The sequence below is a fragment of the Sphaeramia orbicularis genome, chromosome 8 (assembly GCF_902148855.1).
Source record: "Sphaeramia orbicularis chromosome 8, fSphaOr1.1, whole genome shotgun sequence".
Classification (NCBI taxonomy): domain Eukaryota; kingdom Metazoa; phylum Chordata; class Actinopteri; order Kurtiformes; family Apogonidae; genus Sphaeramia; species Sphaeramia orbicularis.
Genome location: NC_043964.1, coordinates 49,132,915 through 49,183,975, shown reverse-complemented (window position 1 = coordinate 49,183,975; position 51,061 = coordinate 49,132,915). Strand labels below are relative to the sequence as shown.

Below are 51,061 nucleotides of genomic sequence, written 5' to 3'. Positions count from 1 at the left end.
CCTGGACATGTCACCAGTTCATCACAGGGCTGGGCTTTGGAGTTGACAAACAAAGCCATGCGGTAAGGTTGCTGTCAAAATGTTCATGTGCATAAGCTAGAAATACATGCATATTAGTCTATAGCTGTACAAAAAATAAATATTTATAAACTCTTGAATGGGTTCAGTTGTACATTAAATGTATTGTGTGTTTTTTATCAGTCAGAATACAAATGAATAAGTTTTGACAAAAAGAATAACAAACATGAAATGCAACTTTATAATTGTGCTTTCTCAATTACAAATTTAAATTCACCAGCGAGACTCACAAACTTATTCACAATGGTGAATTCATATTCTTTAAAAATTGAACTTCATTAACCAGGTCACAGCAAGAATTAGCCTGATTTCCTGATCTGACACAATAACTAATTTGTCATACAAAATTATTGTGTAGTCTTGTTCATATATGAGCCAAATATTGCTGAGGTGATGCACTAAGATATGTAAAAAAAAACAAAAAAAAAAAACAAAACTCTAATAGTTGTGGATGTTGAAACTTACAAAATTCTGTTTTAATGTATTTGAAGTGTGGGCTGTACAATTGTTTTAATCTCAACCTGGATATAAATAAAGTTTTTCTAGGTTTCTTATGCCTGGTGTTGCTGGTGTATTAAAAAGCTACAAATTGTGTAAACTGATTTGCAAACAGGTTATCAGAATTCATCAGTAAAAAATGAAACTTTGTATCATGCTATAATGTGAAAAATCTATTCTAACAAGATGTTTTTTGCGAACAAGCTATATTTTTAACTATCAGGCATACAAACTTATCACAGTGAAACTTGAAACCTTTTATCGTGTAACAATACTGTATATTCTAACCCTAAATAAATAAAATATCTATCTATCTATCTATCTATCTATCTATCTATCTATCTATCTATCTATCTATCTATCTATCTATCTATCTATCTATCTATCTATCTATCTATCTATCTATCTATCTATCTATCTATCTATCTATCTATCTATCTATCTATCTATCTATCTATCTATCTATCTATCTATCTATCTATCTTTTCCCCCACACAAAAATACCTTGTAAAGAAACTGTCTCGCATATAGTCCTAAAATATTTTTTGTAGGTGCAATAGTTACTCAGTATAATGTTGTAGATACGTGTTATTCGCCTTTGAAATCAATGGATCAAATCTACATTTTCAGTTTTACAGAAACACATACTTGTGTAACTGAAGGAATTGAATGGTCTGTGTGAACTTCAAATGTCTGGCAGAATGACCTGGGTGGATTTAAAACGGCAGTGTCCAATTCACCAAAATGAAGATGATCACCTAAACTACTGTATATTAGCATTTCTAACCAAACTGGGAGTTTAAAAAGACAGACCTAATACAGTGGAGAGTAAAGCTGCAGGAGCTGTCTAATAGTAATTCTCTTTGCTTATACACATACATATGTGATATCCTCCAAACTGTCATGTTCCTGCTTGCTTTGTTTCCAGAACATACTGTGCATTATGGTCATATTTCACAACACAATATACACTTAAATCTTAATTAACCTTAAAGGTTAGATGTAAACATCACAGCCCAAAAAGTGCCAAGACGATCAAATAGTAAATAGGTGGGCCTTTGGCCAATGGAGAGTTAGGGTAACGCTCCAGACTGCGACGCAGGAGACCGGTCTTCAATTAGTGGTCAGAGCAGCAATTTTTTCAGCAGATTTTCAACCAGGGAGAGCAGCACCCAGGGTACATCTGCCATTGTCTTGTATGTAGTACTAAGTGGCTACCATCAAAACACACCAAAGACTATATACAGTACATGATGGACATCCTAAGAATACTCTTCATATATGAAATTCCTACATGAAATTCAATCTCCAGGTCATAGGTCATAAATCCCACCCCCTTTTGTTATTCAATGAGACCTCAGTCAAACTAAAAACTCAAAAGTGAAAATTAATGTATTCATCAGGTAGATTTCATTCATTCACTTTCTGAACCACTTAAACATTTAACTCATTTGACATATTGACATGTTGACATCATTAGTTATCAGCTGAATCATTTAACTGACACTTATCTAAATGAACACTGCTAGTAGCTTTATCATGGACTTGGTCTTAAAATAAACACAATCAATATTAGATGCTGGTGACCCTCAAGCATCACTGTAGGAAGTAAAACCAGGCATGATTCTGTAATGAAAATCACTGCATGGGCTCAAGAACACCTCCAAAAATCATTGTCTGTGAACACATGCCATGCTGTCCACAAAAGCAGCTTAAACCTCCATGCAAAAAAGAAGCCATGTGAACAAAATTTAGAAATACTGCCATCATCTCTGGGCCACAGCTAATTTAAAATGGACTGATGCAAAGTGGAAAACTGCTCTGTTTTCAGACGAATTGAAATTTGAAATTGTTTTTGGAAACCATGGACAACATGTCCTCGGGTATATGCAAGTTAATCCTCCTGTTAGTCCTCTGACCACAGGCTGATGAAGATCTGGAGTTGGTCCCCGAGCACCTCCAATGGCAGCTCACAGCTCCTTATGGGCAATTTGTTAATGCTAGTCGCTAATGCTAGTTACTGTGTGTGTATTAGGACGGGGAAAATGCACCAAATTTCCCTATGGTGATAATAATGTAAGTTAACCTTCAGTCTTTCAGGGTTTAAGAGGAAAGGAACCGTTCATTTATTTCAACATTTTTTTATGTCCTATTGTGAATAAAATAAGGGTTCATGAGATTTGCTATTCATTGCTTTCACTTTTTATTTACATTTTACATGGTGTCCATCTTTTTAGACTTGGGGTGATATGAAATTATTGTTGAAGCTAAAATTATTGTTTAGTCAAAACTGCCCACAATATTACATTGTTTGAGTACCATATGTCCTAAAATAATCTTAAAACAGGTGTATCAATTACCTTTTAAATTTACTTGTGTAACACCTGCTGTTGTAAAGATAGTGCTTTGATTCTTTTGTCCTTGTGAGATACAGGGTGGAAGACATGACTGACCAATGGTCCTGAAGTCACAGATTTTGAAGACCCTTTAGCAGCTGCCTCTGTATCTACTGAGATGCCATGTCAAACGTACTGGACCCTCTGCAGTTTGTGTGCATAGAACACACTGGAATGGACGATGCTGTCCTCTATGTGCTACCCCTAGCCTACTCTGGATAGTTCTGATGGTTGTGTAAATACTATGTTCTTTGACTTTTTCAGCACATTCAACCCAATCCATCCCTCCATACTCAGAGACAAACTTTGAGGGATAAGCGTGGATCCCTCCTTTGTGTCCTGGATCACAGACTATCTGACAGGAAGACCACATTTGGTCAGGCTTGGGAACTGTGTATCTGAGACAGTACTGACCTGCATTGGGGTTCCACAAGGGACTGTTCTGGCCCCCTCGTTCTTCACATTGTACATAGCAGATTAAGCAGATTAACTTCTGTTCTGAGTCCTGTCACACCTAATAATATTCTGATGACACAGCTGTCATGGTATGTATCAGGAATGGACCAGAAGGGGAGTATGGAGACCTGACTGAAGTCTTCTGTGACTGAAGTCATAAAAAACTGCTTCCTGCTGAACACCTCCAACACCTCCACCTCCAAACTGCAGATTTCAGAAAGTCTAAACCCCTCTTCAGCCAGTCAACATATGTGGAGTGGACAGTGAGGTGGTGATTCTTAATGCCTGCTGTCATCGGACTCTACAACACCTGAATCTGATGATTCCTGGACTAATGGTGCTTCTTTCATCAATTCTGTTTTTGTTTGGTTATGTTCCTTGATTTTCTTGGGCTGATAAACATCATTTCTCTCTGGGGATAATAAAGTTCATCAGTACCTATATGGTGTAAATTATTCTGAAGCATGATGAATTAGAGATATGCATATTTCTTTGATTGGTCAAGTTTTGTGTTTATGGTTACCAGTGAGTTAAACAGAAATGGCAAAAAATATCATGCTTTGGCAAGAATTATGTTCCATAATAAACCTTAGGTTTTAATTTCCCCATTTAATCTAAAATTATACTGGTTCTTTTAAAGCAAACCTCTGACTATGGAGTTCTGACTAATTGTATTAATAAATAATAATAATACATTAAATTAACCCTTTCATGCATAGTGGTCACTACAGTGGACAATTATTCTACAGCTGTTCTCTTGTATATTTGTGGGTTTTGTTGTTTTAGTTCCATATCAGCTGACACAGTGGAAACTTACACATCATCCCATATACTTCAGTTCATCCCATAACTGTAACTTTGCTGTTCTTGATAAACCTGATCTGGAGTAATATGTTTTAGTGTGAATCAATTACTTGTTAGACAAAAAGTTTTTTTGTTTTTTTTTTGCATATTGTCTCCATGACATGAGTAATAACTAACATTAGAATATGTTAAAATGTGAGAAAACATCAGATTAGCAGCATTAAAATGTTTTTATTTCATTGTTTTCATCTCACTTTCTGATATTGGGTTTTAAACACGTTTCTTTACTTCAAAAATTAAATGCATGGACATTTTCGTAACTCCATGAGAAAAAAAAAACTGGATCGCAATTTTTTTTTTTCATGATTAAAAAGGAAAAAAAACACTCAATAAAAAAATCATGACTAAGGTTCTCATAATTTATGCATGAAAGGGTTAATAACTTAATTTTAACCATCTTTTTCTCTGTGTTCATATGTTTGGTCATACTATATCTTAGGACCATTAGGACCCCTTAAAAATAAGACAATTCATCAGAAGGAGTTTATCCTATTGAATCAACTTGTTCAACAACATAAGCTATTCAACCTATACCCTGCACTGTTTGTAAAGTGTATAAAGTATATACAATGTTGCCCATAAAGTTGGAACAAATGATGAAAAGATCAGGACAATGTGATTTATTCTTTATGGATAAAGTGTAACTGGGACTCGGTATGTAATCATCACATCTGATATATAAATAGAATAAAAATTATTCCAACTATTGCTAAAACAATGTGACTGACTGTAATTGTAGAAAAAAGAGAGAAGTAGAGTTTTTACATCAGCTGGAGCCTGGTAAAAATGAGAAATCCATCCAGAGTGGGTAGTTTTGGTGACCTGAGTCAGGCAGTGAACCCCTCACCTGCTTATTATCATCAGTCCATCTGTAAAGTGTAAGATCTCTGCTGTTCCTGGAATGAAGCCCTCTGCAGTGACATTGTAATCTTAATTTATATCATTTGGTTCCCTTTATTTCTTCTTGGCTTTCTTCCTTAAAACACTAAAAACAAAACCTTTTTTACTCTCTTAAAATAGTATTAGCATTTGGTCAAGATGTTACACCATTGCTGTTAAAGTGATAGGTGATGACGTGTGGCATCTTCATCGGCATCACTGCTGATATTTACCTTTTAGCCTTCAGAGTTTCATTTTCACCAAAGCAAAGTATGCAAACACAAGAGTGTGGAATGTTAAAAGTCCACATGGGACTATATAATACTGAAAAGAACCTTTATGGAAAAGTAAAAATGGTGACACATCTTAGGTTTACACTGATCTATGATCCAAATATTGGTATTGTCCAATGACATTTGCTGTTTTTCTGTTATTGCACAAAACAATCCATGCCTGTTTATGGTTCAATCACAGCATCTACTGCAGGTTCCTTCAGTTGACTTTTAGTTCTGGTTTTAGCTCAAGAGTGTGAGTTCAATGTCACACCTAAATTTACTGTTGCCATTTGTATCTTTGATGTAAATGTGGACACAGTATAATCGCTAAAGTGACATTTATTGGTGTAAACTGAGTTTAGTTTGCTAGTGGTTTGTACACTTATGGTGAAAAAACAATATAAAAACAAAGTTAACGTCAATAAAAAGATGTAATCAAATCATGGGATTATCATGTTATGAGATGCCTTTTAATTATTAATGGATGCTATGTTATTAGGGTTGATTTTGTCATTGTTAGGAGTGAGATTCCCATGGTGTATATATCTACATGGCTTGGTACCAGAGTTGGCTCATAATAATGTTTACAAATCCTTACTTGTCTTTAATATTTACAGATATTATTAAGTGATATCTGCAGTGCCTCCAATAAATCTATATTTATAAATTTATTAGAGGCACTGCAGATATCACTTAGCTGGTTTTAATATACAAAAAAACTTTTCATATGATAATTTACAATTGCCAGATGAAAATAATGTCTACAATGTGTAACTGCAATTGTAAAAGTTCAATGTTTTTTTTGTTTTTTAGTTGTTTTTTAAATGTAACTAAAAATGGCCAGAATGGGCTTTCATAAATATTTTCATAATAAAAAATGTGATTTAACCAAGGCACGTTCATTAGTAGATGCCAATAAATGCTTTTTGCTTATTTTTTCAGTTTAACAGTTTTACTTTTTGAGCATTTCACCCTTTTGAGTTTGCATATCAGTCATTTTGGTGCTCTTCTAGTCATGACATTCTATCCACTTACTGATAGGCGTACTACTCATGCTGTTGTGTGGACTGAGTTTTATTTCAAGAATGGTTATTAAATTCTACGTTTATCATAATTTCTTATGTTTGTAAAAGTGTTACTAACTAAAATGTGTAATTTGGCAGTTTTTATCTTGAATATTTTACCATAGAAATCTTTCATCTCAAGTCCAGAAAATTACAGTTGTCACACAGAATCAGACATTACAGCAGTGAGAACCAGATGATTTGTTGCATGTTTCAGGCATGTTCTGTTCTGACTTAACATGTGTTGGCTGGTATGTTTTCATGTTCAGGTCGACCAGTGGAGCAGCTGGCACCTGTTCTTGACCACTCACATCTATGTACAAATGAAAAGTTTGTTTGGAAAAAAGAGAAAAAGAAGAAACTTTTGATCAAAGTAGCAGCCACGCTAAATTGCTGATACAACATTTTGTGAGAAAGAATTAGGCAATGAGTCCTTGATGAGCAAAAGTGAAAAGATTTACATCCTGGACATTTGGAACCTAAAGGTCAGTCTTGATGGAAGAACACAAGAGTTTCCTTTGACCCTTGTACTGGAAGGTGAGGCCATATTGCATTCCATCTGGAATTCGTACAGCGTTAAAATAAGTTCACAATGCATAATAGAAAATTTAGATCTTGCTGTTCTCCAGGTGGGAGTCAATGTGTTTGATGAGGGCGTCGTCAGGGTAACCAGTAGGGAAGGTCAGCTGACACAGGGGACAGCTACGAACTGTATTCTCTTCTGACTCCATCCATAACTGCAAACAGAGCACAACACAGGTGTCACAGCAAACTAAACTCAGCACTTTGGAGCTCCCTAAATTCTTATTTTATATTAATAACCCGCCCTGCTAGTTAGAGCTATAACATGAACCCCTCTCACAGCATATAAAGCACAGGTGTCAAACATGCGGCCCGGGGGCCAAAGCCAGCCCGCCAAAGGGTCCAGTCCGGCCCATGGGATGAATTTGTGAAATGCAAAAATTACACTAACATATTAACAGTCGTTTTAGTTCAGGTTCCACATTCAGACCAATTCAATCTCAAATGGGTCAAATCAGTAAAATACTATCATAATAACACATAAATAATGACAACTCCAAATTTTTCTTCTTGTAATTGTAAATATTTTTATGTATTTACACTAAAACAAAGTATAATTTCACAAAAAATGTGAATAACCTGAAATGTCTTAAGAGAGGTAAGTACAATTTTAACAATTTTCTGTCTGTTATTAAATGTTTTGTGTGTTTGTAGATCCACTGTGATCTATAAGTCATAATGTACATGTATAAATGATAAACTGAGGCAGAATATTGTTAAAATTACACTTATTTTTTCAGTTTGTTCATGTTATTCACATCTTTTGAAAGGATAGTTTGTAGATGTAAACCTCTCCATAACGTAAATTTACTTTTTTCACTCTAAAACAAAGAAAAGTTTGGAGTTGACATTACTTATATATTATTATGTTATTATTTTACTGGTTCGGCCCACTTCAGATCAAATTTAGCTGAATGTGGCCCCTGAAACACAATGAGTTTGACACCCCTGGCATACAGTATCTAATGCATGCTTTTTCAACAGACAGTGACACAGTATTCATATTTGGGCTGTGCATGCCACCACATTGGAAGTGAAATGAAACAACTCAGATGTAACTGAATGCAGACTTTCAGGTTTAATCCAAGGGGTTGTTTAATATACTATGAAACATTTAGGAATTTTAACCGTTTTTACACAGTCCCCTCATTTCAGGGGTTCAAAAGTAATTGGACAAATTAACATTACCATAAGTAAAATGTTCATTTTTAATACTTTGTTGTGGATCCTTTGCAGGTGATGACTGCCTGAAGTCTATGGAGAGACATTTGTTTCTTTATTAATCAATCAAATGAAACAAATGTCTCTCTATAGAAGTCTGGAACTCATGGACATCACCAAATGCTGGGTTTCCGTCTTTGTGATGCTTTGCCTTTACTACAGCTGTCTTCAGTTGATGGTTGTTTGTGGGTTTTTCTGTCCTAATTTTTATCTTGAGTAAGTGAAATGCTGCTCATTTGGGTTGGGATCTGGGGATTGACTCTTGCCATTGCAGAATATTCTACTTCTTTGCCTCAAAAAAGCTCCTGGGTCACTTTCACAGTATATTTTGGGTCATTGTCCATCTGTACTGCAAAGCACTGTCTAATTAATATTTCTGCTTTTAGCTAAATTTGAGCAGAAGGTTTATCCCAGTACACTTCAATATTCATGTGGCTGCTTGTCTTCCGTCCCATCATCAATAAACACTAGTGACCCACTTCCACTGGAGGCCACACATGCCCATGCCATCACACTTCCTCCACCAGGTTTTACAGAAGATGTGGCGTGCTTTGGATCATGAGCTGTTCCAATTCTCCTTCGTACTTTCTTCTTACCATCATTCTGGTACAGGCTGATCTTGACAAATGCTGTTCCAGAACTGGGTTGGCTTCTTCAGATGTTTTTTTTTTTTTTTTTTGGCCAAGTCTAATCTGGCTGTTCTATTTCTGAGGCTGATTAACCCATAAAGACCCAGTGCTACCTTTGTGTCAGTTCCCAAATTCTAATCTAAATTCTGTTTCTACCCTTCTTACCTGATTTATCATAATTTTTTAAATAATATCATCCTTGGTATTTTGCATTTTTTGGTGCAAAGCTTGTATTTTCCTATATCTAATTCACTTGATCATGCAGATGTTCATGAAAACTCAGAGTAAATTCAAAGTTAATTATATCAAAATAGAGAAAAAATAAAGAAAAAGTTACGTTTTTCAGCAAAGATATTGCTAACTGAATGTAAAAACAAGTGTGTCCATCCACTGTCATTGATCCAACTCCATGGGTTTTACTGGTGAGTCAGTGTTGTAGAAGATGACGGAGTTTCCATGGCACCTACAGTGTGACGCACTGCCCTTAGTGGTGCTAGTAATTTATGTTAGTTGGTTTCGTTTATTTCCTGTTTTATTTTGGTGAGGGGTTTTGTTCTGTGTGCACTGTGTCTGTCTTGTCTGCGTCCTCCCTGATTGTTTGCACCTGGGGCTTATGATCTCTCCACTCTTTATATTCCCTCCTCTCCTCATGTCTGTTGTCAGTGCGTCTTTCATGCTTGTCAAGAAAATAACTCCCTTGACCTTCTCCTGTGCTGCTTGAAACATTTAGTAAGTTTTTTGATTTCACATTTTGTGAAGAATTTTTGTTGTACTTTGATTCCTCATATGAGAAGATTGTAGTTAGATATTTTGATACCATGTTTGTGAAGACTTTTTTTTTGTTAGAATTTTTAATACCTTGTTTGAGAAGATCTTTTTGTTAATTTTTTTGATTCCACGCTTGTGAAGAACCTTTTGTTAGAATTTTTTTGAGTCCTTGACCGAGAAGACTTTTGTGTTTACCTTTTGTTGTGAAGAAACCTGTGTCCCTTTCTTTTGAGCAATAAATACTCAAACTAAGCTTCTCTGAGTCAGTCTTCTGCATTTGGGTCCAAGCCTTGTGATTTCGTAATATACAGAGCCTCTGAATGTCCAAATGGGTCAAATTTGATGACCATGAAAAGATGAACTGCATTTTACACCAACTATTTGATAGGATTAGTGAATCAACAGGAAGTAAACAGTTTATATTTGTAGTTGGTTTGTGTCACTGGTGGCTGTTTTGGGTCTCTATGGGTTAATGGTTTGTACCTTGTGGTGAACCCTCTGTATTCACTCTCATTAAGTCGTCTCTTTATGGTAGACTTAGATACTAATACACCTACTACCACTGGACACAGTTCTTCACTTGGGTGGATGTTGTGAAGGGGTTTTTCTTCACCATGGAAAGGGTCCTACAAACATCCACCACTGCTGACTTCCATGGATGTCCAGGCATTTTTGAGTTTCCAAACTCACTAGTGTGCTAACATTTGCAGTCTCTGTGATGGAATCAACTCCAGACCTTTTAATTGCTTAAGTGATGACAGATTGAGAGAAGAGCCCATACATCATTCTGAGTCTATTGTCCAATTACTTTTGGTCCCTTGAAAAAGAGGCTGTTACTGTACATGTTAAAGAGCTGTAATCTCTAAATCCTTCTCCAATTCTGATGTGAAAACACTCAAACTATAGCTGAGAGTCTGCGTTTTAAACCTATGTTGATAATACAGGCGTATCCTCAGTATCTAAAATGACAAAACTTGTCACTGTCCAAATATTTCTGCACCTGTACATTACAGTAGCTCACAAAAGTGATTAACAGTTTGCACTTTCAAGGCAGCTGTGTTAGATGCACAGGCATGAAGGGTAGACATTCTACTATAAACAAAGTTTTCCACAAAACAAATGATACCATTAATTTTCTCAAAACAGGGACAATAAAAGTGAGTATACTCCTAAATGACAGTTAAAGTTTAAACCAGTGTCTGTATTGTGTGTGAGAATCACTGCTTTTCACAGCAGTACATTGTCTTCAGATCAGGTTCAGATAAGGAGATATGCTAATTCACCCTTTTACTTTAACCCTTATGCCCCCCTGCATGTACATTTTTGTCCACGAGGGTGACCAGAGGGAGTATCTGAGACTACAGAAAATATACTAACGCAATCAAATCCATTTTGCTGCTAATCTTTGACCTATCCAAGTGTCTAATCACAACCAATATTTCATCCACCTACTATTTATTTTATGGAAAATGTTCAATTTTGGGGTTTTTTGTAATAAATCATTCAGAATTTAAATGATTAAACTGGCATTTATAGGGTCCAAATCCTGAAAACTGTTGAATGTTTGGTAGTTTTGAGCAGGGCAGAAGTTGTTTGAGATTTATTTTTTTTTAAATTTTAAAAAAGCAAAGAAAATATTGATCTATGATGATTTTATAGCAGTTTTTTTTGTGCATGTACTTTTTTGTCCACAAGGGTGACCAGAGGGTACAAAATGCATCATGGGAAAATAAAACACATCTATGAGTAAAAGACACTGGATTTCAAAAATACAACTAAAAAGAAACATTTCTGCCAAATTTCATGCCAAAAGCTGCAACACAGCCAACATGATCAACAAATAAGAAAAAAAAGAGAAAAATGGACATAAAAATGCTCGTGGGGGACTTAAGGGTTAAGATTACCTTTGTAAAATATTTCTATGTTCCTGAAAATATATTTTGTCCTTCAGATTTTTAGATTGGGTGGTCCATGAAGACTATACAGTAACTCTGTGTGGTATTTGTGAGGCATGTCAGTCCTGCAGTTGAATATTTTTAACCCATCAACTTGTGGGATTCTAACAACTATCTTCATTACAACAAACAAATAGTATCCAGGGTCTACTCCCTTTTACTGCCTGTTTTTCTTTTTTTTTTGAAATCTAAGATGAAAATTTGCTTTGTGGAATAGCAGCTCAAACAAAACTCTTTCTTTTAGTTTTTGTAGCTGACTAGAGTCTCACTACAAATTGAGAGCTTTCATTTTCTTGTCTGGTTATTGTTATTACTCACATTAATGGAAGGCCAGGACTGAGCATGCTCTGTGTTCATATAGCGAGGCAGATGGCAGGAGAGGGTTGTAGGGCCCTCAGGGGCTGAGAAAGATGGATGGTGTGGCTGTTTCCTAGGAGACTGGAATACAGGGTGGAGGGGCTGTTCTCTAGGTGACAATGAGCCAACTGCACCAAGTGTACGAGGTGGGCTGGCGGCCGGTGACAGATACATACCAGTACATACATCCTGATGAGTTAAAAAACAAAGACATGTTTAGGAACAAGCTGTAAGACAAGCCCTGAGAATCACTATTGCTGTCATCACCTCTTCATCATCTGAAGACTGTGGTGGTGTCACCAGTGGGGTGGGCTCAGGTGGATCATCTCGGCGACAGAAGCGATGTACCTGGATTAAACGAAGAGCAGAGGTAGAACAACACGACAACAGTTAATGTACTGCAAACCAGGTGGTGATTTTTTTCTGTTCTTTTCATGGAATTCTAGCTGAAACTAAAGTTCTATAAATGTACAGATAGGCCAAAAGATATTTGGACAGTGACACAAGTTGGGTTTTTTTTTGTTTTTTTTACTTTTGCTGTCTACGAAAAATATTCAGGATACATTTATATTATCAACATGGGTTTAAAGGGCAGACTCGGAGCTGCAATTTGAGTGATGGGAAGAGGAAAGTATGGAGGAGAATTGGAACAGCTCATGAGCCAATGCACACACATCTGTAAAACTGGTGGGAGAAGTGTGACGGCATGGGCATGTGTGGCCTCCAGTGGAACTGGGTCACTAGTGTTTATTAATGATGTGACAGAAGACAAGCAGCCACATGAATAGGTGAATAAATGAAAAAATAAACAGGGATAAACCTTCTGCTCAGATTTGGCCAAATGCACATAAACTAATTGGACAGGGCTTTGTAGTACAGATGGACAATGACCCAAAATAACCCCTTGAATTAAACCTGAAAATCTGCACTTCAGTTGCATCTGTTTGTGTCTGAGTATAGATATGTTTAGACTAGGACAGTTAAACAGGTGGGAGTTTATAAGTTACACTTCTTCTCACTCCTTTTCAAATATGTATTATATGTCTTATGTTAAATGTTTTGTTTTTTTATTTATTGTTCTTCTTTTTTGACATTCACAGTTGAAATAAATACATCAATCAATCAATCAATCAATGTCCATTGTCCATTGTTCTGGCTTGAAGTCAAAGGACAGGAGTGAGTATTTAAAATGATATGTTAAATTATTTGATGATGAGAATGGGGGTGGGATTAAATAAGTTTTTCTTCTTCCCACTCCTTTTCGAGTATAGATGAATGATTTTGGAATTTTGAATTTGCATGTATTATGTAAATGCTTGAAATAAACAAACAAATGAAATGAATCAATCAATCAGAGTTGTTTCATTTCAATTCCAGTGGTGACATGCAGAGCCCAAATCATGAAAAGTGTGTCACTGTCCAAATATTTCTGGGCATACATGTATACTTTAAATACGGTTTAGGATTAGGCTTTGAACACACTACTAGATAAATGTTGTTATTTCTACATTGTGTCTGCTTGTTGTAGAGTATCTCAACCACAGTATTATAACAGCAGTTAGATCTGTGATATTTTGTCGAACTTGTGCAGCTTGTAAGGACGCTAATGTATCATCCTCTATAGAAAGAAATAACATCTGCAAGCACTCATATATGTCATTCCGGGAGTTATAAGGTGCATTTCCATCAAGCACCACCATGTATGAATAGCTGTAAAAACATGCAGTTGCGGAAAAAATGATTAGAGCATCCCTTGTTTTCTTCAGTTTCTTGGTCATTTTAATACCTGGTACAACTAAAGGTGCATTTGTTTGGACAAATATAATGATAAGAGCAAAAATAGCTCATAAGAGTTTAATTTTAGAGCTGAGATCTATCCATTTTCCATGTTTTCTTGATAATAACCAAAATCACTTAAGTACTTATGTCAACAGCATTGTATTGCCAAAAACAGTGCTTTTACGGGTTCAGTGTTTTCTTTTCTGTCTGTTTTAGTCACATGATACACACAGGAGTTAGTACTGGATTGCATAACTCTTGTTTTTGATGACTTTTGATGGTTTAATAATTTTTTCCGCGACTGTATTAGATGAAGGTTTTAGGAAACAGAAATTTAGAAACAACACTATATAATTCAGAAGTATTACATCAGTCAGGACAGTCCTGTGATAGAAATGAACATGAGAACTTAATTCAAGTAAATGAAAGCTGTCAGTTGTACTTCAGTGGCCAAAGAAAAGCCCAGGTCCAAAGGACGGTGATGAGGACTGCTGCTCAGACTGCTGCCCCCGGCTCTCTCCCCTCCTCCATTTCCTCTTCTCTCTCCTCCGTGTGCTGAGGCTGGTCGAACCAGGCCCACCAGAGAGGTATGCAACTGAGGTTTGGTTTGGCTGTAACTCTGTGTCTCCCCCAAGAGTGATCTGGGTTTGGGGAGGGTGGATACTGGGTCTCTCATCCAACGAGCCATGGGCCTCTGGATGGCTGATGGATCAGACACCTGGGAAACGGTCAAAAAGTGTCACTTTAGTCATGTTAGTACACGGAGGCAGTGCAAAAATTCAGCACAAAAATGACCCTCTCACCTCAGAGTAACTACGGCGACCCTGGAACTTTGCTCGTAGGCGGCTGCTGGTTGGTTGGTAAGAGTAGGACGCAGGGCCATCGTTTGGAGACAGTGGAGGGGAGGGGGTGGGGAGGAGCCTGTCAGGAGACAGGGAGGGGCTACACTGAGGGGAGGGAGGGGAGAGATGCTGAGGAGTCAGGGGAGGATGAGGCACTGGAAGAGACAAAGAGAGTCTTGAGTGGATGAATCTTCTATTTGGGATTCATCAAACCTTAACTGATCAAATTTCAATAAAAGGCCACATTTTATCCTGATGAATGTTACCTGTTAAATGGGTTATTTGTTCAAATGCATGTACTGGATGTGTGGATATGATGTCAAATATGTGATGAATAACTGTAGCATCCAGAATAATCTGCCTGAAATCACCTGTCTGGGTTGGTGTCATGGATGTATTCAGAGAATGAATGCATATTCCTACTCTGTCCTACGTCCTATGTCTTACGTCCTCTTCTCAGGGCTCAGGAGCTTGTGGGACATGAGGAGTAACCTATCCTTCCTATCATTCATCATTCACTTTTATGACAGTTTCATTTTTTGTGAGAAATTTGCGATGAAATATTACAAATTACGTGTGCTGAATGAGATAACTGCCTCCATAATGCCTGCAGGAAATGAAAGCTTGTACTATATTTTAGATCAGATGAGCTTATTTATTTGTATATAGACTGGGGAAATGAGATCCAATCTTAGAAGATCACTTAGGATGTACACGGGGGCAGCAATATCGTAACAATGTCCACTGCTCACGTTGGTACCGGTGTGAAGGTTGTATTTAGAAACTAATAGGGGTGGCTGGTTTGGTAAACAAGGAGGGCTTTGGGCTGTACATCTGCGAAAAAATATATACGATGAAGATCCTGGTTAAGATAAGATAAGACTATTGATCTACCCATGAGGGAATTTCACAGTTGACAGCACAAATACAAATACAGTGCAGGGAAGACAGGCTGAAAAATATACAAGAGTGATTGTGTTCCTATTAAACAGATAAAATGACATTTTTGCACTGCACAGCTCAAAATGTCAGTCAGACAACCTACCAGGTTCCCGTGAGGAATGTCGCAGGAGGTCACTCTGTTTTCCAGCTAGATTGCAAACACGGCCCAGCTCCTCTGTGAGCTCTGTGTACGCTAATGCTAGGTTCACCCTGCGACACATTTTAAAAAAGAACAAAATGTCAAACACTGCATCCAGGCTTTAACGTACATTTCCACTTTGAAATAAGACTTACTGCTCATCTCCAGCTTTCTTTATCCATTCCACATCACAGTGCTCACAATGCGAGGCCAACTCCTGTGACTGACAGAGAGAGCTGTTAAAATCTTTTTTTTTTTTAAGGATTTAAGACATGTGATCAAGTTTTGCGTCATATCTTTATGAATCACAAATTTCACTGAATTATTTTATGTGTTAATTTTCATTCATTCATTCATTTTCTGAACCCACTTTATCCTCACTAGGGTCATGGGGGTTGCTTGGAGCCTATCCCTGCTACTTATGGGTGAAGAATTAATGACATTCTTGTGGTTGAAACACGTTCTATACATGAAATCACCTGGTATTACAAAAAGGTCGTCATTAAATTTAAGTCACAATTAAACTGACCCTGGCAAATGTTGTCATAGCCCTAACCCTAACCCTAACCCATGTGTTAACTTACAAAAAAAAAAAAAAAACAATTCATGGTCAATAGCAAGTGCCAAGTGCATATTATTTCACTGTGTGTGTGTGTGTGTGTGTGTGTGTGTGTGTGTTTCTTGTCCTGGTTTATAACTACAGCAAGATTTCTGCTTCTCTGAAGAATAATGCAATCACCTCTGTTACATAAAACAAGCTGATTGGTTGATCCAACGCTCTGGCAATGAGTAAAAGAACAGACAGAAATACACTATTTAACTAAAAGATGGCCATGTGTTTCACACTTTATTTAGCACTCAGGCAAGGGGTGTGATTATTCTCATACACAGATCAATCCCATTTTAAGTCATTAAAACTATCCAAGATCCATCAGGAAGATGTATTATCCTTTAAAGGTGCGAGAGACTTTCATGACCAATTTTTCATCCAATCTTTTAAACCGCAGTCATAGCCTAAGTATCACGAATCTGTAAGTCTTTCTGTGATTACTCACCTGAATCTCTTGCATTACAGTAAACAATTTGAAGTGCCATCCACCATAAACAAACCATGTGTTTACACACAGAGCCGGGAGGTAACTCAGGCATCTTCGGAATTTTGTCGCAACGTGCACGTGAAAGGGAGGTTCACGCAGCCGCCTGGCAGCGGCAGCGCAACCATATGATATTATATGGATGAAACAAACATGATGCGGAAACAGCTGAAATGCAGAAACGGCTGGAGGAATATGCATCAGAGACGATTTCTCACAGACTGAAAGGGAAGTCTGGCTTCCCCTAAAATTCCGAAAATTAAATGATCAAATATGTACAGTTGTGTTGACATTTCATTGACTACAAATATGTTAGAACACGTTCATCTCAAAGATGAGTTCGCTCAGAATCAGCTTTATCACAAACCAACGGACTCGATGTTGTTCACTTCTCATCCATTCTCATTGTGTTGTTTTCTCATTCGATCTCTGCTCAGTGCATTTGTCCGTAGACGCTCAGCGTCCATGCATTTCAATGGGACTGAGTGGAACAGTTTTTTCCATTGCCTCAAAACTGGACGGTAATTGGATAAATGCCATGATGTTGTCCCGCCCCCAGACACTAGGTGTCTCTGGGGGTGAATGGAGCTGTGGGCGGAGCTCGACTGGGCTGGACACTGGGCTTCCACATGCTGATTGGAGGATCAGTTGAAAGGCTGAATCCCGTTTGATTGACAGCTATTTTCAGATCTACTCCTTCACTGACTCAGTTCAGTTTAATACCGTCGCACATTCTGCTGTGAAATCAAGAGAAAAACCACTACGAAATTACTTGTTCATTTCTTGCACTGTGAATAAAACACACTCATTGCACTTCCTTGTTTCAATTTAACATAATTTCAACATTTTCTTGTTTACTTGGTATGATAAGGTCACGGACCATTTTTTTAAAAAAAAAAGGAACAGAGGGCCGAATTTATATTTAAATAACTTGCCTTTTTTTTTTTTTTTTTTTTTGTAAGCAGACAATGAGCTTCCCCTGTCTGAAAGACAAGCAGCTGCCACTGATATACATAGAGGGAAGGGAGCTCCTGCCGATCGTGTTTGTAGCAGCTGCCGCTGCCAAGTGGCTGCGCGAGCCTCCATTTCCCACAATGCACGTCATGATAAAATTCAGAAGATGCCCGAGTTACCTCCCAGCTCTGTTTGTAAACACATGGTTTGTTTATGGTGGATGGCAATTTGAAATGGTTCACTGTGAGGGAAGACATTCAGGTGAGTAATCACAGACAGACTTCCAGATGTGATACTGAGGACATGACTGAGGCTTGACAGATTTGATGAAAAATTGATCATGAAAGTCTCCCGCAGCTTTAAGGTAATATAAAGTCATAAAAATTCAATTTTATAAATATCTATGGCCCCAACGAAGACAACCCTTCCTTTTTTGAAAAATTTTTTCTTATTGTGTCAGCCCTAGAGGGACTACATATTATTGGAGGGGATTTTAACCGTGTTCTTGATCCAATGTTAGACAGATCTACACAAATTTAGTGTTTCAGAAAATTTTCCTATTTGTATTACAGTTAATACATTTTTTTGTCACTGCTGGTTTTAGTCCTGTCATCAACCGAGTTTTCTGTTCAACAATCGATATATCAAACACAAAAATGCCAGTGGGACAAACCAACACACCAGTCAAGTGGTAGAAATAATATAAGTGACTAAATTACCTGTCTTTCCTGCAGTTGGACGACCTCCTGCTGCAGTCTCTGAAGCTCCACCCTCAGCTCCTTCTCCCGCTGACACGCCCCCTGGGCCTGGTGCCGCGCCCCCTCTAGCTCCGCCTCCAGTCTCTGTAGTTTCAGGTCTGACAGTGCATCCAGACTGCGTGAACTCTGAAGTGTCGGCCCACGTCCCTCTGATGAAACCACACACTTATTCAGAACATTTAACTAATGATAAAATAATCTGCACTTACACGCCTTATGTCTACTCACTGATGTCATCTTACCCTAGAAATGTTTTCTCCCCAAAAAGCACCTACAAAAAAATGTGCTACTTGTATTTTTTGTTTGGAAACTTTTAGCAATTTTTGAATGGTGACTTCAAATGCTGAAACACACACATTTTTCCTCTAAACGACACTAATTGATTTTCTGTGTCACAGTTATAGAAACACACAGTCTGTCTGCAGCTGTAAAAGTCAGTGTTTCCAACTCAGACACTTTGCTGGTATATTTAGTGAGTTTTCAGACCCCTCTAGAGACTTTTGACAAAAAAAGCAACTTGTGATCAATGTTTTCTGGTGTTACTGGAGACTTGGGAGACTCTGACATGAAAACACATATTGTTCTTTGTATAAAACAAATCTCTGCACTGAATATAAATCAGTCCCATTGACACTGACAGTGTCCTCTATTGTCTCTTTTTGGTCCGTTTAGATTGTTCATGTAGACTGAAAATTAAAAATGTTATGATTAAAAATGTTCATGTTTTACTGTGACCTGTTGCAGGCTCCTAAGTGGACCATAAGGTTAAAAACCAAACCAAACTGGTCTATATACTTATGTTTTACAGATTGTCCTTTTCGTTTTTTTAATAAGTGACAGTGGGGATGGGGAGTTCACATTTGTGTGGGGTGGGATTTCTGTTAATTTAGTTGTTTTTGTTGTGTATTTTTGTATATTACTGTCTAAACTTCAATAAACGTATCAAACACTAAAAGCTAAACCAAATTGAAGAACATGAAGCTAAAAACTAAACAATATAATAAAATAAAAATAAAAATAAAAATAAAAATAAAAATAAAAATAAAAATAAAAATAAAAATAAAAATAAAAATAAAAATAAATAAATAAACCTCCAGAGTGTCTCTTTTGGGTCCCTTTAGCTGGAATATTTTGGGACATTAAAAAAAAAACAAGAATTGACAGAGTATAGTTCATTTCTAATTCTAAACATATTTATGATGTTTTTATACTAAATTTTTGTCTATAACACAGTGTAATTCCTCTCTCCCACATTGTTCATTACTGTTACATGCACATTTAAAATTGTAAAAATGTGTTGGTGACATCATTTAGCAACTTTTAGGACAGACAATAGATGCTTTCCTTGCTGAGTTGGAAACACTGTGTCTAGAGTCAAGCCAAATATTTCGCCAGAGACAGAAACTGACTCTGAATTTAAATACAAATCTTCAAAATGTTCAATTTATAAAACGTTCAAAATTGTTCTTGTAGGAAAAAAAAATCCAAAACATCTGAATCAGCAAAATTCCAAACTAAATTTGTGTCATTGCCATCCATCTGTTTACTTTTGACCAAGTATATCTTTTTTTGGCCAAACCTCTGGGAACGTCCAGGCTGGTGTGCAGCGGGGTCTGATGTGCATCTTTGCTGCAGAGCTGAGCACTGAGTTTATGTAAGGACGTCTCTCTCTGTCTGAGAGCCGACTCCAGACTCCGGATCCGCTCCACATGCTGCTCTGCCAGTGTGGTCTGAGAAAACACAGATACCGTTACAACACTAGCATTAAACACTGTGGCATCAAACACCTTAAGACACAACTTTATAGGCTTGTGTTTCTGTCAGTTACCATCTTGTCCAGGTCTCTCTGGACGTTGCTTTTCTCCAGATGGATTTTCTCGTAGGCCTGGATAACATCCTCCAATCTCTCCTCTCTCTCTTTACTCTTTTGTAGCTGCAGAAACAGAATATTTGCTTTAAAGGAACATGTAGGTTTTAAGCAACATCTGTCTTATCACATTTCTTTATTATTGTCCTAAGACCCAGGAAAGTAGAAGTTTTGGCTTTTTTATATTAAATAATTGCCTTGATTGGAAACAGCATAATGCAAAAAAAAAATTCAGACACGTTTTAAATTTTTTATGGGATGTCCTTTGCAGTGGACAGTGTTTTTTTTTTTTTTTTTAGAAAAGCAGTGAAGCTCTTGTCCCCTACAGAGGACAAAAATGCATCCCTGGTCCTCAGGAAGTTAAACCTATAGCTCATAAAAACATTGATCTCACAGTCAGTTAGTGCACACTACAAGGTTTTTCCCACTAACCCTCCTGTCTGAATCCACTCAGAACCTCTAACTTCAACTATTTTCAATCTCACCTGATTAACACTAAATTGGGAGTTGGGGCAGTTTCAAATAAGATACAGACTCTTTGTTAAGACCTCCAAATACTGAAGCTCTAACCTGCACAATCTACTTCACAGACATTCAAAATATAAGACTACCACCCAGCAATGGTCACATGTACCACATGTTTGCGCCACATTTGTCTGGGTGGGGTCTGGTCACCCAAATAGATGACTTTTTAACCCTTAAGAGTGTATTTTGGCTGTTTTTGAATACTTTTGATGTTGCTTTTATTTTTCTCAGTATTACTGTTTACCTTGCCTTGTTTGGTATCTTTTTTTTTCAGTACAACCTCACCTGTTTGACTTTACAGTTATTTTTTCATTTGACATGCTGTATTAACACACTGAACCTAAAATCACACAAACACTTGAAATCTAAGTAGAAAAAAGTTTGATTGTTTGCTGTTTTTCACCAAAAACATGTTGAACTAGAAGCACTCGGAGAGCGCAGACCTCCGCCAAGGCTGATCAGTAGCCCCCCCCGTGGGCCCCCCCACCCCCGATCACCACCAAAATTTAATCATTTCTTCCTTATCCCATTTCCAACAAACCCTGAAAATTTCATCCAAATCTGTCCATAACTTTTTGAGTTATGTTGCACACTAACGGACAGACAAACAGACAGACGGACAAACAAACCCTGGCAAAAACATAACCTCCTTGGCGGAGGTAACTATATGCAGCTTTTTACGAAATAATCTGGTGTCACACTATGACGAACAAACATGTTCAATGTACCATTTTTGCAAGTCAGAAAACTATGTACAGCTATTTATAACAACAATCAGCTGTCATAAGATGCCACACATCTGTTTGGTTGATCTAGTTCACTGTTATGAGCACTGTGACATGCTTTTTGTTTTTTGTTCTCATGCAAGTACTTCCCTTAGAAGCCTGTTTTTACAGTCTCTTCCTGCACCGATCGCACACCAAACGTAATGATAATATCACCAAAAATTCTGTTTTTATTGTGTATCATAAGTCTGGTTTTAGTTGGCCTTTCAACACTATCGACTTCATAGTTTTACTTTGACACCTGCACTTTCCACACACTCTATTTTATGGAACTGTTTGCAAAATTTCAGTATCACTTTTAGAAAAAAAGATGTAACTGATTATGTAAAGTTATACTTCTGATATACATGTAAATGAATCATTAACTTTAACAATAATATTTTTTCTTTCTTGTATCAGTGATATTTTAAGTCTGTGAATCTGTAGGAACTAATTATTCAACAGTACAAGAATATAGAAAGGTTCTGTACAATCAAATTATTAGTCAAATATGCTCTGCTATTAGCTGTATATATCACTTCAGTTGTAATATGTATGTTCAATAAAAGTTTATGATCATATTTGTAGTCTTTTAGTTCCAGTCAGTCTTTTATTCTGATACTGAACAAAGGTACAAACTGCTGTCCCCATGTCATAACATATTTGTGTTCATAAAAACTTATTATTTAAAAATTTTTATCCAATATTGATCACAATTGTAGTTTAACATCAGAGTTAAAGCCTCATGTTTCATTTAGGATCCATTTATGATGAGAACAGCATGTTTTGTATATTTGTGTAAAGTGAAAAAAAATTATGTCCATTTCGAGTCCCTGTGTCACGCAGCAGCAATGTAAGTATTTTTACCCCAAAATTTTATTTCTGTAAATTGTAACATGTGTTATGTGAAAGTACTTACTGAGACCTATTCATACACATATTGGGGGTAGGAGTATATAACTTTTTACTTCTTCTGACTCCATTTATTTATTTTTTTGTTTTGTTTTGTTTACTTATCAGCCTTTTATGTAACATTACTGATATTTTGGTGGTTGATTTTGTTTTGATTTCACTGTCTACATGTTCAAAATAAAGATTTCAATCAAAAAAATGGAGATCAGTTATTTAGTTTTCAACACAGAGCTTACTGAACATGGAATGTGTCTCCGTGGCAGAGGCTGGATCTGGCCCTTTACTAAACTGACTCACAAAGCAGGTAGTAATACCATAAAGTGTCATTCTGATTATATTAGTGTACCTCCTGCGTCAGAGAGCTAATCTTTTGCTGTAAATCGGTGTTGTCTGATTGGATTGTGCTGGTGTCCTTGATGATGGGCTCACAGGAACAACACGGTATCTTCTCCTCGCCAAAATCACAAATCACCGGAAACTAGGGAAAGGAGAGAACATAGACGTCACTGAAAATGCCTCGCATCTATTCAATGTTCTTTTCATCTTTTAACATCCATCTTGACAGCCTTTCATCTCAGGATAGGTTTACTATAAGTGTAATGTCAACATGTGTGCATTAATAAGCCTCTAGTTTCTTTGGATGCACAGATGTTAAAGTATTTGATGTGTGAGCTATTCTCCACCTTGACCTCATAGTTTTTGAGTTTCCTCTTGATGCTGCTGTTCTCCCTCTCCAGACTGGCCAGACGCATCTTAATATCATGATAGGCGGCGGCCAGGGCCAATCCTGATGCTGGGTAAATGTCCCCTGGCAGTGGACTGGGGGAGCAGCTGATCCTAGCTCCACCCACATCGTCTCTCAGTCCCTCTCCCCCTCCCAGCAGTCCAAGCTCTCCTCTGCCGAACAGAGCCATCATCAGTCAACTGTTCAGAAAAAGAAAAAAAAAAAAAAAAGAAAAGCTGATCTCTGGAAAAAGCACTTCATGTAATGCTGACTTTCACTTGTGGTTTCCATGGTTACAGGGGAAATTGATACTCAGTGAATTCAATAGGTGACAAAGCATAATCTTTTCCTTATTGTTAATGTTATTACAGAGCTATTATTCTGCTTTTCATGTTCAAAATTTCAGTTCATTCTTATCTAAAGCAGCAAACGACAACAATGTCAGCATGTTCTTTCTCACAGTACAAAGAAAGAACACTGATAATTTAAAAAAGGACCCACTACCATTGATCAAAAAAATTACTTTATTGTACAATACTGACAGTAGAGCTGCAGCTATCGATTATTTTTGTGATCAGTTATTCTATTGATTATTGTCTTTAATTCAATTTGATTAAATGATTATTTGAATAGGTAAAAAAAAAAAAATTTGCAAAAATGTGAAAAAGATATGTCTAAAAATTACAAACAACTTGTCCTTTATTCCTGAACTAGCTGAAACAACAACCACAAGTATGAAAGTCAGAAGATATATTAAAAAAATACCTATATAGAAATAACGATAATAACGGTATAAAAGTATATATAAACATATCTATAGATATAAACAACAACAAAGTCATATGACATCTACAAATAATACGTGCACTGCAGTCTTCAACACATTTAGATCGAACTAACGACTGAAGATGGAACTAACATACAACTGAAACAAATAAAAACAAATATTTTTAATGTTTGTATTAAAGCTTAAAAGTTTAAAGAAATAAGTGATGGTTCCAAAGTAGAAAAGAGAATATATAAACATTTTCTGTATTTTTGTCCTCGTCTCTTCTGAGCTACGCTCCAGGTTGTTTGTGTTGATTCTGGCGTCATGTGCATCACAATAAGTGTCCGTGTGAAACACAACAGTGGAACCAATATTTAGCGACAGCAAAATTAAGGAACTAAAGCTTTAGTTCAGGAAAATTGTAATCAAAATTTTTTAAAAATCAGTGCGAGTCAATTAATCAGTTAATCATTTCAGCTCTAATGCATTATTCAAGGGACAGAAGCTCTGAAAGTCCAATTCACCAAATACGCTGTTAATCACACCTGTCAATCAAAATCACACACACTAAATGTCAAGGTGTTCTACGTTCCCTGAATTCTATTAATGGAGTAAGAATTTACACAAGGATCACGGACCTTAGTCCAAATAAAACTAATGGAGCCAGACAATAGAAGGAATGTCTATGGGTGCCAAGATTTTTTCTCCAGATCTGTTTAAGGCAGGGGTGTCAAACATGTGGCACGTGGGCCAAAATCAGCCGCCAAAGGGTCCAATTCGGCCTGCAGGATGTATTTGCAAAGTGCAGAAATTATATTGAAGATATGAAAAACCAGTTATGTCGAACTTGTCTTAGTTCAGGGGCCACATACTGACCAATATGATCTCAAGTAAAATAACAGGAAAAGAACCTATGAATCCAAATATCCTTCTTGGTTTAATGTGAAAAAAAATTACATCATGCCTATAAATATTATGCCAAACATTTCTGTTTGTTTTACTGCAAAAAAATAACATTAAATTATGAAAATATTTACTTTTACAAACTACCCAAACAAAAAGAGAAGAATAACCTGAAAAAACTGAAATTTCTTAAGAAAATTAAGTGCAATTTAACAATATTCTGCCTTTTACTAAATGTTTTGTGCCTTTGTAGATTTATAAATGATACAATGAGGCACAATATTGTTAAAATTGCACTTATTTTTCTAAAGAAATTTCAGTTTTTTCAAGTTATTCTTGTCTTTTCATTTGGGTAGATTGTAAAAGTACATACTTTCATACTTTAATGTAATTTTTTGCAGATAAAAAAAAGACAAAAGTTTGGAATTCTCATTATTTATAGGTTGTTGTGCTATTATTTTACTGGTCCAGACCACTTCAGATCAAACTGGCCAAATATGGCTCCTGAACTAATACGAGTTTGACACCCCAGGTTTAAGGTATTAAACCTATTGGGTGAAAAGTTCAGGTCAAAATGCCATCCTGCTGTTTGTTTCACAGATCGGTGATCACTTAGTCAAAACCAGTGCATGTATTATTATCAGTGTTGGGAGTAACGCATTACAAAAGTAATGCAGTACAGTAACAGATTACTTTTTGCTGTAGTGCAGTAATGTAAGGCATTACTAATCAATTTTCAGTAGTATTTTACTCTGTATATGTTCAATAGCACGTGCGTTACTACACACTTTTCACCCATAATTTAACTGCTCAAATGAAAAAGTGTATTGTCCACATGGACGTATGCCCATTACTAACCCTAACCCTGCTTTACAGAAGCTAGTTAGCATGATCCCTGTGATCAGCAATGACAAGGTAATCATCATGGGTCCTACTGCATAAACGACCATTTATGACAAGAGCCTGTATGTAACTCAAAAGCAATACGGGAGTCATGTAATGCATTACAATTATGAGACAGTAATATTGTAAGGTAAGGAATTACTTTTGTAATTTTTGTATTACAGTTTGAAAGTAACTTGCACAAGACTGACTATAATAGAACAAAATAGAACAATACAATTAAACAAGCTCTGACCATTACAACTGAAATACTAAGCACTAAGCACTCTCTCTCTTTTAAAGCAACTTCATCTGTGTTTGGTGTGTGTATGTGTGTGTGTGTGTGTGTGTGTGTGTGTGTGTGTGTGTGTGTGTGTGTGTACATGTGCATATGTGAGTGGGTGTCTCGCTCTCTCACTGCAGAAACCTCCTATTCTCTACCTCCTACACACTGTCTCACACACATTCACTCGTGTCAGTCCAGTTCACTCAGCTATATTGACTTTTTTCTATAAATGTTCACATATACTCACTATCGACCAAAGGCAAAGCGGAGTAGGGCCATATGTCTTTATCACATGACTGTTTTATTTATTAATGGACTAGCGGTCTGTGTTACCCACAACCCCCTGCAGTCAAGACTGATTGGACTGACTCATTTGCATGGAATGTGAAGCTGTGTATATATACCGTAACATGCTCTGTATATATACAGTAACGTACAGAAATGTTTTACTTAATTTTCTGTATCTGTGATGTAATTAATTTTTAATCCGTTCTTCTGTACCATGAATCATGAGAAAAGTTGTATTAATATTAAAATGTAATGAAAGCTTGACATTTAGGCAAAATTTTAGGTCATGACATCCAAGCACAATAAAACTGCAAGTACATAAAACAAATTTATGAAGACTGTCTTCATAAGCAAAAGATGAAAAAAAAAAATCATAATGCAACATTTGTACCACATTATGTTACTATGGAGTTTTGATTTATTGTATAATTTAGTTTGTCACTTTGTTATTTAATTTTGGCAGAATGACTCTGGGACTTTTTAATTTTGTTGGAAAATACCTTGTAGTTAATTTTGGCTAAATTAGATGACATTTGTTAAATAAATTTCCCTTTTATAATTTATTTCCTGCATTTGCATCCTATTTGCCACAACAACACCAAAAGTGGTACAGAACCTTAATCATTAAAGGACACAAATTGTAATCCTTGCAAAATAAAGAAAAGTATTAGTTTGTATGTTGGTTTAATTCATACTGGAGTCATAAGGCAAGTAGAAATTAGCTGAATTATTCTGATGCAAAAAAGAAAGGATTCTTATGATTGCAAAGCAATGATGAGAGTGCAAGAAAAGAAAAGACAGAGAGTCAGACTCAGTCAGACAGTGTCTTCAACACCGTATCTGTGAGCACAGCTGAAGGCTAAGTCAGCGTCTGTGTGGTTGGAGTGGTCGTATAGTCCTCGCATGCATCTACCAACCAGGACAAAGACAAAGGGATGAGGCAGAAAATTACAATAACTGACCATGACAGACGAGAGTGACTAAGAGAAAGAGTAGGAGACAGAAGAAACTGTAATGAGGAGAGCGCGATGGATACTGGAAAACGAGGTCACTGTGGTCATGTGATATTAGCCAGTGTAGCCTAGTGAGGAAAGCTGGGCAAAGGCGCATCACCTGGCCACATTAGTAGTCCAACTTCATTTGTCAGTAATATGACAAGACACTAATTTAGGCACCAGTGAATGGAATGTATGCTGCTTTCAGATATTCTGTGTTGCATCCAGATATTTATTCTGTACGTGTACTAACAACCAAGTCCACAGCTACAGCTCTAACTTGCTTTTTTTGTGTTGCCCCAAAAAGCCTCATGTTCCTGCTGATATATTTTATATTTTATCAATTTTTATGCATAGTTTATATTAGTTGACTATATAGTGGTCTATATGAAATGGAAAAGAAAGTGTTGTATTTGCAGAAAAGCACATTGTAGTTATTTTAACAAAGCACATAGGAGCTGATCAAAACAAAGTTTCATTGTTAACCCTTTATCGGGCAAGTGACTATTTTTGGTCATTTTCTCACACATTACAAGACAGTGACAGAAACAGCTACAGTGAGGACAGTGAGTCAACAGTGTCAGTGTTAAATGTAGTCTGCAGGGTCTGTAAGGTCCACCTGTGTTGAAGTAATGGTACTAATGTAAGGAACGATGTTCAGTGATAATGTGGATGTTGACAGAGGTCTGGACCAATACTTAAATTGTTCTAATGTTCTAAAAGTGATGTTTTAATGTTCTAAAATACACGTTCCTTTCACCTTGCATTTGTTTTTCTTGGAATTTTTATATTTACTTCTTGCATCTTTTTTTTCTATCTTTTTTTCTTTCAGGTAAGGAACCAAATATGGTAACTTCATTGACCTTGATTTTCCCATGGCAATAAAAAAAACTTTTAAATTTCACAAAAGTAAAAAAGTCTTGTTATGTTGTCCAATAACACACTAAGGTTGAAATTTTGAATTTCAGAGTATTTCTATGAGTGCCCTATAAAGGCTTAACAGGACCATACTCATTAAAAAAAACATTATAATTAAAGCACTGACTCCAGTACAAACCCCCTTTCAAATAAATCCTGGTGTTTACTGCAGATGTGTCAGTAAAAAGGGAAATACCTGCAGTGTTATAGTGGTTTCTGCGTCTTTCCATGAAACTGGGTTTATTTTGGTGTCTGGCACTTTGGCAGTTTTTTAGACCCAATAATAAAAGAGAAATTTAGACGTATTTCCCCACAGGATGTACCTAATGATGACCCCAGATAAAGGCAAAAAAAAAATGATAATCTTGCTCTGACCCATCCCAAAATTAATGAATTTTTGATTAAATATTGAGGCCAAAAATAGGACCAAAATTGGGACATGAAAAGTTACTGAGGTGTCAGTGCATTTTATCTCAAAAACGTCGTTTTAAATGGTCTTATATACCCCTATAAATAAAGACACTGTTAAATTTGGCGATCCCAGTCATTTCCAGACATGTAGGTTTTTCATGAATCGGCAGTCTAATTCAAGGTTTTGTGGATAAGTCATCGTGTCCAGTCGCATTACATGCAGAACCTTCCTATTTAAACACATGTAAATCCCAAATGATCTTGCAACGGTGGTCATTTTTGTGAAACACTCTGCCTTGTATATTTACTTTGATTCCCAATTTACTGTGAGAGAATAAAAAGATAATTGAAAAATGGTAGTGCGTAATTTCCGTGTCCTTTTTTACTGTTACATGCAGATTTTTGCACGTGCGTGTCCAATAAAGTTATATATGAATTTTTTTTTTTTTTTTACCTCAGTAAATATTTATTTTTAAAATACACCCAAAGTGCTTCCAAACTTGCTTCATAAAATAAGTCTACATTTTGTTTGAATTTTTAGCCCCTCTGTTGTACTTTTAGGGACCAGTTTCATAGAAGCACCCAACAACAAAAGTACTCAGTTTGTTTTATGATGCACTTGGTGCAAATATTGACTGTACCAAGCTGTATAGATGTGTTTTTCTGCTGTGAAGCTGGATATTTTCACATGGCATCTATGAGGACTGATTTACTTTAGTTAGAGAGTGTCCAGTGCAGGTGGACACACATGTTTAGACACTTTCCCAGTGGTTCAATCTGTCTCTCGGTCTTGTATACAGCTAATTTTAGGTTACCAGTTCAAAAAAGTTATTGCAGAAAAATAACTTTAGTGAAGAAGCGGACTCTTCTTGTGCTAGTGCACAGGTGTCAAACATGCAGCCTGGGGGCCAAATGCAGCCCGCCAAAGGTTCTAATCCGGCCCGTTGGATGAATTTGCAAAGTGCAAGTTAGAGCATCAAACTCAAAAATAATATCATAATAACCCATAAATAATGACAACACCAGTTTTTTCTCTGATTTAGTGAAAAAACATTAAATTATGAAAATGTTTACATTAACAAACTGTCCTTTAACAATAAAATATGAATAACCTAAAATGTCTGAAGTAAATTAAGTGCAATTTTAACAATATTCTGCCTATTGCTGAATGTTTTGTGCCTTTGTAGATCTGATCCGTAATGCACATGTATAAATGATAAGTCGAGGCAGAATACTGATAAAATTGTACTTATATTTCTTAACAAATTTCTTTCTTTTTTTCAGGTTATTCACATCCTTTTCGTTTGGATAGTTTGTAAATGTAAATATTGGCATAACTGAATGTTATTTTTTGCACTAAAACAATTTGGAGTTGTCATTATTTATTGGCTATCATGCTATTATTTTACTGGTCCGGCCCACTTCAGATGAAATTGGGCTGAATGTGGCCCCCGGAAGAAAATGAGTTTGACACCCCTGTGCTAGTACATTTCAGCAGGTGTCATATGCGAGTTACTTTTTTTTTTTTTTTTTTTTTTTTGCCTACAACAGGTGATGTTCATAAAAACTGAAAATCTTATGTTAACAAGGTCTGTCTCTTCAATTCACACCAGCCCACATGGCATATTTTCCATTAATTTTATTTACATTATATTTACTTATTTCATGAGAATACTGTTTTACTGTGTTGTCGTCAGGACTTCTGAACTGACTTTGTAGCATTGTAGGTCATCTTCTGCCCCGTCCTCCTACACATGTGCACACAAATACCAGCTTAAACATACCTTTCAAACCCCTTTATCTCCCTCTACCTACTGCAACAAACAGTACTGTTGTTCCAAGCAAACACATGGAAAGCAGAGCTCTCTGCTGCTCTTGGCCCTGTTGGACTTTATCCAGGTGCTTTACTGAAGGATGACTGAACAGACCACCCACCTTCAGCTTGACAAGGAGTAAAAAGAAGGTAAGGTAAAATGAGTATTGAAACTAGGAGAAATTCTGATCATTGGAAAAGGAAGTCAACAATTCAACAACATTCTTCTTGGATTTTGGACTGTTTCATGAGCAGAATTCTGCCTGGCAATTGAATTGGTGCATAATAGGAATTTCCAGTCTTTACTAACTTTAAAATCATTGGATACCACAAACAGTATGAAAGATTTAACATATTTAACCAGTTAAGACCCAAACATCCACCATCGACCAATATCATCTCGTGATCGACAATGTTTAATAACTTTTGATCTGCTAGTCCCATCAATATATGTAAATAATTGGTGTAAAATGCAGTTTGCCATCTTTTCATGGTCATCAGATATGACCCTTTTGGACGTTCAGAGGCTCCATAGTGAACATGCAAACACCACCATCTTCTACACTGGAAAAAAGGAGTGTCGAAAAACAAGTTAGAAACACAAAGGCCCAATCCCAATTCACCCCTTACCCCTACCCCTCCATTTTGCACTTTCACATGAAGGGGTAGGGGTGTCCCGATTCTCAATCAGTCAAGGGGGAAGGGCTAAGGCAGAGGGCTGTTTGACCCTCAAAATGAAGATTTTTCAGGACCACACTACAAGAGGGGTATGAGAAATCTCCTATGATTCGGTTTGAATCATTGGCAAGATGGAGGTAAACACAGCAAAAAAGTGCAGCCATGTGATGAAAGAAACACACAAATTAGGGCTGCACGATTTTGGCAAAAAAAAAAAAAAAAATCCTGATTTTTTCCTCTAAAAACTCGATTTTCGATTTCGATTTTTGGGTAAAACTACAAAAGACAACAGAAGTCAGCATGTCGTTTTCGTGAGCAGTCCACAATGCAAGGCACTGCTCTGACCTCAAATCTGTGATGGTATCACGTGATGAACCCACAGAAGTTGTTTTTTTCTTCCTTAAATCTTTATTGAATGACGTAGAGTATACAAACAATGTACTGTATACAACAAGAAAATAACATAAATTCACTAGGGGGAATACACTACAGTACAATGTCCAAATCCGAGCAAATACTGATGGTTTTTAGAGCCTTTTTGTTTCCAGATTTATCAAACAGCTTTAAATAAAGTTCAACATCTTTCAAAAAAATAAATAATATTTGTTTTTTGTTACAGAACTTACATTTGTGAATGAAAAATTTAGCAAGTAAGAGGACTAAATTAATTCTAAAAAAAAAAATAAATGTTTTCTTTGTAAACAACTTAATCATTTGATCGTCCATTCAATGCCATCTCAATGTGTTATAGATCGCATTTCTGTGGTTAGTGGTTGATAACTGTAAAAAGATGACCAAAGTTCACGAATGTTACAGCTGCTGACGGCATGGGGAATTATTTCAGAAACAAAGTTGTCGCATCTGTTTATAGATCGACTGCTGATGACGTAAAAGGTCTTGAAGGGTTGTCTCATTTCATGGGAGAATGTTTCAACCACTACACCTTGCAGCTCCATTTCAAGGGGTAGTTCAAAGGGGTAGGGGTAAAGGGGAGGGCCAAGGGGGGAATTGGGATTGGACCTAAATCTGAGGAAAAAGGTACTTAAAACAAGTGAAATATCTGTCCACACAGCAAGATAATTTCACTAGACAAGCTTTTTTGAACTCAGATTGTTAAATAAGCATGTCTACGATGTATGAACACTTAAAATAAGAAATTAACTCTTGGAACAAGATAAATTATCTAACACTTCTAAATCATTTTTTTAATCTTGATAAGAACCAAATAATTTGAAGTGTAAAACATTGATTCACCAGTAAAACCCATAGAGTTTGATGAATAACAGTGGACACAGGTGCTTGTTTTATGTTCAGTCAATGACGTATTTTACTGAAAGCGTCACTTTTTCTTCAGTTTTCTCTGTTTTGATGTAACATCCTTTGAATTTACTCCGAGCTTTTATGAAAATTTACAGGATTGGTTGATTTAAATAGAGGAAAATATGGGAAAACTGGGGAAAATGTGACTTTTTTTTTTTTTTAGCAAAATATATCATTAACCCTTTGATGCATGAATTATGAGAACCTTAGTCAAGATTTTTTTTTCCTGAGTGTTTTTATTCCTCTTTAGGCATGAAAAAACAATGTGACTGAAATTTTTTTTAATGAACCTATTTTTTATGGAGTTACAAAAATGTCCACTCATCTGTATACCATGCGTTTAATTTTTGAAGCAAAGAAATGTGTATTTAAAATGCAATAACAGAAAGTGATATACTGTGTGAAAACTATGAAATAAAAAAAATAATGCAGCTAATCTAATGTTTTCTCACATTAGAACATACTCTCATACTAGTTATTACTCACTTTAGGGAGATAATATGCAAAAAAAAAAAAAAAAATTGTTTAAGAAAACTGTTAATTACAGCAAACTAGCAATTGATTTACACTCAAACATATTACTGCAGATCAGGTTTATCAAGAACAGCAAAGTTACAGTAATTGTATGAATTGCAGTTTATGAGATGGTGCATTTAAGCATTCACTGTGTTGGCTGATATGCAAATAAAACAACAAAACTCATGAATATGCAAGAGAACAGCTGTAGAATAGCTGTCCACTGTAGTGACCACTATGCACTCTCAAAAATAGAGGTACCAGCTTGTACTTAAAAGGGTACAAATGCTTGTCGCTGGGGGTGTACTTTTTTGAGAGACATTTCTGTACCCTGTCGAAATGGTCCATTTTTGTACCTTAAGTACTTTACATAGAAAGAAAACTCTCGTATAGTTGATAATGCCATGATGTTTAAAGTTTGAACTGGCGGCCTAATTGAGAAAAAAAAAAAAAAAAAACGGCATAGGCAAGCTACGACATCAAAACATGGAGGTGTGAATGAAAACTTGATAAAACAGAGATTATGGCAATAATCAGAGGTTCTAATAAGCTAAATAAATTATTAGGCTATTATCATTGAGCTAATTGGGCTATTAAATTAAAACACAAATTATTATTAAATATACTATAGAGTAATTACAGTATGATATACAATAAATATTGCGCTAAGCCTAATGTGTTAACTATAATTAGGCCTACTGTTCAGTTATCCTAGCCTATAGCCTATTCTCATGGTCTACACACATTTTTTAATGCTGCAGGGTACCTTATAGCACAAATTTGTACTTGACATAACTTTGGACTCTTTTTCATAGTGTAAAGGTGCAATTCTGGCCTCCTAAAGACCAATGTTGTACTTTTGAGAGAACATTCTTAAAAAATGTACTTAGAGGTACATAAATGTTCTGGTCCTGTACCTCTATTTTTGAGAGTGTGCATGAAAGGGTTAATTCTACATAAATAGAAATATCCACAACCGCTGTCATTTGTCAAACTACATGGGTTTTATTGGTGAATCAATGTTGTGTAAGAGGACGGTGTTTCCATGTTCACTGCAGAGATAAATGATGCATTTGAAAAAGACATCTGATGCTGCTGAAAAGATGACAAACTGCATTTTACCTCAATTATTTACATGCATTGATAGGATTAGTGGATGAACAGGCATAAATGTCTTAGATCAGTGGATGGTTTTGGGACTTTAAGGGTTAAAGCTGATTCTCCAACAGTCAAATGACTTGTAGACTCGCTCGGCTACAGAGTAAATAAACTAAGTGAAAACTACAGTGTTTTCCAGCTGCAGTGGCAGTGCTGTATGTGCTGTATTCAGTGCAGAAGTTCCATCTGTAACCTACTAATTGTAATAGAAGTGAAGGCAGCGGTCGCCTGCAAAGTCTGCTGTGTCCCTGAACCCACAGTGCGCCGCATAGCGCAGATTCTGGACTGAGCAGAGTTTCATCGGCCTCGTTGCTCTAACTGTTATCCAACCCTTTCCCGTTGTACTGTTTGTATGGATGACATTTCAGTGAAAACCGTGCACTATTTAGACCAGCGTCACTGCTGTGCTTTTCCCTTCCAGCATCCACCGAATCTCCCAGCCCCCAGTCGGAAAACTAAAGGCTTTGTGCACACACAATACGGATGGATGGGAGCATGGACAGAAAACAAATGAGAAAAAACAAACAAAAGAAAGAAAAACAATCACTGCGAGCAAAAAGCTGAGGGAGAATGAGCCGTGTTTCTTACCTCTGTGAAGAACAGCCATGGAGGTGATGCTGATGCTGAGGAGGGTCGACATCACTGGAGTCTGACATCAGCAGTGGATGCTGCGATGGGTTCGCGCGCGCGTGTGTTTGTGTGTGCAAAACTCCCCCTCCCCCATTTGACCATATAACCAAGGGAGATATATGATCTATATAAGTTTTATTTATAAACACACTCACACACACACACACACACACACACACACACACACACACCTACACACACACACACACACACACACACACACACACACACACACACACACACACACACACACTTATATAATGTATGTATGTATGTTTGTATGTATTTATTTATTAATTATACAGATATATGGTCTATCCAAGTTTTATTTATAAACACACACACATTTATATAATGTATGTATGTATGTATGTATGTATGTATGTATTTATTTATTTATTAATTATACAGATATATGGTCTATCCAAGTTTTATTTATAAACACACACACATTTATATAATGTATGTATGTATGTATGTATGTATGTATGTATTTATTTATTTATTAATTATACAGATATATGGTCTATCCAAGTTTTATTTATAAACACACACACATTTATATAATGTATGTATGTATGTATGTATGTATGTATGTATGTATGTATGTATGTATTTATTTATTTATTATACAGATATATGGTCTATCCAAGTTTTATTTATAAACACACACACATTTATATAATGTATGTATGTATGTATGTATGTATGTATGTATGTATTTATTTATTTATTTATTATACAGATATATGGTCTATCCAAGTTTTATTTATAAACACACACACATTTATATAATGTATGTATGTATGTATGTATGTATGTATGTATGTATGTATGTATGTATGTATTTATTTATTTATTATACAGATATATGGTCTATCCAAGTTTTATTTATAAACACACACACATTTATATAATGTATGTATGTATGTATGTATTTATTTATTTATTATACAGATATATGGTCTATATAAGTTTTATTTATTAACACACACACATTTATATAATGTATGTATGTATGTATGTATGTATGTATGTATTTATTTATTTATTAATTATACAGATATATGGTCTATCCAAGTTTTATTTATAAACACACACACATTTATATAATGTATGTATGTATGTATGTATGTATGTATGTATGTATGTATGTATGTATGTATTTATTTATTTATTATACAGATATATGGTCTATCCAAGTTTTATTTATAAACACACACACATTTATATAATGTATGTATGTATGTATGTATGTATGTATGTATTTATTTATTTATTAATTATACAGATATATGGTCTATCCAAGTTTTATTTATAAACACACACACATTTATATAATGTATGTATGTATGTATGTATGTATGTATGTATGTATGTATGTATGTATTTATTTATTTATTTATTATACAGATATATGGTCTATCCAAGTTTTATTTATAAACACACACACATTTATATAATGTATGTATGTATGTATGTATGTATGTATGTATGTATGTATGTATGTATTTATTTATTTATTATACAGATATATGGTCTATCCAAGTTTTATTTATAAACACACACACATTTATATAATGTATGTATGTATGTATGTATTTATTTATTTATTATACAGATATATGGTCTATATAAGTTTTATTTATTAACACACACACATTTATATAATGTATGTATGCATGTATGCATGCATGTATGTATGTATGTATGTATGTATGTATGTATTTATTTATTATACAGATATATGGTCTATATAAGTTTTATTTATAAACACACACATTTATATAATATATGTATGTATTATACAGATATATGATTATATAAGTTTTATTTATAAACACACACATTTATGTAATGTATGAATGCATTTATTTATTTATTTATTTATTTATTATACAGATATATGGTCTATATAAGTTTGTATATTTTTTCATTTATTTATTTATTTGTCACAACTTCCACAGGATTTTTTGTCTTTCTCAACTTATTATCGTATCATCCTCTCTATACTGCATTTTTCCATGAAAATCGGATATTTTCCTAAATTAACCGATCATGTAGATCAGGGGTGTCAAACTCATTTTATTTCAGGGGCCACATTCAGCTAAATTTGATCTGAAGTGGGCCGAACCAGTAAAATAATAACATAATGTCAACCCCAAATGTTTCTCTGTTTTAGAGCGAAAAAGTAAATTTACATGATGGAAAGGTTTACATCTACAAACTATCCTTTCAAAAGATGTGAATAACATGAACAAAGTGAAAAAATAAGTGTAATTTTAACAATATTCAACCTCAGTTTATCATTTATACATGTACATTATAACTTATAGATCACAGTGGATCTACAAACACACAAAACATTTAGTAACGGACAGAAAATTGTTAAAATTGTTCTTACTTCTCTTAAGACATTTCAGGTTATTCACATTTTTTTTGTGAAATTATACTTTGTTTTAGTGTAAATACATTAAAATATTTACATTTACAAGAGAAAAATTTGGAGTTGTCATTATTTATGTTATTATGATGGTATTTTACTGATTTAACCCACTTGAGATTGAATTGGTCTGAATGTGGAACCTGAACTAAAAGGATTGTTAACATCTTAGTGTAATTTTTGCATTTCACAAATTCATCCCAAGGGCTGGACTGGACCCTTTGGGGGGCTGTCTTTGGCCCCTGGGTTGCATGTTTGACACCTGTGATGTAGATGTTCATATAAGCTCAGGGTAAATTCAAAGGTTATTAAATCAAAACAGACAAAACTGAAGAAAAAGTAACGTTTTCTGTCAAATACATCATTAATCTGAACATAAAGTAAGCATCTGCATCCACTGCTATTTCTCAAACTTCATGGGTTTTACTGGTGAATAAATGTTGCAGAAGATGACTGTGTTTCTAAATGGGTCGTATCTGATGACCATGAAAAGATGACAAACTGCATTTTACACCAAGTATTTACATGTATTGATAGAATTAATGGATCAACAGGTATTAAACATTTTAGATCAGTAGATGATATTTGGTGAATATTTGGGCCTTTATGGGTTAATGTGTTATTTCTTGGTTTATTTTCTGCATATCCCCTTCCACACGCCAGTCCAGTCCAGGTGGGGGCAGTAATGAGCCTTTAGGTAGTGTTACCAGCCGCCAATAGTTACAGAAGAAGACGAAGACCCGGAAGTATATTGTTCACATCCACAACACGGGTAAAAAAAAAAAAAAAAAAACAAGGAATTGTGTTTCGACAGGTAAAACTCTTTATCCAGTTCTGGTAATGTCTCTTACACATCCGTTTGTAAATCAGCTCATTTGTCTTCTTTGTTGTTTTTAACTTCTGACTCCTGTAGAAAATGTACATGGGAACTAGAGCTGCAAACTGCTAAGCTAATGCTAACTTCAGGTCGATGCAACATAAAGTATTTCTCATTTAAGCTTCTAACTCCTTCTAACAGGAGTTTGTCTGAAGTACAATGACTCGCCATGGGAAGAATTGTACAGCTGGAGCCGTTTACACATACCATGAGAAAAAGAAAGATACAGGTGAGAGCATTCATGACGATCTTCCACTTTATTTTACTCTCTTCATAAATGTGTTTTACCTTCGTGGATAATATTAGTACTATTACACTGAGGATGGTCCTCTACAAGTTCTACATCCAAAACCCTAAGTTACTTTACTTTAGACGTAGTTACTGCTGATGGTAGAATTGACAGCAATTCTCAGCAAATAGATGTTTAGTTTATCCCAAAAGTGTATGAAAAGTAACTTCCTGCTCTTATGACGTAAAAATGTCCCGGTACGTGTTTCATTGTTTCTTATTGCTAAAATACACACACACACACACACGTATGTATGTATGTATATATATATATATATATATATATATATATATATATATATATATATATATATATATATACACATACACATACACACACACACATTTATTTATTTATTTATTTTCTTCCTGCTGCGTTAAAGAGGCAGAACTTGATGGTTTTTAGCGTCACTGGCCAAAAAATCCCAAATTCAGTTAATTAATTAATTTATTTTTAATCATTTTTTCAAATTTGTTTTCATTATGCACCTCAGAAGTACAATACAAAAGAAAAAGAAAGAAATTCACATTTTATAATACAAGATTCTGTGACACACAAAGTATAAACCCCACCCCCCCAGAACTAGTGGCGACCCCCATACCAACCCAAAATTCAGTTTCTAGTAGTTTTCGAGGGCATAAAGATTCTGCATCTCTGCTTTGTCTCTTTTTTGTTTTCAGGCTGTAGGAACTCTCTTCTGTGCTTCAGATTCTTTGTAGATTCCAGGTGTTTGCAGACTGTAATGTGAAATGAATATGAATTATACAGTTCTACTTGTCGACTAATAATCAGATTCCATCAGACACCACCTGCATGCATGTCCACAGCTCCTAGTCTGTGTGTTGGTAACAGTTGATATTTTTATTCAATCTTTTCTTATAAAATGAGAGGAGAGAGTTTGAGAAGCTTAAATAACTTAATTAAAGTTAATGATGTCTTCACCTAATTTGCATATTATTGGAAATGTGCATGTAATTATAAAGAGCGATGTAGAAGAGAGGAATAACTTTGTGGGAGAGACAAAAAGTGAGTATAAAACATCCTAAATATGTTTAGAACTGCAAATGAACTATACTGTGTCAGTTTCATTTGGTTTTTAGCCTTACGGTCCACTTAAGAGCCTACAAGTCACAGTAAAACATGAACATTTTTAACCATAACATTTTAAATGTTCAGTCTACATTAACAATCAAAATAGAGACAAAGAGACAATAGAAGAAACTGTCAGTGTCAAAGGGAGTGACTTATATTCGGTGCAGTGATTTGTTTTAGACAAAGAACAATTTGCACCTTCACATCAGAGTCTCTAAAATATTTGTGTTTTAGCGTTTGTGTCACTTTTCAAATTTGCTAAAAGTCTTGTTGCATTGCTAAGGTAGTCTGAAAAGTTGATAAAGTACAGATTTTTCATTATTTAGATGTTCTGAATAAGTAAACAAAAGTGTTAAGTTGGCATTAATGAATGGGAGGGTGTTTACTTTTCATAGTTATTGTATCAGGGATCTGTATCAATGAGCCAGTTTAGTTTTTGAGAAAATACATCATTTGGCTAAACCTTTTTGCAGCTCCCATTGGTATCATTTAAGGAACAACTTCTGACATACAATCTTAACAACACATGATCAAATATAGTCCTAAGTATTCCCTGCTTCCTTTCTGCTCAGCGGCGTCTGGTTATGGAACACAGAGCATTCGACTGGGCAAAGACGCCATCAAAGACTTCGACTGCTGCTGCCTGTCTCTGCAGCCTTGTCAGGACCCTGTAGTGACGTATGATTCCTTCTACAAGGCACACACACACACACACACACACACGTGTCACATGACATTAACAAGTGATCACAGATGCATATTTTCTTTCCTTTCTCTGTTGATATCCTTAGTCCAGATGGATACCTGTTTGAGAAACAGGCCATTCTTGAATATATCCTGCACCAGAAGACAGAAATTGCCAAAAAAATGAAGGTAAGATCAAAAAGAAGGCCTGAAAACAAAACTGTACAGAAATTTTGTTTGAAAGGAATCAGTTAATATTAATTAATTCATATTATCTATTGTATATGGTGACAGATTCCTTGCAGTTTTGTGTTGTTTGTGTCTATCATGAAGTTGTTGTGCCTTTGAGCCTGTGGAGTGCTCTTTGTTATTTATAGAATAGAATAGAATAGAATAGAATAGAATAGAATAGAATAGAATAGAATAGAATAGAATAGATCTTATTGTCACTGTCACAGTAACAATGAAAATCAGTTTAGCAGCTCAGTTCAGTTTAGCAGCAAAACACTTGGTGCAAAAGGGACTGTATAAGAAAAAAATAAATTAATAAAATAACTGGCGACATGTCCAGGCTGTACCCTGCCTTCACCCATAAGTAGCTGAGATAGGCTTCAGCGACCTCTGTGACCCTAGTGAGGATAAAGCGGTTTCAGATAATGAATGAATGAACGAAATTTTAAAAAATATCACAGAGTATTAAGAAAAAGTTGGACTGTGCAAAGGCTTCAGAATAAAATATTAAAAAACATGTGCTACTAAAGTACTACTCAAACTTCTGAAATGAACAAAATATACGAAGGCTAATCTATGCAACACCTTGTTGTTCAGGAAGTTCATATTACACTAGTTAAGTATTCCAGCCTGAGGATATGTTTGCGTAGATGTCTACTGTGATCACTGGAACAAAGCCAAACCACAGATAGATTAACTGTAGAACAGTGAAGGAAATGATTCACCACTAATTTATATATTTTGTTTGTTCTACTTCATGTTGATGCTGTATCTGATAATAATCCAATATTAATATTTTAATAATTATATGTTGTAATATGATAATAAATGATAAGTAATAATAATGTTGAATAATTATAAATTATACATTCATATAAATCTTTATAATAGTTAATATTGTAATATATTAAATAATATATGAACTTGGGCATTGAAGCCAGGCTCCTTCTGTTTGTAGGGTTGTAGGGATGTTTTGACCAAAAGAAATTCTAAGATTTGTGGAGTGTTTTTTGTGTTTTTGTCATTTTTTTGTTTGTCATTCTGTAATCAGGACAAAAATACAATGTTCAGTTCCTGCATAAAATTCTGAGTGCTCTGCTGTCTTTCTCTAATATAACAAATATCCTAGGCATATGAGAAGCAGAAGAAAGCCCTGAAGAGCAATAGCCAGCTCGAGTCCAAGTCACAGGAAAGAGAAAAGATGGAGAAGTTTAAAACCAGGGAGAACAGCATTGTGTCCAAACCCATCAACCCATTCACCTCTGGTAAGGACTGGAAGGAATGGATTCCTCTTTTTCGGCTTAGCCTGTTAAATGAACCTGTCTTGTGTCTATGTCATTAGTTAAAATATACCTCATTCCTTTGTATCTATTTATAATTTAGGTTCATAGTCAGAATTACAGTATGCAGTATGTGTAATCTAAGAGTGACTCGTAGGTTTAACACCTGATGATGCACCACAAAAACCACTGAATTTGACAGTTTTCCTCACCTATTCCCCCCTACATTTGCTGCTGACAGTTTCAGAATAGCGTATTCTATCTATAGTCGGAGGCCCAGTACGCTTATTCCAATCGACTGGTAGATTACAAACGTAGTGCGGAGAGATAGTGTAGCATTCCCCCCCAAAAAATTTACTGTTAGTCTCTCATCTGTCCTCCCTATGGCATTTACCACGTGACTGACACACAGGGCGACCAGTCTGACATTTCTAACACAGGGTCACCACACACACGCTCATTGTAGTGCTGCAAAACTCCAACAAGCTAACTAGTTAGCCTTCCAATTCATAAAATGATAAAAATGAGTGGAAGAGCCGGACCAAGTACTGTGTGTTTTGTTGTACATGTAATCTGTTCTGTTGCCCATCCTGTTTGTGTGCTGCCTCTTGACTAGGTCATTCTTAGAAATGAGAATCAGTCCTCAACTAACTTACTTGGTTAAATAAATGACAGTAAAAAGCCACAAACTTACATGTTTAATGGGAAGAGGACCTTTTCTCACCAGGTCATATTCAAAGAGCATTTATCAGATATGTCAATCTATCGCTGCTATTCCAAAGTAGTAAAATGAGGTGAGGTACTTTTGAAGTGGTTGTAAAAACTACAACACTGACTTCCCTCTGAAAATCAAGCTGAGGTTGAGGGAAGTAAAATCACGGTTAGCTGGGCAGCTGTCATTTTTCCTACACGACTGAGCCCGTTTACATGTATACTAATTCTCTGATCATTATGGGATTTCTGGAGTTATCAGATTATTCAAGTGATCATGTAAACAGTATAACCTGATATGTTTTATCAGATAACAGCAGTAATCTGATTATGTGAAATCAGATTAACACACCTGGATTTCTCCTCAGTACTCTGATGTCTTCCTGCATGTATACAGGCTAATCTGATTCACATCTGCGCATGTGTAAAAACAATTAAAATCGTAGAAAACAGAAGTTATGTCATCAAATGTGAGTTGAAGACAATAACAGGAAGTTTGATTCTACCATCATTGTGTATGTACGTACTCTGAAAGAAGTCCGATAATGGACTGGAGTGTCTAAACCAGGATTTTTTGATTATCGCATTTCTTAAGTGAATGTTAACATGTGAGTTCTGATTATTACAATAATCGGATTACTCCCAGTTATCTGATTTTTATGGTCATGTAAACAGGCTCAATGTTAAATCCAAATACCATTCCACCATGACTGATGATGCATTGGAAGTCTGCTTTTGACTGGAACCAGCAGCTAACACTAGCAGCTCCTGTACTAGTTTAGATCATTTTGACTTGGTCATTTTAAAAGGAGCTTGTGGCTAAAAGCAGCATTCTACAACATTTTGAAAAATTCATACATACCGAAAAACACGGTAATCTTTTTGTTTTGTTTTTCACATTATTTCAGTAGAATTAATATCAATCAGTCACTCAACCAAATTTTATGTCAGTAGTGCCAAATCATAACAATTTTCTCATCACACTTTACATTTAGAGCTGGTGTAGACTAGAATCTTAACCCTAAGGCACCATAGTTTTTTTTTTGTTGTTGTTTTTAATTTTGATATCAAGATTTCAAAAAGCTGTCTGTTTCATTCAGTTAAATTGCTTGTCGGAATATTGCAACTTTGGCGCTTAAGGGGTTAATAAGCCAATTCACAGATAATTCACAATACTTCCAACTGTTTTTCCTCTCAGGGCAGACCAAAGAAAGTGAGGTGGGCAGGACAGACCGCCACTCAGCAGAGTCCTCCAGTGCTGGTTCATCTGCATCTTCCAGTCAAAGCCTGCCCAGTTTCTGGATCCCCTCGCTGACACCAGAAGCTAAGCCTGCCATGCTTAAGAAACCAGTGCGTGTGATCTCTTTCAGATTCCATCAAGGCTGCAGATCTACTGTTGTATGCAGATCCAGATGAAATGATCAGCTCTGTATTTGAGCAAAACGTCATCTGTAATTTTACTTGGAAAAGCTTACTTGGGGCTGTGCTACTGTGCAGTAACCTGGTTCTTCTTTATATAACAATATAATTCAGGCAGTGTTGTCCTGGAATATGCCTGTGGCGTCGCAGAAGGAAAGAAAACAATGATAAGAAAACTTTAGCATTAAGTATATACAGATAGTCAGCTGACCTCATTGTTTGGACACGTCTGCCTGGTCCTTTTTGGTTCTTTGGAAGGTTGCTAACATTGAAAAAGCTCAAAGTATGTTCATGTCAGCCATGATAAGAGCTTTCCCCATTGTCTAACTCCAAATGCAAAGGAGGTTCAGTTTTTCCTTAAGCATAGGCCATCCTTTACAAAAATAGAGGAGGCAATGCCGTCCCACAGTTTACTGCAGCAGCTGTCTGTCCATGAGAACCAGGAGTCAGCATGACAGACAGGTGTGGCATAAGATGGCAATGCACATCCTGTCTAATATGATAATATAGTTTTAACTTTTACAGTTGATGCAAAACATGAAGTTAGACCAGGCTTTTCAAATTCATTTTCTTTCAGGTTCCACATTCAGCCCAATTTGATCTCAGATGGGTTCCGGACTGGTAAAATAATAACATAATAACCTATAAATAATGACAACTACAAGTTCTTCTCCTTGTTTTAGTTAAAAAAACAAACCCCAAAGACATTAAATGATGAAAATGTTTGCATTAATAAACTATCCAAACAAAAAGATGTGAATAACCTGAAAGAATTGAAATTTGTTAATAAGAAAAAGTGTAATTTTAACAATGTTATGCCTGAACTTATCATTTATGCATGTACATTACAGATTGGAGCTACAAAGGCACATAACACTTAGTGACAGGAAGAATATTGTTAAAATTTCACTTTAGACATTTCAGGTTGTTCATATTTGTTCAGGTTATTCACATTTTATTGTTAAAGGGTAGTTTGTTAGTATAATTATTTTCATATTTTAATGTTATTTTTTGCACAAAAACAAAAATTTGGAGTTGTCATCATTTACAGGCATAATGTAAAAAAAAAAATTCACATTAAACAAGAAGAAAATTTGGAGTCATTATTTATAGGTAATTAATCTATTCTACTTTAGATCAAGGTAACAGAGAGATAGACATAGAAATAACTTTTTGGCCGGGCAGTGTATTTAATGTGTTGTCAAAGGTTGAAGTATCTGTAGGTGAGTTTTTCTCACACACAGCTTTTAGGACTTTGTAGGTTTTAGAAGCTGGGAAGACATTTAAAATGTAAATAAAAACAGAATGCAGTGATTTTCAAATCTCATGAACCCATATTTTATTCATAATTGAAACAGAAAACATAAAATATTTGTGAATGTGGCTTGGCTTAAGAGTCTGGTTTGTCCAGCTCTAAATGTAAAGTGTCATGAGATAACTTTTGTTATGGTGTGACACTATATAAATAAAATTTGATTGGTGACTGAATTGAGGAAAAAGTACCATTTTAAGAAAAAATTGCCTTTTATTGATAGTATTTACATTTGATCATATTCGGATGGAAATAGGTTGTAATAAACATTACATTTTTAGTATTTAATTTTCAACCTGTCATTTGTGCCTCCATTTTTGGTGTTGTCCCCAGGGTTTACTTTGTATATCTGTTAATGTTGGCACAGTGTAAAAGTAGAAGGCAGGTTGACCCTAAATTCAAAGATCAAACTGGTTTTTGGCAGGACTCAATTGATGTCTGAATTTTTTTTTTTAAGTAGTTTTCCATCTTTTTCAGCTCAGTCACAGTTTGGTTAGGTTTAGATATCAAAACCATTTGTTGTTGTTTAGCTCATGATTTGTGCAAAACAGACTCTCACCACAACAAAAACAGAGTTGTACTCAAAATGAAACTTCTACGTGCCTTAAAAAAATAAATAAAGGACATTTTTAGGAATCAGGTTTTTCAGGAATGCAGCTACTCAATATTTTAGTGTTCTATGTTTTTCTTTAGAAGGTTGGACCTAATTAATCTGCTGATTTCATTTATGATAAACATCAGACTTGTGGTCTTGACTAATTTTCAGTGTGTCATTTGTTTTCATTTTTGGATTTATTTCCAGAGTTTGCTTTTTGTATTTTTAAATTTTGATCCTGTTTAAAGCCCAGACTGTCCCTAATTTCCAAGATTACTACTGACCTTTAGAAATGTCAAATGATGTCTGACTGTCTTTGCTCTCTTCTTCTTCTCCTGTTGTCTGTCAGAGTAAGGCTGTACTCTGTCCCATGTCAGGAAAACCCATTAAAATGAATGAACTTATCACAGTCCGCTTCACCCCACTGGACGCAAGCCTGGACCGAGTGGCCCTGCTCACACGCCAGGTTAGTGTACGCTGACCTTCCAACACTGGTCACTAGTATCAGCAAAAAACCTCAGGCAGCAGCAGCGTGTGGTCTCTCAGGATAGCAGTCAAAAAAGCAACAGCTCAGCAGTTGAAATAAATGGTTAATATAGTGTAGAGCTGCAACGATTAATCGACTAGTTTACAAGTAGTCGACTACTAAATTAGTCGACAGGTCGTTAGTGTCATCATGCATTTTTCTTTAAGGAAAAATGTTTATTTCATATATATATTTAATTCATATATCACTGATTGAAACTTTTGAATATTTAGTTGTTTGTTTAGACACTGGAATTATTATGGACAAAATGCACATTTGTTCAAAGGAAAAAAAGTATTTCATTGCTGCTGCAACATTTGTTGAATATTGAATTGAATGTTTGTTTCACAAACTTTGTTATGTATTGTTCACCAAATGTTTCTGTTAAAGGACAGAAAATGTATTTTATTACTGCAATCAATGTGAATAAGATAAGCCATTGTTTTTGGGGGGGTTTTGCAGGTCATAATCTGACTATTCATTCCAGTAGTCAATGACTAGTTACTTTTGAAATAGTCGTAAGTTTCAGCCCTAATATCATGTAATGATGAGATTGTAGACAAATTCACATTTTTGAAAGCAAAGTTTAAACAGATCTTTCAATGTAGAATCTGAAAGTGTCAAACATGGAAAAACAAATCTAGTGTGATGCCTCTTTCATGTGGAAAGAACAAACGTCTTGCAACTGCTGAGCTCTTGACCTGTCTTTGAAACTAAGGGCCAGATTTACTAAGGCATCGCTAATTAGCAAGAGTGCAAGCCATAAAAGTACCTAAAGGAGGAGGCACTTTTTGGAGGTTATTTACTAATGACTCACAAAATTATGAACACAGACTACAGTTAATTTCTATATGATTTGCAATGCTCTATTGAGACCATTTAACGCAGAGTCAGATTACACATAAATACAAATGATGAGGGCGCCGGAGTCTACTAAGAACATAGAGAAGGTTTTGAACATGTGTTTGTGCCTGGAAACAACATCTTAGACCACAGAGAGGGAGGGGTTAGGAGATGAATGAGACCTAGTCTAAAATACTTTAAAATCACATGTCCAACCTGTTCATAAAGGCAGATCAGGATCACCATTGTACAGGAGGTATAAACAGGAGGGGAAATGTGCATTTAAAGGAGGAAGTAAAAGAAAATGACATAAGACACGGCACAAAGGAGACGCACAGAGAGGGGACATCTGTAGGCTGCTAGAGAACTGAACTCTGCCTTAAATTCACAATTCACACCACTGGTCAAATGTTTGTAGTAAACACATTTATTCTATATAGCCAGTAGGCTATTGTTTTTTTTGTTTTGTTTTAATTCAGAAAGGCAGAAGAAATGGGCCTGCCAATATTGGCCACAGAACCAGGAAAAAGACTTGAAAATTAAAATGTTATCAAGCTGAATATTTCCATATATTTCAAGTGAGTTTTTTTTTAATTAGTATTTTTTTACATGAAACCTTTATATGTGAAAGTAACCTCTGCTTGGCTTGTGGAGCATCCTGGTAATCTGGTAACGCATGTCAGTATGTTCCAATAAAAAGTCCAACATCCAATAATGATCTCAGGAGTAACTCATTTGAACTGTTCTGTAGATGATCTTAAGGCGTACTTTTTTATGACATTAAGTAATGGCACAATCAACTCTGAATCAACAGTCACAAACCTTGTAAAATTGCATCGCACAAATAATGAAATACTCTGCTCCACAGAATCTGTACTTTGAAATGGGAACAACATGGGACAACAATGGGAACAAATAGATGAGCAATTAGGTCAGATACAAAAGTAACTGTATCCACACCTTTCCAGCACTAACTTCCCTCCTGTAGTAAATGTCAGCTGTAGTTTTTTATCGCCAACAGCAGGTTTGTGCTGGCACAAAGCCTTAGAAAATCTGGACTTAAATTTGTGACAAATGTAATCCTATTTCCCTCCACCAGCTTCCTGCATTTACAGGATCCAGTTTAAGATTTTACTGTATGCTTTCAAGGTCCTGAATGGTTTGGCACCTCCTTACCTTTCAGAGCTTTTAACTGTGCACATTCTGGCCAGAGAAACATGATCCTCAAATCACCTGATTTTAGACGCACTAAAAACCCGTCTGAAGACAAAAGGCAACAGATCCTTTACTGTGGCAGGTCCAAGGCTCTGGAAAAACTCTGCCCCAGCAAATCACATGTGCACAGTCCAATGAGCACTTTAAAGCTCTTAAAGAGGCACCTATTTGCACTGGATTATAATACAAGTGTGTGACTTTTATTTGTTTGATCTTTAGATGCTATTTATCCTATTACTATGTATCTGTTTTTTTGTTGTTTTTTTTTGTTTTTTTTTATCAGTTTTAGTATATCTTGTATTTATTCTTATTCTACTAGTTTTTGCATGTCTTGCATTTATATCTGCAGCTTTGTAGAGCACTTTGGGCACTTTGCGTGGTTTTAAATGTGCTATAGAAATAAATTTGACTTTAATCATATTGTGATACCCATTATGAAGAATGTGTGTCTTCCAGTAGCAGTAACATGTAAGTACCAGCTGCATGTTTACCCTCTGTTCCACCTTTAATTCCCTTCTTTCACAGGACAGGTATGTGTGTGCTGTAACCAGAGATGTCCTGGGCAATAGTGTTCCTTGTGCTGTATTACGTCCATCGTAAGTAATAAGTCTCTTTGTTTTGTTTTGGTTTTTTTTACATTTAGCTACATATTTTTTTATGGATATAATAAAAACACTCTCTTCTGGATTCAGAGGTGCTGTTGTGACTCAGGAGTGTGTGGAGAAGTTGATAAAGAAGGACATGGTTGATCCTGTGGCTGGAAGCCCCCTGTCAGACGATGATATCATATATCTTCAGAGGGTATGTGTCCCATAGTTTTCTAATCCGTACTGATGTGTATTATAATTAACCCTCGTTTATCCCACCCATAGGGGTTCCTCCTAACCACCAAAACTGCATAATACATGCAACGCCATAGTAATGTCAAAGTGTTTTTCATACAGTTTATTTTTAAGGGTTTTTGGGGGTTTTTTTGTATTTCATCAACTTGAGCCCTAAACAAAAATAACAAATACTCAATAACTGTCATATTTGTAACCCTTTAAATGCCATGTTTGTAATGTAAACAAACCATATTTTTGATGCAAAACCCCCCACAAAAAACAGTTTTTTCCTTTGAATATACAACATAAAAATTGATTACTTATTTTTTGATTTTTGCATCCTGGCATACTGTATGTCAATGATTAACAGCAACATTGGTTAGTATGCATCATTATTTTTGTGCTGCAAAAAAATCATGCAAAAATGAACAACTTTTGAATTCTCATCTAAAACAAATTGTGAAAAATAGTATGACCTTTTATGACATGAAGTGATAAATGTGCATAATATATTCACCCGTATACCCAAAGGGAATTCACTAATGCTTTTATTTTCACAAATCTGAAAGTCTGTATTTGGACTTGTTCCCTAGCGTTAAAAAAAAGTGGCGATCTTCTGCAAACCCTGTGTCATTCTCCCTTTTGTTTTAACAGGGTGGAACTGGATTTGCTGCGTCTGGAGTTGATCTTCGAGCCAAAGAGACTCGTCCGGTCATGCAAGTGTGAGATGATAAAGGATGTGTCTGTGTACGTATCATAGTTCTGTGGTGTGATGGACAGTCAGGCCCAAAATAATGTTACCAACTGAATTTAACTAAGCAAGGGTTTCTTACGAAACCAATCCATTTGGACTGTGTCCTTTGAAATATTAGAGTTCGAACTTTTTTTTTTGGCCAGGCTTTGTATATTTTTTTTACTTTTTTTCCTGTGAGAGTACAGTTTCATGTGAGAATACAAGATCTTACACTTTTTTTCTAGTGCGTTTTTGTTTTTCCACATATACCGTTTATATGTGTGTGCTGACAAGTTTTATTTACCCATGGTTTTGTAAGTAGAATTTTCATTACATCATTCATGACAGTGCAAGATTACATTTTGTGTAGTGATGTAATAAGCAGAATTGTGACGTCAACAGTCATTTTGTGTTAGCCTGCTGTAAAATAATTGTTTGTACTCTTATGGCACTTCAAATAACATATAATGAACCTGGTGTGATAAGTGTACACGTAAATCTTTAATCTATGCGACATGTGGATAAAGAAATCAAATTCAGTAGAATAGTTTAAGTATTTGGTGATAATTTACCACCATGATGACAAAAACGAATGTGCCCAACTTCATTTAAGTTCACCAATAACAATGTAAGTTGTCTGTGATTGTCAGGGTTTATGTTTTAAAGCACTGGTTTTAGTTACAGTCATTTGACATGATGGTGATCTCTTCACAGTATTTTTGACAGGTGATTCAAGCTAGTTTCAAGTTTCTGTTATTGGATTTCAAACATGCACAGATTAAAATAAATAAATCCAAACAGTGACTGGATGATTTTATTGGACAGTTTCACATGCATCTTCTGACAAACTCACAGTAAAGTATATTTGACAATTTACACTGAATATACATTCGCAGCGGGTTTTCCAAGTTAAGTGTGGAATTCTAAAACTGAGTAACATTATTCTTTTTGCTCAGGTAATTTCACAGTTCATCATGACCATCGACTGTCATGCCTCCATAGTCAGTGATGGTACTCGTCTTAATGTAATCTATGTTGTCCAACATCTCAGAAAGAGTGAGGAGGCCGTCCTGAAAATGAAACACAAGTGACTTATTA

The 51,061-nt window shown here is 35.6% G+C and overlaps 2 protein-coding genes across 5 annotated transcripts; one reads left to right on the top strand and one right to left on the bottom strand.

Moving 5' to 3' along the window:
- Window positions 1-6,268: 6,268 nt before the first annotated feature.
- Window positions 6,269-34,941, bottom strand: LOC115424329 (TANK-binding kinase 1-binding protein 1-like). 3 transcript variants are annotated; one of them, XM_030141525.1, is made up of 13 exons: window positions 34,848-34,941; window positions 23,282-23,522; window positions 22,945-23,076; window positions 20,359-20,463; window positions 20,110-20,260; window positions 18,492-18,679; window positions 15,880-15,947; window positions 15,689-15,795; window positions 14,605-14,798; window positions 14,244-14,519; window positions 12,290-12,370; window positions 11,984-12,211; window positions 6,269-7,247 (listed from the first exon to the last, which is right to left on the bottom strand). In XM_030141525.1, exons 2-13 carry the CDS (start codon window positions 23,513-23,515, stop codon window positions 7,119-7,121), a joined length of 1,893 nt encoding a protein of 630 aa, XP_029997385.1. In that variant the 5' UTR covers window positions 23,516-23,522; window positions 34,848-34,941; the 3' UTR covers window positions 6,269-7,118. The 3 variants fall into 3 exon arrangements, with proteins under 3 accessions (XP_029997385.1, XP_029997388.1, XP_029997386.1); XM_030141528.1 differs by having other exon boundaries at window positions 15,880-15,941; XM_030141526.1 differs by having other exon boundaries at window positions 23,288-23,522.
- Window positions 34,942-38,047: 3,106 nt separating this feature from the next.
- Window positions 38,048-50,836, top strand: nosip (nitric oxide synthase interacting protein). Of its 2 annotated transcripts, none has more exons than XM_030141543.1 (10): window positions 38,048-38,146; window positions 38,351-38,438; window positions 40,163-40,268; window positions 40,382-40,463; window positions 41,635-41,770; window positions 43,695-43,846; window positions 46,172-46,288; window positions 48,932-49,002; window positions 49,099-49,207; window positions 49,885-50,836. In XM_030141543.1, exons 2-10 carry the CDS (start codon window positions 38,369-38,371, stop codon window positions 49,954-49,956), a joined length of 915 nt encoding a protein of 304 aa, XP_029997403.1. In that variant the 5' UTR covers window positions 38,048-38,146; window positions 38,351-38,368; the 3' UTR covers window positions 49,957-50,836. The 2 variants fall into 2 exon arrangements, with proteins under 2 accessions (XP_029997403.1, XP_029997404.1); XM_030141544.1 differs by having other exon boundaries at window positions 38,081-38,165; window positions 38,347-38,438.
- The last annotated feature ends 225 nt before the right edge of the window (window positions 50,837-51,061 follow it).

Coding starts and splice junctions, on each gene's coding strand:
- LOC115424329 (XM_030141525.1), bottom strand. CDS start 23,515: ATGATGGCTCTGTTCGGCAGAGGAGAGCTTGGACTGCTGGGAGGGGGA. Junction 14,799..15,688: donor ACATTCCTCACGGGAACCTG/GTAGGTTGTCTG, acceptor TGTCTCTTCCAG/TGCCTCATCCTCCCCTGACT. Junction 14,520..14,604: donor GTCGCCGTAGTTACTCTGAG/GTGAGAGGGTCA, acceptor ACCGTTTCCCAG/GTGTCTGATCCATCAGCCAT.
- nosip (XM_030141543.1), top strand. CDS start 38,369: ATGACTCGCCATGGGAAGAATTGTACAGCTGGAGCCGTTTACACATAC. Junction 40,464..41,634: donor AAATTGCCAAAAAAATGAAG/GTAAGATCAAAA, acceptor CAAATATCCTAG/GCATATGAGAAGCAGAAGAA. Junction 46,289..48,931: donor TGGCCCTGCTCACACGCCAG/GTTAGTGTACGC, acceptor CTTCTTTCACAG/GACAGGTATGTGTGTGCTGT.